General features: G+C 37.8%; 7 protein-coding genes across 13 annotated transcripts; 4 read left to right on the top strand and 3 right to left on the bottom strand.

Annotated features, from left to right (window-relative positions):
- The first annotated feature begins 46 nt into the window (after window positions 1-46).
- LOC118807433 (gamma-crystallin M3-like) lies at window positions 47-1,862 on the top strand. The gene is made up of 4 exons (XM_036569444.1): window positions 47-75; window positions 1,104-1,122; window positions 1,258-1,497; window positions 1,584-1,862. Exons 1-4 carry the CDS (start codon window positions 47-49, stop codon window positions 1,860-1,862), a joined length of 567 nt encoding a protein of 188 aa, XP_036425337.1.
- A 7,970-nt stretch (window positions 1,863-9,832) lies between these two features.
- On the bottom strand, window positions 9,833-11,495 carry LOC118807489 (gamma-crystallin S-1-like). 2 transcript variants are annotated; one of them, XM_036569508.1, is made up of 3 exons: window positions 11,484-11,495; window positions 10,928-11,170; window positions 9,833-10,111 (listed from the first exon to the last, which is right to left on the bottom strand). In XM_036569508.1, the coding sequence occupies exons 1-3, from the start codon at window positions 11,493-11,495 to the stop codon at window positions 9,833-9,835; spliced, it is 534 nt and encodes a 177-aa protein (XP_036425401.1). The 2 variants fall into 2 exon arrangements, with proteins under 2 accessions (XP_036425401.1, XP_036425400.1); XM_036569507.1 differs by having other exon boundaries at window positions 11,472-11,492.
- A 1,817-nt stretch (window positions 11,496-13,312) lies between these two features.
- LOC118807487 (gamma-crystallin M2-like) lies at window positions 13,313-16,476 on the bottom strand. 4 transcript variants are annotated; one of them, XM_036569506.1, is made up of 4 exons: window positions 16,468-16,476; window positions 13,914-14,188; window positions 13,715-13,720; window positions 13,313-13,583 (listed from the first exon to the last, which is right to left on the bottom strand). In XM_036569506.1, exons 1-4 carry the CDS (start codon window positions 16,474-16,476, stop codon window positions 13,313-13,315), a joined length of 561 nt encoding a protein of 186 aa, XP_036425399.1. The 4 variants fall into 4 exon arrangements, with proteins under 4 accessions (XP_036425399.1, XP_036425398.1, XP_036425396.1 ...); XM_036569505.1 differs by lacking the exon at window positions 13,715-13,720 and having other exon boundaries at window positions 13,926-14,188; XM_036569503.1 differs by lacking the exon at window positions 13,715-13,720 and having other exon boundaries at window positions 13,313-13,588; window positions 13,946-14,188.
- Window positions 16,477-18,442: 1,966 nt separating this feature from the next.
- On the top strand, window positions 18,443-23,692 carry LOC118807855 (MOB-like protein phocein). The gene is made up of 8 exons (XM_036570001.1): window positions 18,443-18,670; window positions 19,640-19,702; window positions 19,823-19,923; window positions 21,358-21,400; window positions 21,678-21,764; window positions 22,190-22,269; window positions 22,622-22,733; window positions 22,888-23,692. The coding sequence occupies exons 1-8, from the start codon at window positions 18,611-18,613 to the stop codon at window positions 23,017-23,019; spliced, it is 678 nt and encodes a 225-aa protein (XP_036425894.1). The 5' UTR covers window positions 18,443-18,610; the 3' UTR covers window positions 23,020-23,692.
- Window positions 23,693-26,448: 2,756 nt separating this feature from the next.
- Window positions 26,449-37,681, bottom strand: LOC118807432 (protein boule-like). Its single transcript, XM_036569443.1, has 10 exons — window positions 37,664-37,681; window positions 36,468-36,590; window positions 35,841-35,932; window positions 35,670-35,724; window positions 34,468-34,540; window positions 32,859-33,019; window positions 31,933-32,004; window positions 29,508-29,639; window positions 29,274-29,408; window positions 26,449-26,622 (listed from the first exon to the last, which is right to left on the bottom strand). Exons 1-10 carry the CDS (start codon window positions 37,679-37,681, stop codon window positions 26,449-26,451), a joined length of 1,035 nt encoding a protein of 344 aa, XP_036425336.1.
- A 2,678-nt stretch (window positions 37,682-40,359) lies between these two features.
- vps16 (vacuolar protein sorting 16 homolog) lies at window positions 40,360-56,573 on the top strand. Its single transcript, XM_036570000.1, has 22 exons — window positions 40,360-40,570; window positions 41,118-41,206; window positions 42,418-42,509; window positions 42,613-42,741; window positions 43,195-43,339; window positions 44,150-44,265; window positions 44,433-44,555; window positions 44,709-44,764; window positions 46,570-46,754; window positions 46,850-46,926; window positions 48,642-48,773; window positions 48,882-49,045; window positions 50,111-50,219; window positions 50,315-50,449; window positions 50,840-50,948; window positions 51,183-51,280; window positions 51,380-51,484; window positions 51,585-51,662; window positions 51,785-51,954; window positions 53,500-53,596; window positions 53,694-53,797; window positions 55,965-56,573. The coding sequence occupies exons 1-22, from the start codon at window positions 40,521-40,523 to the stop codon at window positions 56,107-56,109; spliced, it is 2,508 nt and encodes an 835-aa protein (XP_036425893.1). The 5' UTR covers window positions 40,360-40,520; the 3' UTR covers window positions 56,110-56,573.
- A 2,147-nt stretch (window positions 56,574-58,720) lies between these two features.
- Window positions 58,721-68,348, top strand: LOC118807852 (regucalcin-like). 3 transcript variants are annotated; one of them, XM_036569995.1, is made up of 7 exons: window positions 58,721-58,836; window positions 60,221-60,388; window positions 61,908-62,090; window positions 63,416-63,631; window positions 64,912-65,043; window positions 66,148-66,302; window positions 67,774-68,348. In XM_036569995.1, exons 2-7 carry the CDS (start codon window positions 60,226-60,228, stop codon window positions 67,822-67,824), a joined length of 900 nt encoding a protein of 299 aa, XP_036425888.1. In that variant the 5' UTR covers window positions 58,721-58,836; window positions 60,221-60,225; the 3' UTR covers window positions 67,825-68,348. The 3 variants fall into 3 exon arrangements, with proteins under 3 accessions (XP_036425888.1, XP_036425889.1, XP_036425890.1); XM_036569996.1 differs by having other exon boundaries at window positions 58,728-58,836; window positions 60,138-60,388; XM_036569997.1 differs by lacking the exon at window positions 58,721-58,836 and adding an exon at window positions 59,797-60,013.
- Window positions 68,349-70,190: the final 1,842 nt, after the last annotated feature.

Below are 70,190 nucleotides of genomic sequence, written 5' to 3'. Positions count from 1 at the left end.
TGCTTACTTTCAAGTGAAATAATGAGGGAATAACACACACCTGGCCATGGAACTGCTAAGCAGCCAACTGCCCAAGTACTTTTGAGCTCTTCAAAATGGGGAGTGGGGCTGCTATGTATGAAAAAGTTTGCAATCCCTGTTCAAATGATGGATGTAAATTCAAATTAAAGCTGAAAGTCTGCACTTTGAGCTCATATTCATCATTTACTTATACTTAATATATGATGTACCCATCATGTATTTGAATTTCTTCATGGAAAAATGACAAAATGCCACAAAGCTGCATATTCGAATAATATTAATGAATATTATATAAAGTAATGTTGTCTGTCAGTCTAGAATAGTCTGTCACTGCCCCTTGTTTAAGGCTCAGTGTCATGATGCAAAGGCGAAAAGCATGAAGAGCTTGATCATCAGCTAGCAACACTCTAGCAACCACCTGGAATAGTATAGCAAAAGCTTAACTGCACCTAAACAACCACCTGGTATACCACAGCAACAGCCTAGCAACACCTTTGCAACCACCAAGCAACCTTAACAACAAGCTGGAATACCATAGGAACCTCATAGCAAGCAGCTGGAATTGCTATATAATTCCTATTAAGTTACCAAAACCGTTATTAGCTGGCTTTGCCAACTTAAAGTTTGATCACAAACTTCTTTTTTCTAGTTTAAATATATTCTTGTATGGGTTTTATTTGGAACTGTGGAGCATTACTTCCTGACTTACTAAATATGACACATGACAGTATAGATAGTTTGATTACATAAGCTTTTCCTCATTATGCATTATTTTCTAAACTTTGATTTGTGCGCAATTACAGCCAGAATCAAGAAGATTCCCTTTTTTAATCTCAACAATAGGAGCGATATAGAAAATAGGCCTTGCACACAATCATATACAATGGCCTGTAATGAGCCATTGCATTCGGCTTTGAATTGCAGTGTACAGGAGGGGCATGTACATTACTACCCACTCAGCATTTTATACAATGGGAGCATGGGCTCTCTGGATGTTATATGTGGTATAAAAGTGGGCAAGGGCAGATCTGAAACTACACATTTCTGTTGACTGTCATTCGTTTGTAGTGTTGCTCTGACAGATTTCTGACCATGGGCAAGGTAAGGAAACTATGTACAGTAACTACTTTTTAGTTATTAGTTATTAGTTTTTTAGTGAGTTTTTTAATGTCTCACATGCTCAACACTTTTGATTTTAATCTGAAAATGAACTCACAATGTTCTTCTTTTCTAAAGATCATCTTCTACGAGGACAGGAACTTCCAGGGTCGCTCCTATGAGACCAGCAGCGACTGCGCTGAGCTGACCTCCCACCTGAGCCGCTGCAACTCCTGCAGGGTGGAGAGCGGCTGCTTCATGGTCTACGACCGCTCCAACTTCATGGGAAACCAGTACTTTGTGAGGCGGGGCGAATATTCCGACTACCAACACATGGGCTTGAGTGATTGTTTCAGGTCCTGTCGCATGATTCCAATGGTAAAGTTCAACCCTGTCTATATGCCAAACCTATCAAGCTTAAATGCTTACTGGCACATTCACTAACTTTCCCTTCCTATTTTTAGCATAGAGGACCATACAGAATTAGGATCTATCAGAGGGACAACTTCGGTGGACAGATGTATGAGATCATGGATGACTGTGACTCCTTTATGGATCGTTACCGCATGTCTGACGTCCAGTCCTGCCACGTGATGGATGGCCACTGGCTGATGTATGAGCAGCCTCACTACAGAGGCAGGATGGTGTACCTGAGGCCCGGAGAGTACAGGAGCTTCAGAGACATGGGCCTGAGCTCCACCATGAGGTTCAGGTCTATGAGACGCATCATGGAGTCCTGTTAGTACCTATGTATTGAATAAAGATCAAAGTACGACTCATAATATTTGGGACTTGCATTTCTGAAAATCAACAAGAAACTGTCGATTTATAGAGCAGAATTGATTAGCTGTAGAGGAAGTATGCAAATGTCTCATTTACATAACAGTAGTGTAAAATATTTGTTAATATTAAACACTACATAAGATGTGAATTATGAATTGCCCATAGCATATACTGTATGTAAAATCTGATGAAGTTGAGGGCAAAATTATGTGTCAGATATCTGATTAATTAGATTTTCTATGCAGAAAAGCCAAAACGACACAAATTTGGTAGCACTTTATTTGGACAGCTCACTGTAAATGCTCTGTAGATGCTTATCTTGCATACATTCAACTAAATATCTATTAAATTCATCTTTTTCTCTAACCCTAAACCTTGCCCTAGTCCTAACCCTAACCTCAACCCAAAACTGACCCTCACTCTGGTCCTACTGTCCCTAACACCGTTGAGAATGAATAAAATTCAATTCAGTTCAATTCAATCCAACTTAACCCAATTCATTTCCAATCAAGTTTATTTGTAAAGAGCTTTTTACTGGCGTAAGCAACTTTACAGCAATCCAGGTCCAGGCCTTAAATGAGCAAACCACGCATAACAGTGACAAGAAAGAACTCATGAGAGCAAGAGGAAGAAACCTTTAGAGGAACCAAGACTCAAACAGGGAATCCATCCTCCTAGTAGAGAAAAGGAAATGGTTAATTAAAATACAATAACGAAAGCAAAAACCACAAAATCCAAAGTCCATCCGATGGTGTCTGAAAAGAATAAGAATGAGAATTAAAGTGAAATTCCATCCATTTCTGCCTAATTCAGTCATTGGGATGTAGTGGTGGACAGTAACAAAGTCAATGCATTCGTTGCTGTACTTAAGTACTTTTTTTGTGTATCTGTACTTTACTGAAGTATTTCCATTTTGAGCGACTTTTTACTTTCACTCCACTACATTTCAAATTCAAATATCTTGCTTTTTACTCCACTACATGATGGAGGAAACGCCTGACTCTAACCTAACTTTGTGTAAATACACCACAATATAAAAATATGTACACATATGCAGTTGTGACTGGCGTGTTTCTTTTTTCTTGATTTATATAAACACTATTTCATTTTATAGTAAAGTGCTAGTTTATATTTATAAACAGAGACCAACAGATGCAGTTTAGTAAAGGAAAACTCATTTGTGAACCTGAGTTTAAAGCAAGTTTTTATTAAACTTAAAGTTACAAATAAATCTTAACCTGAAACTGTGCATCTCTGTGTTTTGTGCTTATGATAATTTTAATAGACATCAGTGTCAGACTAATTAATGACATTCTATTAGAAGATTGGTGTCACAAGAGTGACACTGGATTATTTTCACCTAAAATGAGTTGATAAAGCAAGAGTCTTGTTACAAAAATGATAATAGAACATTGAAGTCATAATTAATCTTTTAGTACTTTCACTTTTGATACTTAAGTACATTTGAAGGCAAATACTTTTGTACTTTTACTCAAGTGGAGGTCTAAAGGGAGGAACTTCTACTTTTACTGGAGTAATATTTTACCTTGGGTATCTCTCCTTTAACTCAAGTACATGATTTGTGTACTTTGTCCACCACTGTTGGGATGTAAACAACGTTCATGTCATTTTGAGTGGTTTGATTTGTTCATCGCAGAGAAATTTACTTCCTTGGATTTACAGTGGTGGTGATAGAAACCAGGTTTCATGATGTCTACTACACAAATGTAACCATTTAAAATCCAAAACCAACTGTGAACCTACATGTGTCTTCTAGGTAATATAGAACACTCCTTTTAACTTCAGTGTTAGTGGGTGGGCTAAACTGCTGTAGGCTGAATTGAAGCATATAAGTAAATGAGTTGGTTTCATGAAATCAAAACTGACTGCTGCAGCTTAGTTTCCACATATGACCCAGGATGTGAGCAATGTTTACATACCACATCAAACTCTTTTATTTGAAATGCTGACATGTTAATGCTGGTGCTATAACTATGCTTTCATTGCTATTTCTTGTAATCTTATAATAGACTGGCAAAACAATAGTGTTAGAAATTGTATTCAGAATAGAAACCCTCTGTATAAATCATCAGTAACATTTTTCATTAAACAAGTTGTTTTCAGATGTTTTGGTGGGGGTTTGAGAAAACAAGTGCTTATAAAGTATGATGCAAATTACCCCCTAAACCACCTGCCTCCCATAGGTGAACCCCTCAAATGAACAGAACATGTGTTTTATGATCATACACGTATTGCTATATGCTTAAATTTACTGCTGAAAGCCACAAATCTTAGACGCTCTATGTATTATTTTACAAAAAATCATTTTTAAAGAGCAGATCACTGACGCCAGACGCCATCTCTTTATAGTTTATAGCCCAGATTTGTGGAAAAATGGGTCGACTTTCAGTAGACAAAAAAAAAATTGTGAGTTCAGCTTCTTTTATTATAAGGGTTTAAAATTACATTACCCATCTATTTGACTGGAAAGAAGACAGTTACAGCTCTCATACGACCCCCACCTTTAGAATGTAGCTTATGAAATATCAAAGTTATGAAGAATATGACAAAGTGCGTTTTGGAGCCACTGGTGGTCTCGAGGAGTTGAAGGGCGATCCTTATTTTGAATGCAGCCAAGCATTTACAACATAAAAGGATTAAAAAAGAATTTAAATGGAATTTATTCAGGTTACAATAAAATGAATAGAACTACATGAACAAATTAACAGTAAAATTTAACAAAATCAAACAAAATACATGGGGAAAAATTAGGGAACAATTAAGATTAAATGAAGAAATGTCTCCCGAAAATGCAAAAGGATCTGTTGGAGAGGGTCTAAAATCATATTTAACCGATTTGAAGTTACTATTACTGTAACACACTGTACTGTCACAGCTTTTTTGAGAATATATTAAATAATCTATTGACAAATGCAAAGCTCCAACCTGCGTACTTTGAATCTGTGATTTTTTTTGTGCATTGACCACTATTGTCCCACAATGCAATGTGAAGCAAAATGGGAGGAGCTACTCATGGCTTTTAAATTTTGAAAACATGGCTGAAGATGGCATCAAAAATAAACCAATAAGTCAGCTACAACACAGTTAACTTAGTTAGTTTAGCAGTGGTTCCCAAGTAGCTGACAAAGTCAAAAGACGACATTGGATGCAGAGCAACATTTCATCAGTTTCTGTTACAAAATGGTGCAGTATGTTGTTTTTTGCATACTATCCTGCCAGAATCTTCCACTAGTGAGATTAGTTTATAATATTAGTGCTTAGTATATCATTAGGACACAGGACTTGTTTCACTGAATCACAGGTTATAGTTGGCACTACACTTTTTTGAGTGTGAGTGCCTTAAATTTAGCATTAGGACTAGAGTTAGACTGAGCTTTGATTATGTTTGGAGCTGGCCATGGTCAGACCTTGTTTAGGTTGAGCTAAAACACAAAGGCCTGTTCTGATGCTCCATTCGACAAACAGAAGTCTTTGTTTGAGAGAAGCACATAGTCACAGCAAAATGCTGATGCATTACATGGATTTACACAACAATGTTTTTGTTTGGAGTAGAGGATATAAAGGGGTGGCATTCCGCCAGGCCATGTTTACTGAGTGACCAATGTTAGTTAACATGTTTGGAAAGGTAAGGCTGGTTATTCTGCTTTGCATTTTCTGTGCCTCTGCCTACCTGCGTAATTTTTTTAACCGCAATCACAATTTTAGGGCCTGAAGGCCAAAACCACACTGACAAGTAGTACAAATTCATTTTCTTTATCTATCTCTATCTCTTTCTCTGTATTTCGGGGGGATACCCTTGGCCTGGATCAATTCACGAGCAAAACCGAAATCATGCGTTTTCAGACCATTTTCAACGAGGAGGCGAGGGGAGGTCATATGACCACAGGATCTGTTATGTTGACCTGAAAACTCGCTGGATCTCCATTCCTCTGGAGCCTTCTGAGTCCCAGAGATAGAGCACCATGTGTATTATGCACCACAGTGGACGAGATCGACTGGACCTCTGCATCAAGGCAGGTGTAGTCAAAATATTCAATTAAGCAGTCAGTATAATGACAGCATGATGTGTGTAACTCACTGTATTTTATAGCATTAGAAGAAAAACTAAATAAATTGGTTTCTAATAAACTATTGCTAATAAATAACAGCTAACAAGCAGAGCCATTTATAGCTAAAAAGGGCCTCACAATTATATAGTCGTCTTTTTATCACTTGTGTCAATCATAAAAACTGTTAAGACATCACTGATGACTCTGCTTACAATAAATCAAGAAAGTAGATCTAATGCATAATATGCTGTAATTAATTTAGTATTCATTTATTTTATCATTTTAGTTATATATTTAATTCATTTATAAGGTTTAAAAATAGTTAATTATTGATTTACTGTGTTTATCCTAGCACCAACATTATATACTTTTACCTGAACATTGGTTCTTTCATATTCTTGTATTCAGAAGAATATGGTCGTATGCAAGTGTGAGCACCCTTGGTCAAATTCCACGTATTTTTGATAATGTTGAAGTGAAAATTAGTACACAATCTCTGCAAAGAACACACTTCTGCACACTTGAATTAGGGATTGTACTCAAGTATCTATTTGAGGTGCCAGTATGCAAATATGAAAATTACTATTCAAAAATTCATTACATTTTATCACAGGAAAAGGAAATAAATATACAGACTGTCACTTCTTTGTTTAACAGGACTGTAAAATGTTACTGTTTTGCTTGTATTTGTGAGTAAGTATGTGTTACACTTTGCCATGAGAACCTAAACCTGATTGTGTTGCTAGAGACGAGACTGAGAAGGCTGACGTAGCGTAGCTTTACTACTAACAAAGCTGACTAGTGTAGCTGATGCTAGCTAGGTCCAGAAACAGTGGAAAAATATTTCTCTGGCAAACTAATATGTTGGCACATCATCCACTGAGGAGAGAATACCTCAAATAAGATGACAAATCCTCATCAGCATCCAATTTTTGTACCAGACAGCTGTAGTGAACTCAAATCTGAAGAAGCAGAGTCAGTTTTATCAAAGTCTATATAGGAAATACTGTTCATTCTTGGTAACACCACTGGGCAGTTATTTCCAGCCATACGAGACCAGTGGCTGGTTGCATGATGCTAAATTTTCCATTAAGATTACCCTTAAATATTTCCTAAGGTTAAGTGTGCTGCACAAAAAGACCTCAGGAAATCATCATACACTCTTACATTTTTCCTGATCAGCTTCCACTTTCCCACGTATCTTTGAATTAATTAGTCAAAATGCTGTAATTACTTTTAATGCACAGTTACTGTTTATTTGCTTAATTTAATATGTTGGGATAAAAATATGAAACACAAAAGGTGGGCTGTGCAAATTTATGGCACATTTTAGAGTTTATGTTTTATCTTTTCTGGGTTAAACCCAGGAAAAAAACAAAAAAGAAACAAAAAAAAGTTGTTCACTCAAATTTGCAGAAACAAATGCTAATGTTTTAATTTATTTTCACTTCATTTAAATGCAAATGTTATTTGGGCAGGGGTATTCAAACTTTTGCATGTGACTGTACGTTCGGGGTGGATGGTGACCCTCAGTAGGATGTTACTTTGGACCGCCAGATGTTGACAAATGGCTTTGTTTGTCTCACTAATTGATAAAATCTCTGTTTGTAATCAATACAGGCATACTGATTCATCAGCTTCGCGAGCGATGTGCAGGGTGAACATACAGTACAGGATGAGCTTCAGTCTCAGTGCAGGTCATGCCATGTGAGGTTGGTAGTTATGTGCATGAAAGATTAGTTTAGGCCTACTGCACAAAAAGAGACATTAGGACATTACAGTGACTGATGCTCTCTCTCTCTCTCTTTTCCTCCAGCAGGAGGTGTCTTTAAAGGATACTGAGATTCCAGTGGTCATGAAATGCACCTATGACCTGTCTAATATTATATGACCACTTCCTCCAGGACGTGCATGGGATAATCTGTGAACATCTGGACTACAGGAGGCATAATGCAGAATGAGGGAAATGTAGCCAGTGAGGATCGATCCATCAAATGGAGTTAAGATCAGCTGACCACTCCTCATTTAGGCATCTTTCCATCAAATGTAAAAGAACGAAAATAAACCATCATTTTATATTGCCTAAGAGATCACATGTTGCATTCTTAATTAACGTTAATAATTGCATTCTTAATTAACATTTTGTTTTTAAATATATATGTATATGTGTGTATGTATCTATGTTGAATATTTTTTGTTATACTCTTTAACCAGGAGACTTATTCAACAGCAGGCTACATGGTGCTTTACTTCGGGTGAAAAAGTTAAGGTCATGAGTACTTTCTGCTGCACTGACGCTAAGTTAATCCTTGCTGAGCTAACGTACACTAGACCAGGGGTCTTCAATTAAAATTCAGTAAAGTCCAGCTTGATTAAATTTCCTCAAGCAAAGGTCCAGAACATCATAATGTCTAACTTGCATCATGATTCAGTGCTATTTACTGTTTACTGAAGAAGCATAGTAGTTATATCAACATCTTATGTAGTCAACAACTGAATGTCAAATCAAACAAAGTCCAGTTCAGTAATATGTCAACAACATTTATTGTCAGTTTTCTCTTTTTAGAGCACGTCATGTAAAATAACTTCCCTCTGACTCACTTTACTTGATTGGCTGAGTAGTGTCACATGTGATATTTACAACGCATGCGATTGGTCTGTGAGTTTCCCGGGCCTAAAGCGATATCTTATTGACAGGCTGTTTCTGTTACTGTGCTGTTAAAACTGATATATGTAAATGATCTATGCACTAACTGGTTGTCCTGTGCTGTGTCTCATTCAAAAAGCAGCCTAGGCTGAAACACTCTTTATAACTTCAGCGTGAATGGGTGGGGCTAAACTGCTGGAGGCTGAATGGGCGAATATGCATAAATCTATTGGTATTTGTGACATCACAAAAACAACGAATTAAAAATGGGGTGTTTTTGCAGCTTAGTTTCTATTGGTATATTGTATGGACTGGGCAGTGAATGATGCGTTCCAACACGCTTTATATACAGTATCAAACACAATTATTTTCTAAAAAAGTGAGGGAAATCTGTTTTAGCTTAGCTAAAATTACACTGCATTTACTGGTTAGCTAGCTAGCATATCTGTAGCTAGCTATTAGCGAAATTCCTCATTGCAGTGGAGCATTCTGCATGTTATTCTCCTCATATTCATTTTGGCATATTAATTTGATTAGTTGACAATAACTTGTCTTATATTAATGCCATTAAGTTTGAATTCCTTTGCTCCTTTACTGCAAATTCCTCTGAATGGATATTAAAGGGAGCTCATATTTTCTGATTGAAAATCATGAACACATTCTCTACAGGGAGCAAATGTAGATATTGCACTTTTCTGCTAATTTTTGTACACAATTTCTATTTATATGCTAAGTTTACCATACTGGAAAAAACACAAAATCTAAAATAGAAAAAGTTCTATAGCTTTTGCATTGCTTTTTTGCAATACTTAGTCCTCGTCAATACATACTGGTGGCTCATGTTTATTTGGCTGCTTATATACTATGAAGCAATCTAACTTACGTAAGGTGATGCTGTGCTAGTTTTGCTACGACCAATTCTATTCCATTTCTATTTAGGTTCTGCAGCAACTCTCTGAGGCATTAGGCTTAAAAATGTGCTAGATTATCCATGTGTTTGGGTTATCATGTTACAGCTTACTCTTGATGAAACTACCTACATCTTTTAAGCTTTTGTTTTTAGGCTTAATGTTTCTTAAACATCACAAATACCCAAGAATAATGTTTAGTATGATCACACATGAATAATAAATGAAGAGATTCTACTGGAGTAACCATGCCATTTATTTAAAATGTGAATAAAGGCATACAGGAGACATTTCAGGAGCACCTCTTAGATGCCATCCATGATTCTGCGGATGGAGCCGATCCTGAAGTTCATTCCCCATCCCCAGTCTCTGAAGTTCCTGTACTCTCCGGGCCTCATGTACATCATCCTGCCTCTGTAGTTGGGATGTTCATACATCAGCCAGTGGCCGTCCATCACGTTGCAGGACATGAAATCAGACATGCGGAAGCGGTCCATGGTGTTGGGGCAGTCGTCCATCAGCTCCATCATCTGGCCACCAAAATCCATGCGGTTGTACAGCCTCATCCTGTAAGAGCCATGGTGCTGCAGGGAGAATGAATTAGTGTTAGCGACACATTTATATCCAGCTTTAATCAGAAATACAAACCTGTACCTGTACCTGTAGGTTTATTCACTAACCTCTTACATAGCCAGGGTCCACCAGTGGGCCCAAAGCTTTCTTACACACTTCTATAATCTAAGAAGAGCTCAGCCAGTTTGCACTGAAGTCCCTGTAGTTACTGAATAGTAAGCCTTAGTATATAATAAGCGTGGGATTTTAGGGGTTAATCCATAGTTTGATAGTTAATGAAGCATTTTTCCAAAAGCTCTTCAGATTAGTACTACTAATGTTTCTGGACCTACAGGGCTGATGTAGCTTACAAGTAATTGTGGTTTATATCCTCCAGTTAGCACTGTGCAAACGGCATTTCTATATCTACATTTTTTGCCTCAAATTAAAATAGGTTTCTGACCATGTATGACAAAAACATACTTTTTTAATATAATCAATGACATAAAAATGAAACCACACAAGCAACATATTTGCCAAACCACTCATTTAAGGAGGAGATCGGATGTGGTCCATAAGGAATTTCCCTGTATATATCAACGTTGGCCCGAAGGCCAGACTCCTCCACAGTTCGGTTTCCCTGTTCTAACACAGCTGATTCAACTCATTAGTTAATACCAGGTTTAGAAGGTGGGTAAGAATAGGGGAATCAGTTTAGAGTTGGGCTCAGTTTATAAAACTCTACTGTTTCTGAATATGCTATGTAAGGTCATTAAAGAAACTTATACATAAAGTGGTAACAATCAGTAGGCCTCTGTACACAACGAGAAAGTTTTTTCGACTCCTACCATTGGGATCATCCTGCAGGACCTGACACAGTCGTTCCATCCGAACATGCGCTGGTAGTCAGAATACTCGCCCCTCCTCATGAAGTACTGGTTCCCCATGAAGTTGGAGCGATCGTAGACCATGAAGTAGCCGCTCTCCACACGGATGGAGTGGCAGCGGCTGAAGTAAGAGTGCAGGTCGGCGCAGTCACTCATGCACTCATGGTAACGGCCACCGAAGTTCCTGTCCTCGTAGAAGATGATCTGAAAATGAGTTGGAAAACTTTTAAATCCAGTCAAAATGGAATTCTCCCAGTTTAGGCTAATTTGAGGACATAGACCACTAGGCTTCTGGACACAAATGAATCCTAGTACTAATAAAAAAAAGCCAAAGTTAAGTCTAAAACCAAGCCTAATAGAATATTTCACCCCTAAAATGCTAATACTGCTCAAAATGAAAAATGGACCAGTTAGCATGTTGCAACTACCACCACCATGTTAACTGTGTCTCATGACTTTTACAGCCAGGTTCGCATGTTTGAGTGAAATATTCCTCCAGTGTTGCTCTCTCCCCTACCTTGCCCATCATGGTTGCTGCCTTTGGAAAAGCTGCTTGTTGTGTTTTAGCAACAGTCCGTATTCCTTATATATCCGTCCGTGGTGAAAAACTCACAGGAAGCTTTGTCATTTTCATAATGAGCAGCCTGACTCAGCACAACCACCACAACCTTCTCTCCTAACCTCGCCTTTACTTTATCGTTCCAGCAACAGGGCCTGCTTCCCTACTGAAAAACACAGAAACCATTAAAAGTTGGTGTTGGTTCCTGGCGTTGTCCAATAGTCAGTAATGCTATTTTGTGTTTTCCCAATGGATTGATATCACAGTGTAAATGATTCTAATAGTTTAACAGGTGTTCTGGAACTGATACTGGATTCATTTGATGGTTTCCTACTGGTGTCCTAGAGAAAACTCGTGGTCTATTAAGCCAATTCCCATTAGAAAGTAAAACCATCTGGTTTTTATACCCAGTGGTTCTATTGGTCTTGTTTTAGCAGGGTTCAGAACAGCAGGGCCTACAGCTAACAGTACAAATAGCATCCATTGACTAACATGTAATATGAATCAGAAATAACATATTTGAACCATGGATTTGGGATGGATTTGAGTATCTATTACACACAGTTTATTAATGTTTATTTTTATTTTTTTTAAAGAATGTTCTGAGAACCTGGTCTAGAAACATCATATTGTGTGAGTGGATGGTTTCTTTTTTCAGGGTTTCTGGTCTGATGCTTTACTTTCCAACAAAGGCTTTGCTTTTACAAAGCCCTGCTTTGTCAGTGTCACTTCTCTAGATGAAAACTTTGCCAACGAGGCACGTTTTCACCACAGGGTGAACTTTGACCTTTTGGCCTCTGGTGGAAAATTGCCAATAAGCTGAAAAGTGACAGCTGGAATTGTGGCTTTCATTTTCATTGTGATTCAATGAAGCCCTCAAGATATTGTCTAATTGTGGGTTTGGGGTTAGGCCTGCTATGCTTTTTACAGTATACATCGCTATATAATCTTTTTAAGATCAATTCTAGGAGTGATCCAGCAGGGATTTACTTAAGCTATTGAGAAAAAATTATGCATGTTATTTAAAGTTACTGCAACCTATTAAAATGACTGTGTAAATAAACTAAGCATGACAGCACATACTTTGAATAGAGCCTAGCTTAGCAATGTATGATGTTTCTGTTTGTCTGTTTGTTTGTTAAATTGCTCTGTTGCACTTTCTAATTTCTGATTTTCATTTTCAGCATTCAGAAATCAGAAATTCCCACAGTGGGAGAAGCTGAGAGAGAAATTCTGACTAAACTGCTGTGTTCATTCCAATGTCTGTGCTAATCCTTTTTGATTTCACATTGGGCTAGTTTATTAAGCATGCCTTAGACCTAGTTCTAGACTAGGCATGTCAAACTGGAAGCTTTAGGGCCAAAGTGCTGCGGAGATTAGCATTTACCCTCATCTAAGACTCTGAATTTAGTTCATGAAGGCCTTGCTGATTAGCTGACGAGCTGAATCAGGTGTGTTTAATGAGGCAGTGTGTTGAAATCTGCAGTGTTTTAGCCCACAAGAACTGGAGCCTGAAACGTGTTCTAGACTACATTTGATTTTTTAAATAGAGAACCACTGCATAACATTCTAGTTTTATCTGAAACTAGGTGTAAATTCTGAAAGTCTGTCGATTCAGGAAACTACCTCCCACCCAACCAGGAAGTCCTATGAAGACCAATACAATAAAATGCAGTAATAACTGGACATCTGTTTGTGGGGACACATACAAAGAGGTCAAGTTTTTTTATTTGTGATGTTTTATTTATTGGGAAGTCTATCAGAAGGACAGAGAAGCCATGGGCTGTTTAAAACTCAGTGATCCTGCGGAAGGAGCCGGTGGTGGCACATGTGGCACCCCAGTCGCTGAACTTCCTGTACTCGCCTGGCCGCATGAAGTACTGGCGCCCCCTGTAGTTGGGGTGCTCGTACATGGTCCAGTAGCCGTCCATCACATTGCAGGAGTAAATATCCTTGCTGCGGAAGCGGTCCTGCACGGATTCACAGTCGTCGCTGAATTCCATCATCTGGCCCTGGAAGTCTGGACGCTCATAGATGCGCATCCTGTAGGGCCCCCCGCTGTTCTGAAGGGGTAATGCAGGAAATTATTATATTGTAATAAACATTATTATATAACTATCGGACACTGTAACACAAGTTGATGCTATTATAGGTATTCTATTTGATAATCACATCATAACCTTATGAACTGGGGACTTCAGTCACATATTCATATTTTGTTAATTTAAAGGTAATTTTTTTGAATCCCAGGCTTATTATTCTGTAACTACATACACTACAATGCGAACTGGCTCAGTTATAGAAGTGGGTCCTTTAAATGTGCTTAAAAAATATACCTAAACATTACAACAGTAAGCAATATTGTTATAATAATAGGGGTCCAAACACTGAATATAGCACACATATATAAGTGCACTTACATAAGAGAAGGTCCTACAGGAGCGAATATTGTCACTGTAGCCCATCCAGCGCTGGTATTCAGGGTACTCTCCCCTGGTCAGTACGTACTGGTAACCCATGTAATTGGGCTTTTCATAAAGCACCCAGCAGCCGCTCTCCACCCGAACGGAGTTACAGCGGCTGACATGCTGGTGCATGTCTGGGCAATCGGTATCACACTCATATGAGCGGCCCTGGAAGTTCTTGTCCTCGTAAAATATGATCTGTAAAGAGAAAGGAAGAGAAAAAATAAGATTCTCTAAAAAAATCATTTTTTTGTACTGCATTTGGTTATAGCATTACCCAGATTATAAAAACATAAATGTTGGAAAAACTGTTGATTATTTAATCTCTGCATTCATTAGCTAACTATGCAATCCATACAGCTAAATCTATCACTGTACAGACACTACTGGTTGCCATTTTCTTGCACTTTATCATGTATGTTAACCCTTAAACCGTAAGGGCCTGTATGTGGGCTTCACTCTCATAGCCACATTACTTGCACATTGAACTCACTAATTCATTATAATTCACAGTAGATAACAAGCCTTAAGATTAATAACTATATATTAAACCTGTAGTTTAAGGGTCTAACCATCTAGTGCTGTCTTTTTCAGTTGCAAAGGTACATTCTTTGAAACTTTTTTGTGGCTAAGCATTTTTCACATCATGATCCTGTCTGATTTTTTCTCTGTATCTCACCTTACTCATCTTGTTGGTGGGGTGCCGTCCTTCCTCGGGTGATGAGCCATGGCATGGTCAGCCTGGCCTGTTTTATAAACCTCGGCCCAGGGTGGCAGGATCAAGCGTTTTGTTATTGTAATGAGCGGGATTTGGTGCTTTTGAGATGCTGCCAAGGTTCTGATCCAGGCCACAGAGGAAAAAGCCCTGAATCATCAGCCCAAACAGCATAGGCCCGCACATTGCTCGCCCTCCTCCTCTTTTATTCTCGGAATCTACCAAACCACTTTTTATCCGGTAATCCACTATCAAAAAGAGTCCATGTTTACAGCTGAAAAGGCTTAAAGTCATCATTGCTGCTCTGCTCTTACAGCTGCTTCTAGAAAGAGCATGTATGGCCATTAAGTGTGCATGCTTGACTGTGTGTTTCCTTGCACCAAATGGCATCCGCAAGGAAAAGAGTCATTTGAGCAACACATGAACCAACAGATATAGAAGAAGAGATATTCATGCTTGGAATTACACAATTAGTCAGAACAGACCATCAAACAATAGCATTCCTATCAAACTATAATGAGTATTTTTAACTGAACTAGTGCTTAAAGCACATCATGTCTAAACATGAACATCATAGACAAGAGTTAGGCCTCTTCAGGCATGCTGGAATAGTAATTTGGTTATTTTTTATCACCTGTTGGTTATATCATATAGACTTTAGCACCATCCCTAAAATTGTATCAGGCCAAACTATTAGGGCCACCCAAGGCTCATTCCCAAATATGGACCCAACTCTGGCACCCTCTGCTGGAAAAGGCAGTACTAGGAGATTTACAGCCTGTAGTCTAATGACAGGTCAGCATTAAAGGGGCACTCTGGCCAAATCGTCACTAGATCTGATGTAAAAATGCTTACTAGTCCCTTACAGTGGTTCCACAATATTCTAGAGAGTAAGATTTTCCAGTTTAAAGACTACGATAATGTACAATCCCTGATGATGTTTCCAAAAAAGTTGGCATGTTGCTCAAAACATAAATAAAAGCAGAATGAAATGATGTGCAAATCATTTCTGGACTGCAGGCAGGCCAGTCGCTCCAGCACTCTCTGATTACGCAGACATGCTGTTGTAACACATGCAGAATGTGGCTTGGTGTTGCCATGTTGAAATAAGCATGGCAAGCATGGTCCCTGAAAAAGATGTTGTACATATTGCTTCAAAATTGTTCAGTATTAATGGTGCTTTCACAGATGTGCTTGTGTTAAGCCCTAATACCCTCATACTATGACAGATGCTGGATTCTGCACTTTACACTGGTAACAACCTGGATGATCATTTTCATATTTGACAGAGAAACTGACATCTGTTATTTCCATAAATAATCTGAAAGGTTGACTCGTCAGACCACAATACACGTTTTCATTGTGCATCTGTCCATGTCAACTCCAGTCCAGAGAAGTTGGCAGCGTTTCTGGATGTAGTTGATATTTGGCTTCTGCTGTGCATAGAACAGTCTTAGCTTGCGTTTGATGATTGACTGTTGTGTGTTTATTGACAATGTTTTTTCAAAGTAGTCCCAAACCAATGTGATGATATTCTTCACAGAAACATGCTGGTTTTTTAATGCAGTGCTGTCTGAGGGGTCAAAGGTCATGGGCATTCATTTGTGGTTTTCGGCAGATTTCTGGGATTCCCTGACTCTTTTGATAATATTATATACTGTAGAGGAGGGAATACATAAAATCCTTGTAATTGCTCACTGAGAAACATTGTTCTTAAACAGCGGGACTTTTTGCTGATAGGTTTTTGGCAAAAAGGTGAGACTCGACCCATCGCTGCTCATAAAGGACGAGGCCTTCCCTGGACGCTCCTTCTATATCTAAACATAAGTGCATCACCATGTTTTCTCACATTTCACAGTCTTAAATTGACCCTATCCTAACTTTTCTGGAATGTGCTGTAGGCATCAATTTTAAAACTGTATATTTATAAAAATGTAAAAGTTGCTAAGGTAAAACGCTACACATATTGTTTTTGTACTGTTTTTTTTTTTTTAACAGATCAAAGTAGATTCATAAATGACTGTTTTCTGTTTTAATTTCCATTTTACCTACTGTCCCAACTTTTTTGGAATTGAGTTTGTACAAGTTATTCATCTTTCAGGAGATATTTCTGAGGAGATTAGATATAAGATAATCTATTTGCACAAGGAAGGGGAAAGACAGAAGGAAATAAGCGGAGAAACAGGAGTTTTCAAAACGAGTTCAAAAAACACTCTTCCTTAGGATCTCAAAGAAAAAAATAAACAAACATATATAAAAAAACAGGCGTTTCTGTCCATCTTCCCACAGTGAGAAGACAACTCAACTCGAAGGGGTCTGAAATGATGTGCAGAAAAAAGAAAATATGCAAATCAAACAAAGAAGCTGCTGAGTCTGGACCTCACCGACACCGTGAGAAGCAGGAAATGGGACCAACTTCTAAGACTGAACTTTGGAGGTGGCTGACAAACTGAAAGCAAGTCTCCTGAAAAGAAGCTGTAATAGAGTTTTCTTTTCTGATACTGAAAAATGAATAGTTTGTATTTATTGGCTGGTTTGATTGGAAATGAAATAAATAAAAGGTGGTCTCACAGGAAGAATTCTCAGGAATCCTTATTTGGTCAGTGGCGTGTCAGTCAGCTAAACATAACATATTACTGTCATCCAAATAGATTGGTAGTCTAACGTAAATATAAGGTTTACTTTAGATGCTAGTGGGTGGAGTGGCGTGTCTTAAGAACATCAGCCTGTTTAAGATGTAACAATAGAGCAAACAAGCAAATTTCACTGCATTTTTTATTCACTGAACGTATTTTTGAGGGTCGTTGCACTAAGGCCCATAAGATCCAAGTTATGCCACTCAGGTGTGCTAACTTATTTATATGTTAACAAATTCATATATTAACAAATTTATACACAGCCTATATTTCAGGATTTAAGGACTAACCATACTGCACCTAAAGAAGTACTTAGTGTTATCAGTGTTTGTGAAGAATGGGATATCTCATTATAGACTTAGGAGGGAATTAAGTAGGTACATTTTTTGCCTGTTCTCCATTGTTTATAAATGATAATACTTATTTCCAAATGACAATATTTATACTCAGATATATTTGTGACAAAATTACTCGACTTTTACTAAGCTCCATTGTAGGCCTTTACGTTTCTGTTCTCGTGTTTCATTTCTTTCTGCTCTGTCGACGACAGAGAGAAGAATAACACCTATTAAACATCACTGTGTGGAAAAAGATTTTAGTTTATTACAACCTGATATTTTGTTGCATTTTGTTTGTTAATTACTGTTATTTCTACTGTATGTCATTATCATGCATTGATGTACATACACTCTAAGAAAATGATTCATAAAGGGTTCATTAGTGAGAGTAATGGTTCTACATAGAACCATTTCATGCTTCGTGTTCTTTGCATGGTGAAATGGTTCTTCAGACTGATGCAGAATCTGTTGTATATGGTTGTAGCACCAAAATGGGTTCTTCTATTGTTACAATGTCAAGGTTGTGACAGTAGAAGAACTCTTTTTTGTGCTAAATAGAACCATATTTAAAAAGGCTAGAACCATACACATTCTGAAGAACCATTTCAGCATGCAAAGAACAATATTAAATTATGAAATGGTTCTATATAAAACTCATGATTCTCAACAACCATTCCCTTTACTGAAGAGCCCTCGAAGAACCGTCTTTTTAAGAGCACGCTTTGGCCTTAGGCTACTCTATTCACCTCAGGTAATGGGTTACGGAAACGATTCTGAGATATGGGTCTCCCAGATTCATATACATTTGAACGTTCTTCAAGAAGAAACTACATCTGCCAGCATTTTTACGTAAATAACAGTTTTAGAAACCAAGTAGGGGGAGCTGGTGTGTTGTTGTAGCAGAGTCTGTCAGAGCCGGAACATTGCCGAGATGGTCATGGCGGAGGGAGCAGCAGTCCTGAGGAGGAACCGTCCAGGAACCAAGGCGAAGGTACCTCAGTGTTACAGAAAAAACAGCAGAAGGAACCAAATGAGCATAGAATAATTACACATAGAGGTGGTGAAGAGAGCCATTTCCAAGTGCTCAAAGCACACAGTGTTCAGTGTAGCTTGTCAAGTAAACGCTCTTCTGGCGAGAAGCTAGCTTAGTTAGCCACAGAGTTAGCTTAGCTAGGCTAGCTTGCTAACGTTAACCATGAATACCCTAAGTCAGGATGCTGTCAGCTCTAACTATAAAGAGGCCTGTTGTGTTGTGGTGTAGATGTAGCTTGTTTAAAAAACAGTGAAATTAACCCGAGGTGACATTTGGACGTAAGCGGGAGGTGTGCTAGCAAAATAAGCTAGCTAGCTAACTTCCTAACGCTACCCCAGTTAGCTAGCTAGCAGCTGCCGTTTGTTTTCCCTAAAAATGGTTTTAATTCAGCGTCTGATGTCAAAGTTTCCGCGGTTCCACTTTACTGATTAATTATTAGGTGGATGAGTGGAAGTGGCTTTTCATGGAATTGAGAAATAGCTCAACTAAGAACAGCTACCTTATCTAGCTAGCTAACCTAGGTTAGCTGCTTACTTCTTCACAAAGCTGAAGTCAGCTTCTTACTTGCCAGCTTCTTGTTAAGATTTTCCCCTTATCCACCTTAAATGGTGCAGCAGTTACATTCTGGCGTCTTGTTTAAGGTGGAACGGGAAAATTCGAACAAGAAGCTGGCAAATAGGAGGCCAACTTCAGCCTTGTTACTGCTGCTGCCTGTGTAAGGTGGTTAACACTACTAGAAAGAGTGTCTGGTAAACTTGGCCCGTTCCAAACAAGTAGGCTACATTTTGAAGATATCAGTTCTTTAGATAAATATTGGCAGTATTTATCACTCATGACATTCATGGGAACCACAGCAGTATTTCTGAGTTGTGTTCTGGGAAGTATCCTCTCTTCTAAAGTAATGCCATCCTCAAAATGTGCTGACAGGATTTTTACAACTGGCCCGATGAGTCCTTTGAGGAGATGGACAGCACTCTGGCGGTGCAGCAGGTGGGCATTAAGCTTTGATTTTTCTGGCTGGGGGAACCTGAGCTGCTCGTGTTCAGCTGCTCTGGGGTGACTGTGTTTTGTCCGTCAGCTGTTCAGCTGAATCTCTGGTTCCCTCTGTAGTACATTCAGCAGAACATTCGCTCTGACTGCGCCAACATCGACAAGATCCTGGAGCCTCCTGAGGGGCAGGACGAGGGTGTCTGGAAATATGAGCACCTGAGGTACGTGATTTCATCGGCATTTTGGGCACAGTTTAAAGGGGAATTCCAACAATTGTTAAAAAATATCTGATCAGTTCAGTCCTCGAGATGTAAACACGGCTATTTTATTTACTGTACAGAACCAACATTGAACCTACACGTGTCTTGTGGGTTTTTACATGTAATGTTGATGGTGGTCAGATTGCTTTACAGTGCCTTACACGTATTTCTCTGCCATGAATGAATTAAAATAAATGGATTAAATACATTTTATCCAAACTTTCATAGAACAATGTCTCAGACATCAGGAAGCATATATCTAACCATTTCATGTAACAGACGTCTGGTTCCTATCACCACCACTGTGAACAATTCTCGTATGGCGTTTCGTAAGTTTTTGTAGAATGCAGCACTTTACATCAAAGCATTCTGAATGACCTTGTTTACATCTCAACCATTTAATTATGTAGAATTTTAGAAAAATTGGTGAAGTTCCCCTTTAAGGTGTTAAAGGATCACATTACAACTGTATCATGAAGATGTAAACAAAGTCATTCAGTGTGTTATGATGGGAAACTGTTTGTTCTAGAAAGACTTGCACAGTCAGAGTTGTTCACAATGGTGGTGATAGGAACCGGACTTCTGAAGAGTTTAATGCCTCTAAAGGCTCCATCAAATAAAGTCATTACATGAAATGGTTACAGATACTTTGCCTGATGCCTGAGACATTTATGATAGTCATTCATACATTTATGATGACATTTATGATGAGGTTTAAAAAATATTTTTTGAAAACAAGGGTTGTGAGGCAAAACAATAACTTTTTTTATGTATTATTATTTTCCATTTACCAGTATTTTACCTTTATTGACCTTACATATACAAGCTTAAGACAAATAAAGGCAAATAAAATTGCAAATAAAATGGCTATATTTGCAGTGTTATTTATCATAACCTCTGGTTCCCATCACCACCAGTGTAACGAAATATGACTGTAATTTTCTCTATAATGAACCATTTAACATCAAATCACTCTGAATGACTTCATTTACATTACAACCACTGAATTATACAGAATCTTTTTGAAAAATCAGTGGAAATAACCTTTTAAGTGGTAAGAAATTTCACTGTCACTGTTGAAAGGCTTACTTTGCTTGAATACTTGGTCTTTAACAACAGTGTAATGTGTATGTATTGAGTAATGAATCATTCTCATTAACAGCTTATAAATTAAAGGGAGATTACTGAAAGCAGAACTGTATTCTGTACTGTATTGTAAAGCTGAAAATACTGGTACTGTTCACATCTACATTATACAGTATTCTAGTTTTAAATAAACCACATCAGTCTGCACCTCAGTGAGTTGCACATTTTCATGTCTGATATTTTAATGAAGGGCAGCTTACACGATTAGTAGCTATTTGTCCTTATTTAATTTTTCTGTGTTCTTTATAGACAGTTTTGTCTGGAACTAAATGGTCTTGCTGTTAAATTACAGGTAGAAATCTCTCTCTTGCACACACACACTGTCATTTGGACATTAACCCTTTGAAAGTAAAGCTAACAGTTCTGTGGAAGGCAGTCAAAAAACATAAATGCTGCCATTTTATCAAAGCCAAATTCATTGTAATACTGCTGTAAGTGAATGTTGATGCTCATAGTGCTTCTGTTGTGCCTTTCAGAGTTAAATCTCTAAAAGTAAGTTGAAAGACCTCATCACATCTTCCTAATCTCACAGCTTGTGTTGTGTTTCTGTGTGTGTCACTGCCCTTCAGGGAGAATGCCACCCTGACACATGTACACAGATGACAGCTACAGAGCAGTGGATCTTTTTGTGTGCTGCACATAAAACCCCCAAAGAGGTGAGGGCAAGAATGTTTGAGTATGTATGCGTAACTAAGGCTGTGTGCCTGGACCAATACATAAACCTCTCTCCTGGATGTATAGAATTCGAATTAGTGCTGTTGCATGATTCAAATAATGTATTGCAATATATCTCATTATTTTTTGTAGCTTATTGAAATGAATTGTATTTGAATTATTTACTCAAATTTGACCTTGAAGAGTTTTTTTTTATTTTAAAGGGCCATTTATTGTGTTAACACAGTATTAATATTGTTAACTTTTATAGACAGTTTAATTTTTTTTCATATGACCAAATACAGTAAACAAGTAGCTTGTGTTAATGCTGATCACAGGGAACACAAATGAAATACACATGAAAGGAAAAGTGTATTTGTGTGTATCTGTCAGTGTTTTCTTGACTGAAGCCTGTGTCTGTCCCCAGTGTCCTGCTATCGACTACACTAGACATACGCTGGATGGTGCTGCCTGTCTTCTGAACAGTAACAAGTATTTCCCCAGCCGGTGAGCATCACAGTGGCACAGTGTACTATCTGTAGTACATATGTAGTAGTCTCTGAAAACTCACCTCACTATGATTACATTTACTAAATCCACACCATTCTCCCACTACATTTGTTCCTTGGATGAGGAGGAGGGAATTTGTGAAGTGTTATGGCTTAGAGTTCTGGGATAGTTTTTTACCTGTGATGTCCAGTTATAAGTAAAGTCTGAACGAGCAAGCATTGGAATTTACAGTTAACCTTAACTGTACATTGTGAATTAGGGTGAATGATTATGATTCAGATAATCTGCTCGTGAAAGTCTAACTGAGTGAATGATAATGTGACTAATGTGAACCTTGGGTTTTTGACAGGGTGAGCATAAAGGAGTCATCTGTGGCGAAGCTGGGTTCTGTCTGCCGCCGGATCTACAGGATATTCTCCCACGCCTACTTTCACCACCGCCAGATATTTGACAAGTATGAGGTGAGCTAGTTTTTGAGACAAGGAATAAGTCTAGTCCTAAACTAAATAGGGTTTTATTTGACAAAACCCCCCTGGTGGCAGACTTTAAGGAAGCTTCATAATTGAAACCAAACCAAGACTGATTTACTCTGTTTCTGTTTTTCTTTATTTACAGAATGAGACCTTCCTGTGTCACCGGTTTACTCGTTTTGTAATGAAATATAATCTGATGTCAAAGGACAATCTAATCGTACCAATACTGGAGGAGGAGGTGCAGAATGCGGGCTCTGCTGAGAGTGAGGCCTGAGGATGCAAGTTGTCAAGGAATAGTTCATGCAGAAATACTAACCTTGCTGACAGTAAATCAATGCTAGTGGGGACGTCTTCACAGGATCTCATTTACATATTGCCAGTTGGCCCATACTAGCTTTTATTTATCATGAGCAGGGTTAGGATTTTTGGGTGAGGTCTTCCTTCAACAAATCTAATTGTCAGGCACACATTCGGTTAGATTGGATAACGTACATAAAAGTACCTCACCTGTATAAAAGCGCAGCACACGCATCTACATACATATGTTTTACATACCATTGTGCCCGTCCAAATACTGTCATCTTGAACAACAAAACCCACCATGAGAGACCTTACAAATGCCAAACTCATGCGTCTGCTACCACATAGAGGTCAAAATATTTTCTTTAACTGAGTACATGACATAAAGAAAAGCTTTGGAGAAATCAGCTGGCTGATACAAATACTCAGCCCTGCCAACGGTAGAGCTACAGGAACACTACAGGGACGTTTTAGTGTCATGATAGGGTTTTAACCACGGGGAAACCATGTTTGCCACACCTGTTCTGTACATTATCTAAAAATCATGCTCCAGTCTTTTTAACCTTCTGCTTGCTTTTTCTATGCTTGTGTTTTCTTTATTCTTTTGGTTAAGTTATTGCTAATGTTACTTAAAACTTAAAAAAAAAGTAATTTTAAAACATTCACAACTAAGACCATTCAGTCTTTTTTTTTGTTATTGTTGGGTTTCTACAAAACTGTATCATTTTCATTAGTATGTGAATAAATAATGAATAAACAAGTATAGATAAACTACCTGCTGTTGTGACCCTTTTTTTGTGGTACTGTATGGCACATAAGAGCAGATGTTTACCCATCACCCCCATTCCTTCTATACACGTACAAATGTTTCTGAGTCAGTTTAATCAGTCACTCAGTTATATTTATTGACTGGAACAATACAGTCTCCAAAAAGCACTTAAGGACCAACAAAATCCCTCAGAAAAGCACTTAAGAACCAACAAAATCCTTCAAAACAAGGATACATGTCTCAGCAATTGGCAAATTTTAAATGAAGACATTCAGATATGGCAATACTGGTAGACTGTAAGCAAATATCCATAAAACGTTAACTGCTAACAGCATAAACTGAGAATGTGCAGGTCTCTGAATCATACTTTTGGTATCTGAGAAGTCGAACTTTTCCCAGGTCCAAGAACAAAGACTGATGTTACTGACTGTGTCAGTGTACAGTGGAAAACTTTAAGAATTATGAAACTCTCACAGACCTAGATAATCAAGGAGTTTTAGTGAAGGAATAAATCTAACAAAACATTTTTGAAATAAGTCATATTTTAGGCAATCACATTCAATTATTAGTACAGTTAGAACAGAACAATGTTTCGCTTTTTGTGTAAATATTGTACAGACCAAATAAAGAAACAAAAGCAGTGTCACAAGATCCATAAAAACTTTTAAATTACCATTGTAAATTAGTCACTGGACTAAATTTACTTAAGAAAATAACATGTCAAAATGACACCATAAGGCACACGACTGGATCTCAAATCAGTTTTTATAGTTTTCCAGGAATAAAAAACATTGCATAAATGTTGCAATGCACTGCTTAAGGCTTAAGTCGTGCCTAGTTAGTTATTCTTCAGGCCAACAGCAGTTCTCAAAATGTGTTTACACAATGTCTCGAACCAGTACATATACTAAAGGTACCATTTCTAAATTAGTTACATTAAAGTATTGTCACAACTAAGTGACATGTAAATGTGTTTCATGCTGTTCGTCACATTCTATTAATACAATATCTAAAATTTTTAACTATGCCACCCTAACTATATACATAAACACAACTCAGTTCCAGAAAATCAAGCCAAAGGAAAACACTCTTGCACAGTGGATAGTGGTTTGTGGGACGAGTGGGTTTCTGAAACCATAAGCTAAAAGACAGACTACAGATATATTGATATATATATTTAAATAAATAAATAATTATGCCTGGTTGAATAAGCTGATCAAGGAGCAGTATGACTGTAATATAGTATGAAAATGAGTTCACTGTATCTTAATATTGAGTTAATAAAAAGCAAGTACATAAAGAGCATATGATGACGTCATTGTTTTTGTATAAAAGTATACAGGCAGTTATGAAATATCTTAGACACATCGCAATACAATGTCATCCAGATCATTTGCACTTGACTTCAACTACTTCTTGTAGGCATTAATATTTTATGAATTTATCTTTGTGAAAGTAAAATTATGGTCTTATTTGCAATGCATACTTTTCAACTGTTAAGCATCCAGAAATGATTTCTTGTCATCTCCTGTTAAGCTGGTAGGTGATATGATTATAGCCATATAAGCAAACCTTGAATGCATAGTCTGATATTTTGTAATCACTTTTTTGTCTGCATAGTTCAATGGCCAGTGCTCAATTCAGTCTTATGGTGTTTAGCTTGTGACGTAAATGGACACTGTAGGTTTAACATCAACACTGGGGGTGGGGTTGTAATGGCACTGGTAAACTGATGTTTTCTTTTAGGTCAGGTCTAACTGCTGTAATGTATCACTTCCATGATAAACAAAGTGTACACTGCTATTACAAGGCTAGGATATCCGACCATGTACGTGTTATGAAAGGTACAAAAATGAACTGAAGATGCATCTTGACTGAACCCAAATACCTCAGGATCAATCAGAAGTCTTTAAAGGAAACCTCTTTTAGTACTGGACTTTGCCATTTCAAAATATTTCTTAAATGACAGTTTCTTGTTCTTGAATGAGAGAGTTAAAGTTTAAGACAGAACAGACAGTATGCTGAGTGAATAATCACAGTATCAATGAATCAATAAATAGGTTGAAGAGTGGACTGGACAAGCTCAAAAAAAAAAAGTACAATACTGTAAACACTACAAAATTTAGTTTTATACAGAGTTATATATTTTTTCCAGAGGTCCTTGTTCATTTTAATGTAACATTTGTATTTCTAATTAATTTTCTCTTTATTGGTAAAGAGAGTGAACCAGTGTGTGTTTAGTTTGGATAGAGGATTAGTTCTTTGTAGTTACTAGTGTATTGTACTGTATGCAGATTCTAGGCCAGTTTGCATTCGGATTTGGCAATGCTAGTTTCAGTGTAGGTCTGGTAGACAGTTTGTTTTGGTTCAGGCTTTATTGACAGTTAACATTTAGGTGTAGACTAGGCTTGGTAGTGTTTAGGTCTGATCAAGATATTGTGAGTATACTTGGTAGAGCTTGTTTTAAATGCAGTGAGCTTAGGCTGGACAGAGCTAAGTTGTGTTTAGGGCTTGATCTCTGTTGCGGCTGAGAGTAGACAGGTACTGTCTGTGCAGACAGCAGCCAGGTGTGCTGAGCTGTGAGGTGCAGCAGAACAAGCAGGGGGGGAGAAAAACCCTACTAAAAGAAGGGCTCTATTTTAGCACCTCCTGTGCAGGGGAGGAGGCAGGAGCGGGGGGCACGTGGGCCAGTTCCGGACGGTAGTTTTTGCGCAGGTGCGTATAATGAGGGCCACGGCAGTACCTAGGCTTCATGTGGACCGGCAAGTGGGAGAAACCTCGTCTGACTTGGTGGAACTTTTGCTCATGCTAAAAACAAAAAAGAGACATGTATTCATTTCTTATAGCAAAGGCAAGTTCTCAACTGAATTTAGTCCTGTTTCAAGTCCAAGAACTGGTTCAATATATTAACATGCAGGCTTATGATACAGCTATTATGACAGTGAGGAGTGCGTCTACATTCAACCAAGTTACCTCACAGAAAGCTATTGCATGAAATGGTTGTGAATACGTTGCCTGATGCTTGAGACCTTGATTTATGATAGTTTTGACCAAAACTATTTTTTTTAAATCAATTCATGGTACATGCGAGACGTAAAGGCAAAACAATCTCAGAAAACTTATTTCATCATATTTACCATTACCATGTTCATTAGATTCTTTACAATATACCGTTTCACACAATTCACAATAACTGAATTATACAGATTTTTAGTAGAATTTCCCTTTTAGGATTTCCAGGACACTACGTTCTGTGAAAGCCATTAAAAAAATAAATTAACTTTACAAAGCACCTACTATGGAGTACATCATATGCAGCTGTAAACCATGTTATTGTAAAAGTTTCCTAGTGAGGCAAAAGATCTGCTAGGTTCCAATGATGTATACAACATCACTGCCTTACAGTGAGACTGAAATACAGGCTCACCTCAACTCCATCCTGAGACAGAATGAGAGGGCTCTGCATACAAATCTGATATGGAGGTTGTACCATGTGATCCACATACGCCTGGTCACACACAGAATACACACAAACACGTTATACACATTGAACTCATATGCCGAGTTGCCAGGTTGTTAATCCCTCCTACCTCCACTCTTTGGGCGTTTTAGCAGAAACACTTATAATGGTGCACCTTGTAGATGTACAATTACTAAATGCAAGCCATCTGTTTCTACTCTACATGGCAGTGGCATGTTACTAGTCTCAGTGTATCAGGTACAGCTTTGCTGGCATTACTGAACACTTCAGATGTCACTTCTGGGTTGCCAATGAAAAAAGTGTAGTCCAGTTGTCAGAAACTGACCCTCGATAAAAGGATATATGATGACCTAAATCAGATTGTGCACAAAGAAAATGAGCTCTGGTCTCTTACACCTACAAAAAGTACAGATGATCTAATGCAAGAAGTCAGGGCTGCTGCCCATAGTCCACACATGTACATCTGCCAATTCTGACTACTTCTGATTTACCTGTATTTGCATTACAAAGAAACATAACGTTTAGTGTTAGTATTACAAACACAGTAAGTACAAAAGCAGAAACATTCTGCTCTTCTGGAGTAAAATAAATAATCAAATATGGTCAAATATAGTTGGCTGTCTTTTTAAAATTATTTATGTGCAGATACTGATTTGTTTCCAATATTTCTGTGCGTCCTTATGGACAACTAACGCCAGCAGTATACTTCAAAAGACAAACTAAACAAAACAGAACTATTGCGTGAACATATTGCATTAAATATGCTTAAAAAGAATTTGGTATACGTCTCAGCACCCCACTCGAAGCCCACTTTTTGCAGTGGACCAAACACAGCCAGGGGGAGGGCTCAGAATGAATGACTTAATAATAAGGACCAATTACAGTCAGAAGGAGGTCTCTCATCAAAGAAGGTGGTCTTAAAACAAACAAGGCAAGCAGCACACACCAAAAGAGGTTGTTTTTGTTTATAGTATACTGCCCGCTTAAGGTATGTGTCTAATAAAGAATCAATCAGTACGTGTACTTAATAACCTGCTAGCTGAGGGTGTCATGTATTTTCTCATATAGACACTTAAGCCTGCACTCATACACATCTTTTATGAACTTCTAAAGCCCAGAGTACACCAACTGGACAAACATGGACAAACACAAACATCTGGTTGGTGTGCCAGACCTGATTTCTGAAAGCCTCGAATGTCCTATCCCCATTCACACTGGTTCATTTGGCTTATCTGAACACTGTAAGGACAGCTGCACATATAATATTCTTTTTTGTCCAGTCAGTGTGCTCTGCTCTTAACAGTCATTCTATGTACAGACACCCTTTAGGCGTATATGAGGTCCTGAACAGTGCCTGCATGATTCCCTAGACTAGACTAGACTCTAGACTATAAATGTCTTAAAACAAACAGAATAACAGTTTGCAGAATGAGCTTTAAGGGAACATATATTTTTCAAGTATTTTAGTTTTTCCCTTGAGGTCCACTTAAAACATCTGTGTGGTTATATGCACCAACAACATACATAATTCATTTTCACATGTTTTGTTACTGTTTCAATTTCTATTTATTTGCTGAGATTAACATAGTGGAGGAGAAATATGTGCTATAACTTTTGCGTAGGCCACAGTTCTTTTCTAACGTTAAATTCAGCAAATAAACAGTAGTTGTGCATTAAAATGTGCAGAAATGTCTTCTCTGCAGAAAATGTGTTAACTTTTTTTCACTCAGAAAATCAACAAAGAATTTGTCATTTAGCCAGGAGCACCAAACTTTTTCATGCAACTGTATGTAGCTGCATTCAAAACCGCCTGTTTTTGCTGTTTAGTTTCCATACATGGACTGGAGAGTGACTAGTACGTTTTAAAACTTGAACAGTGTTTTCAAACTACATCAAAATCTTTTTAAAAAGGTGAGGAAAAACAGTTTTCCATGATGCAGGTTTTTTAATGTACAAGAGAAAATGTGTTTGTGTTTACCTCAGGAACAGAAGCCTCCACCACAGGCATGGCTGACTGAACACAGCCATTGTCTGCAGGCATCTCCATGGGCTGATACATTAACTCAGCAGGCTGGATATATAAAAAAGGGCTCGGGCTGACAGGCACAGGAGACTAACGCACACATATACACGCACAGATTAACTGAAATGACCAATCAGTGACACAAATTAACTACAGCGCATCTTTTTGAACACACATGAGTACACACACCTCTACTTGAGGAACAGTCCATGGCACGTGCCCAGACACATACTGAGAAGAAGCCTGAGAGACAGACAAGCAAAGAAAGAACCAGTTAGAGCAAGAAGTTATATTTTTGAAGAAATGATCACAAGGTCTATACTGAATTTCTTTTACTTATGAGCTCCTTATCCCTCTCTCTCCCTCTCTAGAATTACCAAACACAGATCTGGTTCTGCTGTTGTGATATACTGTGATTTTACAGTACTGTGCAAAAGCTATTTATCTGATCATTAGAATAAATGCAAATAAACCTAAACAAATACAGTATAATGTAACGAACAAAACAAGAGTTAGAAATTGAGCTTGTTTGGTTCCAGATGTCTGCTGGATGTCCCCAGGCATCACAAAGATCTGACAAATTCCCTCACCAGCACGCCTGCTTCAACTTTATGAAGTGTTGATTAGTCAAACCAAGTATTAAATGATAACTACAAGTAATTCCAGGCTGCTTTGAGGAGAGGTTTGGAACTGGTTAAACAAACACTGACAAATGTAAAATTACTACTTACTGCATTAATGTAATGATTTTACATTATTTTTAATACAAAAATGACTAAGATTCGGTCAAATTTTAGAACTCTAAAACTGTCAATATTAGACTCTATTTTTATTCAACAGCCAAACACTATAAATTCTTCTACTTCAAAAGATTAATGAGATAAAACTTTAAAAAGTTGCCATGCAGCTAAATTTCTCTACCTGTGTTTCAGATCCTATTCCAATAGTATTTTTTAAAAATATTCGACAGCTTTGTCTAAATGTGTTGGAAAATGTGTTCTCAGTTCTTAGCAATTTCAGACCAATCTCCACCTTTCGGTTTTTGGGTAAAAAAAAATGTGAAAAAATTGAAAAAAGTCTTCTCACAGCTTAAAGATTTCTTTAATGAACAGAATATCCATTCCAGAAAATTCCAGTTTGGCTTTAGAGCAAATCACAGCACTGAAACAGCATTACTGAAGGCAGTGAATGATCTGAGGATAAATGCCGATGCAGGTGATGTTTCAGTACTTATGCTTCTAGATTTAACTGCTGCATTTGATAAAATAGACTACAGAGTACTTCTAAATTGGCCTGAGAACTTGGTTGGTCTTTCCAGAACTGTGTTAAACTGGTTCTCTACACATTTAACTGGAATACAGTAGTTTGTAAGCATACGTGAACATGTCTCAGATAAGCATGATATTCTCTGTGGTGTACCACAAGGCTCTGTACATGGTCCTGCTGCAACTTAGTCAGATTTTTAGGAAGCATGACATCAATTTTCAGTTATGCAGATGATACACAACTGTATAAATTTGTAGCTCCAGTTTTTGTCACTACAGTAGATAAACTTGTAATATGTCTGTCCAGCATTATTAGCTGGATGAATAGCAATTTTCTAAAACTTAATGAAGACCAGACAGAAATAATTAGAATTAGTTGTGGAGCAAAGAGGAAAAGGGTATTTGAAAGACTTGTAAATCCGGCTCTACAAAAACTGAAGTTTTGGTGTAACTCTAGACTCTTATTTAACTTTTAGACCACATATTAATAATATTACCAAAACTGCTTTTTATCATTCAGGGAATATAGCACAGGTTTGACCTTATCTCTGTCTGCAAGATGCTAAGAAACTGATCCATGCTTTTGTTTTTTTCTCGACTCGACTACTGTAATGCTTTGTTCTTAGGACTTCCTACAAGTACACCAAACCAACAACTTGTGCAAAATGCAGCAGCAAGAATACCAACACGGACTAGAAAAGAACACCATAATAGACCAAGTTTAGCATCACTCCACTGGCTGCCTGTTTCCTTTAGATTCGATTATAAAATTATACTACTGGTTTTTAAATCTCTTAATGGTTTAATACCTTTATATATTTCTGAGTGCCTAAAGAGATTATGTTCCAAATCTTGTTTTAAGGTCATCTAGTGTGAACCTTATTCCACGTATGAAAGAGCAAAGAGGCAGCGTTCTGTTTTTACTTAAATTTTTTTTACTTCAGCATTTAACTAGTTTTTTTTGGTTCCCTTGTTTTTACTGGAATACCACATTTGCTTTCTTGTTAACTGTATTTTTATTATATATTTTATTTTTACATTTATCTCATCCGTTAATTATTAAAATATCCCCTTTTCTGTGATTGCTTTTATTAGTTGCATTTTTTTAAGTTTATTTTATTTTTGACCATCTTTTTTACTTTGTATTGTGTGAAGCCCTTTGAGCTGCAGTTTTAATGTATGAAAGATGCTACATAAATATTATAATTATCATTATTGTCTGTAATATTTATTGTAATAACAGTGTAATCTCACCAATGCTTTCTGTTCAGATAAATAGCTGTTTATATGTAATTTTCTCATGTGCCTAAAACGTTTGCACATTACTGTATGTATCTGTGGAATCTGACCTGGCACTGATGAGGAGTGCAGAAAGAAGTAGAGTGTGTCACCATGACAGGAGATCCAGACATCGGATGTGGCTACAACATACAAAAAAGCAATTTTTAACACAGTCATTTGAACTTTTTAATGCAAAGTCTGACAACAGGATGAAAATCATATTACAGAGCAAAAGGACCCAACAGCAGGTCCAAGCTCTCCTTCCTTACTACATACTTTAAGTTAGTTTCTAAATAACCTATAGTTAATAAGTAATCCATAGTGCACTGGATATCAAGCTGTAAGGTTAATAACTGAATAATAAGCCCAGTTTACAGTCAGACACCATCCCATCATTTACTTAGTTTCCAGTCAAAACAGTCATTAAATACAATTTATTCATTTTTCAGCAAGAAACAGAAAAATACACAAATACCTTCAACACTAGGTTAGATATATCAAATCTATCAGTATTTCATTTATCCACTCTTTACTTTTGTGCACTCTACTATCACTTTAACTCTTCCATCCTTCCAGTTTTAAATCCAGAGTTACAGCTGTGTGCTCCCAACAAAAGCTGATCCCAAAGGAGTCACTGACGTTATGTTCCACTTTAAAGACACACTAATGTTCACACAAATAACTACTGAAATATGCTTTAGCTGCATTATAATTATTACCATCTTTACTGGAGACATAAAAATGGGTTTTCCATCATATATCAAATGTTATTTTTTTCTTAAAATAGTTGCGTCCAAAACTGTTACAAATGGATGTACAGAATTTTTTAATTAAACTGTTCTGTGTTTTTCTTGATGTTGAAAAACAAGTAACTTATACTTAACTGGAAATATTTTGACTGGAAACAAAATGAACGATGGGTGGTCTCTGACTTTTGGACAGCACTATAGCTCCAGATGAAAATGGTGTGGGGATGTGTGTGTGTTAGACTCACAGTAGGCCAGTGTGACATGTGTGTGTTGGGCTCTGGGGTATGGAAGTAGGCGACTCCGTTGTGGTAGGTGTAGGGATATCCAGTTGGAGTGGTCAGGTACATGGTGCTAAACGTAGATGGGACAGCCAGAGAGGGACTTGGACTTGCCATATTGTAATTGCCTGCTTTAAAAACACACATCACACCTGTCTGATATAGCTAACAGCTTTAAAACACACACCATATTGCTTACACAGTACTGCGCAAAACCTTTGGGCAACAGTACACATAATTGAAACTGTTACTACCATTTATGTCGACAATTTTTTATCCTGGATAACAAATCTGTGCGATGGCTGGGGTCAAGTTCCATCACGATCACACCTGATTTAATGAAGCACTGACTAGTCAAACCACGTTTTAGAAGAAAACAAAAATAATACCCCACTATGAGATAACTGAGGACAGTTAAACACACTGTCATACATAAAATCACTACTTATTGTATTAATATTATTTGTATTCATTGTAATATTAGCTTTTTCCTAAGCAAATAATCAGATCATTTGCTTTTTAATTCTAAATTTCTCAGGTGCCTAAAATTCTGACTGATCACCTTTATATAAGATAGTGGTCTCTTCTAGGATGACAGCGTCACTGAATGGACTAATGAGTATGAAAATAAGGTAAAACATATGCAATGGCCTTCAAATCCACCAAATCTCAATGCAACTGAAAACCTAGACTGTAAAAAATGAGAGGTCAGCTCAACTCTAAATGATAACTGATTACATGGCTTTTCTTGAGTTGACTCAACCTGAGGAAACAAGAGTTCATACAACTCGAACTTCTTAGTTGAGTCAAAAATTCTCTTAATTTTTTTGTTCTGCATCTCAGATAAATAAATAAAATAACTTTGTTTTTATACTCAATGTCCCCCCCAGACTCTTTTCATCACACAATCCTGCTAGACAGCTTTTCCTTTTAAGTACACATGTATGGACGGTTATGGCATCGCTGGGGTTCAAACTGGGGTTCAAACTTGTGTCCATAAATGTTTAAAACACTGTAGAAAATATTTGTTGTTTTAACTTTGAAGTGTAGTATGGCCTCGTGTGGTGCAGCTGTCTAATAATTCATCCCAACATCAGGGGTTTGTGAGTTTGAACCCCAGCAATACCATAACTATCCATATCCAGAAGCCCAAAAGGAAACATGCCATAATCAAGCTCAACTAAGAAGTCTGAGTTGGGTGAACTCAAAGTTGAGTCAACTCAAGAAAAGCCATGCAATCGGTTACTATAAAATTTTTTACAGTGTATTAGAGATTTTGGACTGACGTGTTTGACAGCGCCCTCACCACCTTCATCAAACCTCCAACTGGTCAAATATCTTTCGGAAGAATTGTGTTCTATCCCTCAAGTACAGTTACAGAGACTTATAGAATCAATAGTCAGTTGCATTAAAGCAGTTTTTTGTGGCTCATGGTGGCCCAATACCTTACTATGAGACTTTACGTTGAGTTTTTCTTTAATTTGTCATCCGTCTTTATATGTCTAGTATAATTACAACATTATGTCTGTTTAGCTCATCAGTGCTAATTTAAATAGTGTGACTCAATGATCCTTACAATGTCCTCCCACTTGCTGTCTGCGAATAGCCTGGCCAATGTTTAGCCTTTTATCACGACACAGCCTGTCAGCCTGTAAGAAAGAGAGAGACAGAGAGATATACGCAAATGACTCAATAATGCAGCAGAAGCATATACACACACATACACACACACATAGTGGCTGTAAATTACACCACCATGTGTATCTGTGTGAATGCATTACAGTCACTACAGTCTTTTCTGTCACTGCTGCAATACTAAGATAAAGGATCCTGAATAAGCAATTTAAAATTACAGTGGTTCCAGGTGCCAGTATTCAAATACTGAAATCACTATTCCGGTATTTGTTGTGCTTCTTAATGGAAAAATAGAGAAAATATCTATCCCAAAATGTTGTATATTTTAGATACAATGTAATAATAAACAACCAGCTGATGTATATACTGGAAAACACATTTTCATTTCTCTAATAAAGGTGGTATTACTCATTAACTCTACAAGTCCACTCGCAATAACATATATCATGAAAAAATAGAAAACTCTTGAAAATAACTCATAATGTGTCAGAAGGAAACCCTTCACATACAGACCAACAATTCAGCGAAACACTAATTTTGTGTAAAAGGTCAATGTTTTGCTCGCATTTTCAAGTAAGTACACTCTGCTTCTCCATGGATGCTTTGCTAAGGATGTGCTGATAAGGAGGTGACTGAGAAGGCAGAGACAGCGTTGCTAAATAGGTTAGGCTTACGTTGGATCCAGAAATGGTCTTGTCAGGTTAAATACATTCCTCTGACAAAACCAACATGTTGGCACAATGTCCACTGAAGAGGTATAACACCAGTAGAAGCATGCAGTGCTGCAGTTTCATCTAAATTTTCCTCGGCTGTTTCTGAATAATAAAACATGTTTTGAAATGTATTCCTCTGTGTAATGCTAAATTTTACATTTTTCAAAAACACCAATTAAAAAAATATAAGGCACAGCTCTACATTATTTCCAGACAAAATCCATTTTTTCTTTTTGTTTTTTTTTTTTAATCTGCAGTTAATCGTTCATGATCCCACACAGATACTCGAATATCAATAACAGTCGGAATGCACATCTTAGTTTACGCTCCACAACCTGTTCCTTGTGTTGTAGACATCACATCCCCCACACAGAGCTATGCTATACTCTTTTCTCCATCACTCACACACAACACAAACATACACACTTACGTCATGCAGAATTTTCTGCGCGTCCTCCTGAGTCTCAAATGTGACAAAGCCGTACCTGCAGGAAGAGCCAAAAATTAAAGAGAGAATATAACAAAGCCTCTGAGCTTCTGCACTTTTTAACTCAATTAAATCATCTCAAACACAGCAAGATAAACACTGAGATAAACTGACCCTTTTGATATTCCAGCTCGATCAATAACAATCTTCACTTCTTTAATCGTTCCGTATTGAGAAAAAAAATGTCTGAGATCATTTTCATTGGTCTAAAGACACAGACACAGACACAGAGAGAGAAAGAGAGAGAACAGAAATCAGATGAGATTAACTTCATCAACGCAAAATGTAGAGAAACTCTGTTCACAGTGGTGGTGACAAGAACCAGACGCCCAAAGTGTTTAACGTCTCTAAAAGCTGCATCAAAGAAAGTTGTTACATAGAATGGTTAAGAATTACTGCCTGAGGTCTGAGTCACTGCTTTACGATAGTTCTGATAAGTAGAAACCAAAGAAAACATTTTCTTTACAATTATAACTATTTCACCATTTTCAATATTACATATAAAAACTCAGAACACACTGTAGGTTCACTGGACATTCTGTATCATAGAATCACCACCACTGCAAAGGAATCAGAGCCAGTAAGTTTCTCTACATTTAACCATTTCACTTTAAACCACTCTGAATTACTTTGTTCACATCTCAAGGACTGAACTATGGAGAACAAAATCTGTGGCATTCCTCTTTAATGGACATAGTGATTTCCAGATACACACATACACAGACACTGGCCTATGCTTACTTTAACATCGATCCCTCCTACAAAGATCCGGTTCGGGATGACTGTGCCGAAGGGGTGGCTTTGGTGCAGGGCATTAGTTAGTTCAGCAGGAGCAGGACTGGTGGAAGGAGAGCTGGTCTGTGTCTGATTTCAGGGAGAGAAACACATCCGATTGGGATGAGGGCGACTACAATCTACTACTAACTGAGTCTGCATTGAATGCTTTGTAACCTTGAGTAAGGGTCGGCATGGATCTTTTTATACAGCACCAAAAACTGTTCTTCTATTGTTACAAGGTCAAACTTGTAGCAACAGAAGAACCTTTTTTGGTACTATATAGAGGTTCTATATAGAACCATATACAACACATTCTCCACAAATCTGAAGAAACATTTCAGCATGCGAAGAACTATTCGAGCATGAAATGACCGTTCATCAAAGGATCATTCACTTCACTAAAGAACACAAAAAGAAGCATCTTTTTTTAAGAGTGTAGCTACCATGCTTAGCGAAATAAAGTGATTCTGATATGGACTCAGATATTGGCAGCAATGGATCACTTCATTCTTCACACTAGCGAAATATCCCACAATAACTTAGAGAATAATAACAAGGATAGCCCAAGTTCCAGGGTGTCTCTGACTGACGAAAAACAGACTTCGTAAAGGTTTTTTCATCAGCATTTTGGACTTCCAAAGTGGTCTTGTTTCTATACATATTAGCCAGCGCCGATAACCGGTGGGCAACAGGGGCAGATAGGAACGTTACTAACTAGTTGGCTAGGAACATAACTATATTTATCGCCCCAATCACTGTTCTTAACATAAAAGACGAGTCCTTTGACAAATGAATCAAACCAGAGTAGGTTACTTAGCTAGACTGCCATTATTTTATTGTGTTGACTACTAAGTTAGATGGTAACAATGTTCACTAAACATGATTCAGTTTAGCCACCGGCGTAGCTGAAGTTAATCTGGCAAACAGCGCTTACCTCAGTTAGCAAGCTATGCTAGCTGCTAACACTGAAGAAACACGTTTCTTTTAACTAACTTATACGCTACACAACCACAAATTCAATACAAAGTAACGTCAACGCGCTCAACTCGACTCATGCGTTTTAAATGACTATTTAAAGAGGAAAAAATGTGAATCAGTCGAACGAAATTAGCGTTAGCTATTGGCTAACAGCGCGAGCCGGCTAACGTTAGTGCACTTACTCCTGTCTCGCTCTCCATCTCTCGCGCTGGATCCAGTGGAGAAGGAAAAAATAAAATATAACGTAATGTCACTTTATGATTAACAGTTACTGCTGTGGCGTCTGAGAAACCGAAGCCCAGTCGACCCTAAATAACTCTACCTGCCCCTGCATAAAACTAGAATATAAGAAAAAGGGAAAGATAAACAGCAGCCTGTCCGGCATGTAACAGGAATGGAGGATGAACCACCGAAGTACACATACAGATCACTTCTTACATTCAGCTGCTACCATAATAAAATAGTACGTTCAATTGAGGAAATATGTGTATCTGTGTTTATAGCAAAACCAAATTCTCTGCGATTAAACTAAAAAATCATTAAGATGTTGTTCGTTTCCCCCGTTAAAGAGCTCAGATGGACCGGTCCTCTTTTAAACGCTTTTATAATGGCGGGAAAGTCGATGTTATGTCTGTCGTGCAGAACAGAAAAACAGCAGAGAACTTACTTTATACGGTGTTTTTGACTTACATACATGTTTTATACCACCATGCTCTGACCTTTGATGAGTCAAAGTTCTTTTCAGGCTAAATGTGCGCAAAGGCGAATGTAATTTAAAGTTTCTGATATAAAGCTGGTTGAGCTGAGTATTGTAATTGTTACTATTCACTCATATTAAACGGGAAGTCCACCAATTTTTAAAAAATGTTCTGAATAATTCAGTCCTTGAGATGTAAACAGATTCATTCGGAGTGGTTTGATGTGAAACGGTTCATCATAGAGAAACTTACCGACTGATTTCTTTGCAGTGGTGGTGATAGGAACCAGGGTGTTGCCATGACAACAACAGAAGCGTAGCCATTTTATTTACTATCCAAAACCACCAGTGAACCCACACGTGTCCTCTGAGTTTTATCTGTAATGTTGATGATGGCAAAATAGTGGTAAATCTGGAAAAAATATGTTTTTCTGGCATACTATTTAGCCTTACAGCACCTTGCATGTGCCTGCCCACCATGAATAGATTAAAATAAATGGATTCAAATACATTTTAAGCCAAACCTTATCATAATTATCACAAAACAATGTGTCAGACATCAGGCAGCATCTAACCATTTCATGTAACTTTCTGTGAGGGAGCTTTTAGAGGTGGACATTTGGTTCCTATCACCACCACTGTGACCAATTCTGACTCAGTAGGTTTCTCTAGAATTAAGGATTTCACGCTAAACCACTCTGAATGATTCTGTTTACATCTCAAACACTTAATTATGTAGAGTTTTTTTAAAAAATTGGTGGAGTTCCCCTTTAAGATACAAAATGTTTCAGAATATGTTCTGTTTCGGTTTAAAGCGCTGAAATTTTGTATAGCTATACATTGAACGAGCTTCTTAACTGTAACTTTTATATATATTTTTATTACATGTAATTTTATCTACAATCAAATTTGGATTTTAACATTAGAAATTAGCTATCCCATATGACACACCGATAAACACTTAGGCCAAATTTTTTGATTGATTTGAAAAAATTCATAAGAGAACTTTTGGATCAAGGAAATGTTAAAATTTTCTTTAAAACTACACATTAATTCATTAAAATCATAATGTTGCTGGTGGTCTTGAGTCATCACTATTGGAATGATCCAAAACATCTGGTGAAAACTACAGGCCTAAGTTGTCCACTGTTCAGTTTTCCAATGATCAGCATGCTGACAACATTTTTAATCCGGACTTATCTGTAGCTCTGCTTGCAATCTGAACAAATATTCACATCCAGGTAGGTGAAAGGCTTACTCTAGGTACCAGAGTGAGTCAGTTTTGTCCCAAAGGTGTGGCAGACGGGTGGCCATGCTTCACGAGAGGATGGTACTGGCCACCTCTGGCCACCCCTGTGTGTTAAAATGTTAATGTTATTCTTGTTTTGTTTAATAAAGCAGCTAACACTGGTTTTCTACATTAGGAAAACATTTAAAAGGAACCTAAAGTAGTAGAACCTGTAGTTCAGCACAGAGTAGAAACAATACAAGGAATAAAACCTATAATATTTTTCACATAACATAATGAAAAATATGAGAAAATCACTTTCAATGTGTTCAATGTTAATAACACTAATTATTTTGTCAGTCTTCATAAAATTAAAACCACACTAATAATTTGTCCAGTACACTTCAGCACTTCTCTGTGAGCACTAATTTTGAAAAATTACCGGAATTCCTCTTTAACAGTCCTGAAATTAGGAAGCTTCACAAAGAATTCTTCTTTTAATATTTTCACTTTTCACTTTGACATTTTAATCATTTTATTTACTCTACTCCAATTTAGTTCTAGCCAGTTTCCAATGGACTGTAGTTGCTCTGTGTGCTGATATATGGCACTATCTTCCATCCTGAAAGGTTGAAGGCCTGGTTTTATGTATATGAAAGCCTGGCACTGTGTGTTCCTTATGACGCTACTATAAAAAGACATTTCTTGTTTGTATGTGTTTTAATAGCTAACTAGAAGATGTAATATATACTAGCCAGAATGCTGACTTAATATATTTTTTTAAACTATGTGATTTTACTGAGAGTTGTCAATCCAGACGCAGACGTGACCCCAACTGCTGATGCAGGCATGCCCTGCTGTTCTCCAGCCAGCGGATAAACAGCGCCACCATGTGGCCTCCGTTCATAGAGCAGTTCCGCCTGCAGCGGGTAGAGGGCGCAAACATGCGCTCTGTTACTGCGTCTGCCTTAAATACAAAACAACACGAAGAAGTGCAGGGGATGGACAAGAAAATGAACAACATATCTAGGAAACATTCATAATAACGAACCTGCGTTAACTGACCGGCGAACCCCGTACAGCTGCCCCTGACGGTCAGTACACAAGGGGGGCCATGGCGTTTGTCACGGCCAACTGGAATCCCCTCGGAGAGGCTTTCTACAGGTAACGACAGGCCAAACCCTCCAATAGCAAAGAAACTGAAGTCACCTTCTTATTCGTCGGCTTCTTGATCGAATTTTCCCGTTCCACCTTAATTGGCGCAGCAGTTACATTCTGGCGCCTCAGGTCTGTTTGTATATGCTGCACCATTTAAGGTGGAACGGGAAAATTCGAACAAGAAGCGGCTGAATAGGAAGCCAGCTTGAGCCTCGTCAGCAGCTGCCTGACGAGGTAAGTTAACGTAAAATAGCTCAAATAAACGATAATTCTCTACGTTCAGTAAAATATATATGTATATTCATAGAAATGTACACACGTTTAAAATATTGTAGTGTTAGTAGTTGGCAACTCTCAGATATTATGCAAGCGAATGAAGGACTGAAGCCTGAAGAGAGTCATGTGACAGGCAGTTAAGGAAGAACTGTCTTGACTGCCCAGGACACATTGCAGTAGTGGTTGTTCCGTACATGAATAGTTGTAACTTTTGAATCGTTTTAATTCCATGCTGTGTAATAAATGTTTAACTTACATATTTTCCTGCCATAAATAGGAAGATTGAGCTGTATGAGATGGGCTGGAATCTGAAGGATGGTCTCAGGGAGTGTTTAGTGGCGGCAGCTCCTTATGGTGGTCCCATAGGTAAGTTAGTATTGATTGACAAGCTCCCAAATGGAAGGTAACATGTACTCCTCCTTTACTAAGTGTCATTCCTCCCATCCTATTTCACCTCATAGGCTCCACCAACCTCATAGGTCCACTGTATAGTTGTTCAGTAACAGGCTGCAGCTGTTGTCATGCACGGTTTGTCAGCCACCCTCATTTCTGTTCATCATCCATCATCATAAATTCTAAACGCAGGACCACTGTTGACCAGATATCTTCTGGGTGGTGGACCATCCTCTCAACAGGATTACGACTGAAATGTTAGTGTGTGGGCTGTTTGTACATGGGTATTTACTGTAAGGTTGCCACTCGAAAATATCCAGCCAAGAACGGCTCTTTGGAAATTATTGATGCAGGGCTGAAGGATACAAACCATGCATGGAAACCGATCATAATTTAATCATAATAGGTCATAATAAACTTATCATAATAAATTGCATCACATTATGTTATAGTATGCTTTTCTGAGCGTATTGTGGACAATGTTGGTGCTTAAAGAACATCAACCACTTGAAGAACAATGACAAAGAGAGCATAATTAGCCCTGTTAATTTATATTTAATGCAGTATGTAAAATACTGAATAGAAATCATTGTGTTCATAGTTTTTGATGGTATTTTGTGTGGACTACTGACCAGGGACATAGGAAGGGGAGGAAGGGATGTTTTGACATTTTGTGATGTTATATTTTTGCCATATTGTCCACATCCACCAGCAAGGTGGGTAAGAATGACTGCGCTGATCCAGTGCCCTGGGTTGGTATTGGCACCAATTCTGACTTTTTAAAATGGATCAGGTATCAGCAAAACATGATGATCCACTATTAATATTGTTTCACTTCATTCAAAAAAGTGATGCACATCAAATTTCCCATTTTTTTCATTAATGGAAATGAATGTTCTACTTACAATTACAATTAGAAGGATCATTTAACAGACAAACTTGTTTGTGTAAGGCAGCAATCATTTTTAGGCAAAGGCCCCCTTTGGGAGTAGCAAGTGCCACTGTCATCGCAGGCCCCCATTATGAGAACCGCTGGTCTTATTCTTATTAATCTAATTAGTACTCTGGATTGGCTGATATCCTGAGATCAAGGTATTGGAAAAGAAAAAATATGGATCGGTGCATCCCTAGTGGTGGATGTATTTCTTTCTATACTTCCTTAATGCACACTCGTTTTCTCTTAGCTCTGCTGAAGGAACCACAGCGCCGCTCCCCCAGCGTCCGGCCTCAGTTAGAGATCTATTCCTCTTCTGGAGCGGCTATGACCAGCTTTCCAGTAAACACATATACACATGCACTTATTTGCCAGATTTGCTGCTTTAACTTGTGTCCATTTACAGAGACATTAATTGCTGACTTATATCTCTCTCTCTCTGCAGTGGAAGAGTGGTGTGGTGAAGCAGCTGGGTTGGACTGTGTGTGATGATCTACTCTGTATTCAGGAAGATGGCACTGTTCTTATTTATGACCTTTTTGGCAACTTCAAAAGACATTTCAGCATGGGCAATGTGAGAATACACACACATACACATACAGTATTTAAAGTTTATAGACACATACTCTTTCAGCACTCATTCTTGTGATATCAGGGAGTTTGTACCCCCTTTCCTGCAGTAGCAGCCTCTACTCTACGGGTAGCTTTACACTAGGTTGTCCAAACTTATCCGTAAATGGCCGGTGTGGCTGCAAATGTTCGTTCCAACAAAGTAGGAGTATATCTGATTTATTATTGAAGTTTGAGATTGAGTTTCATTGTAAACAAATGAAAATGTGCAGCCACACTTGCACTTAGTAGATAAGATTGGACACCTCTCCAATCTAGAAAAATAGATTTTTTTTAAGCATCTAAAAGAATTTGATTTGTATGGCCCACTTGATATTGGTGTAATGTCGCCCAATATCTAAAATGATGTTGATGCCCCTGCCCTAAGATCTCACTGTGATGTTGCTCATCTTACCAGGAAGTGGGACAGAGTCAAGTTGTGGAAGCCAAAGTATTCCATTCTCCATATGGAACTGGAGTTGCCATAGTGACGGGAGCATCCCGCTTCACCCTGGCAACAAACATTGATGACCTGAAACTGCGGAGGTTACCTGAGGTGCCAGGTGAGTATGCTGTCAATGACTCGGCCGTTTTCTCCACCTAGCTGTCTTAAATTGCTTAACTGTATTAAACACTGCATTAAAAATAAGTGTTTTAAGCACATCTAACAGAAAGGTGCCACACATTTTGCCTTAGAGGCTGCGGTCAACCTTCAGACTGAGGAGCCTCTCAGTCAAGATTTGTGGTACCTTTCTACAGTAACTTGTTTCAATACGGCAAGTAATATGGTAACACAACAGAAAGGCCTACTTAAACTGGATGTAATGAACACACTCATGCTTTTGTTTCAGCCTATAAATTGCTTCTTGCTCAGATAATAAAATAGCTAAAGCTTACCATATTAAGTTTGCCTACAGGCTACTGTTACTGTAGCCGACTATTGTTAGAATAGAATATATGGAATTGTCTTTTAGTTTTTAACTACTTCAGTGGAACCACATCATCAGTAATCAACGGCTGTTTAGTCAGCGTGACAACAGTGAAAGAAAGGATGGTGCTTTGTGCTGATATGGAATGTTCTGAAGCCAGATAACATATTAGGAATCTTAAAGCCCCAGATTGTGCATTTTCTGACATTGAAATCATTTATCTTAATAGCCATCAAAATAAACGCAATCCATCTGCAATTCCCAAAACTGGCATCAGTAGGTTCAATCGTCTGTAATTCTTAAAACTGTCGTCACTTGGCTCAATTAGTGATTCCCAGTACTGTCCTCAAATAGACTCAGGCCTGTTTGCTATATCTCACTCCTCTTGCATTTTTGTTTTTGGTTTCAAATCGACTGCCCTGTTTTGTTTGTTATAAAACACAGGCCTCCAAGGGGCACCTACTTGCTGGGCGGTGCTTACCCAGGACAGACAGAGTAAAGTGCTGGTGGCTACTGGTGCTGATCTCTTTATTCTGGACTACGCCGCCTGCACTGCTGTGGTGAGGAGCTACTACAAACACACCTTATAATCACAAATCATTTTAATATTGAATGAATACAAACGCAGCAGTGCTATGTGGTGAGGGACTTTAAATGTTAATTATCATATCAAAGAATATGTGCAGAGAGCGACCTTGCATGCTCACAACTTTTATGTGTGTTTCAGAGCCCTCCAGGTCTTTCACCACAGGCTACCAGTATAGTGCACATGTGTGTTTCATTCAGCTATAAGTACCTGGCCCTGTTTACTGACTCTGGCCATGTGTGGATGGGTACTGCCAACCTGAAGGTGCGTGAGGAAGAAATTAATATAGAAATCTTGCACTATGAGTTCTTGATTTGGCACAGTCGGCCATTTGACTCACAGTTCAGTTTCTTTTGTTGTTTGTAGTGTTTGAGTCTTTTGTGGCTAAAATGACAGTGACTGACTTCATGTGTGCAGGAAAAACTCAGTGAAGTGGAGACTAAAGTCAGAAATCCACCCAAACAGATGGCCTGGTAAGTCAACTCATATTTTTTGATTTTTTAATGTAGCTTTTAGGTGTTTCTTCTCATACAATTTGTGTGTTTTCACATGAGCTGTATTTGTAAATGTATATGTATACATATATACACCACCAGCCCAAAGCTTTCGAATCACTTGTCATATTAAAAACTTTTGTCATTCATAAACAGACAATGTAGATGTAAATTAGATTTAAACCTATTATTAATCTTAAGGTGTTCCATTCAACATTTCAAGAGTTTGGGGAATGAAAAGAAGATTTAAATGATAGATAACAGGGCTCTATATAAGTATTTTAAGGAGGTAACGCTGGTGCTGGAAAAGTTGCAAGCAAAAGTAAAATATTATAGCACAGAGATATAAACAAAATAAAAAGTATTGATCCCACTTATTGTAATCTTACCGGTGAAAAAAAGAAAGCAGCCTGTAGCAGGTTGGACTTTTCATGTTAATTTTGTGAAATACAAAAATACAGATTTCGTTTTTCTCCGCAATAATTTTTTAAGATTCTTCACAAGGGGGTGCTGTTGGCACACAAGCAGGATTTTTGTGTATAGTTGCTGTCACAGATATCAAAGCAGGTTGAAAAATACCTTACCTAAAGATAAGGCTCAACTTTATTTAATATATTGGATATTTATTAGCTAATTGTAAGAAAGGAATAAATAGGCTAAGTATAGTGAAAACGACTAATATTTTTCAGCCGGCAAATGGTGAAATCCAAATTCGATGCTAGCTTTACATGTGAAGTTACAACCCCAAGCTGAACATGTGGGCATTTTGTACTTTGTGAGACCTTTTGCTTATGAACATTTGAACTGTTTAAAATAATCTACAGTTTTCTAGCTTCCTGCAAATTATTTGAAACCTGTGAAGTTGCACAGGACTTGCTTACTAGATCTGCAGCCAGATTGCTTTTATGTTAGTGAAATCATTGGCTCTTATTTATTAACATTGCGAATGGTTAAATTACAGTTTTGTAATTCATCAGTTTCTTCTTTCTGTACAATATCTGTATCTGTATCTGTACAATAAAACTCACATCTGGTAGGAATGTGTGTAATTTTTATTGAGCATAATAGTTAAAAAAAATGCTTAATTTACAGTTAAAAATAAAATTAGAAAAGAATAGTAATGATAATTTGTGCATATAGCAATCTAGTAAAAAAGTGGATATAATTATGCACATTGGTAAAGGAGTGCTGCAATTGTTCCGTGTGCCTTTTAAGGACAGATTACATTTTCCTTTTGTTTTATCCTACTAACTAAAAAAAACACTCCTTGTGCAGAAGCATCTCTTACACCACAGTAATACAGCATTTAAATATGTTATTTTAGGAAAATAGTCTCGCTACACAATCACATCCTTTTACTAACTTGTATTATATAATAAAAGACGTTTTATTGTTTCACATTTTATTTTATGTCATAATTCTAAAACTAGAAAGTGAGTAGGGGTGCTCTAAATCAGACTCTGCCTATGAGTACAGCTTTTGGCTCATGATGTGCTGAATGCTGTCGTTTTATTGGCCCTACTGAAACATCTGCATGAATTAGGGCTTGCTTCATGTAAATGATATGTAAATGAGGTCCTCGTAGGCTGGTGCTTGAATTCTCTTTATTAAACAACTTTGGAAATAATAAGAAACATTGATTTTAAGCTTTTAAATGGTGATTCCAAAATTTTTAAACTGTTAAATGCATGTGTGTAAATTTTCTTGCTTCTGACTGACATTTATACATGTATACCATTTCAGTTGATATGAAAACTATTTTGTGTTCCCAATTATCTGCCCAGGTGTCGTAGGCCTAAGAGTCAGCAGCCCTCAGTGGTGATCATGTGGGATGGACACATCTTGGTGGCAGGAGAGTGTAAAGATACAATCTCATATCACCTCGAAGGCTTTTCAGTTTTGGTGCCGGAGCTGGACGGGGTTAGAATCCTCAATGGCACACACCATGAACTGTTGCAGGAGGTGCCAGGTTAGAACAGAGATACATACAATGGCTAGCGATGATTATCTGCTATAGTGATGACTTATCAAGGGTGATACTGAATATATTTCCTTGTTTGGTAGCTGCCTGTGAGGAGATCTTTAAAATAGCCTCCATGGCTCCAGGAGCACTGCTGCTGGAGGCGCACAAAGAATATGAGGTGAGGCTCTGGTGAAAGGTCCGCCCAGGTTTTGTCATGATAAATGCATAAAATTTTTGTTCTTAAACATTTTCTGCTTGGTTAAATGTTATGTCAGTTAAAAAGTCATGTATATATTTTTGGGGTGCTGTCAGTATGGGTAATATTTTGTTGTTTATTCAATATTTAAATCTTATTAACAAACTCCTTAAGTTATATGTAACTGTTGGCTTTGAAGCATACACTAATAAAGTGGGGATGCATCAAAATTTTGCATGCTGAAAAATCTTGGTGGCCAATTTTTAATGTATCTATAGTTTATTGTGTGCTGGTATGATAATAACATGATAAATAATATAATATCTGTATATCCATAGCAGGTTATATAATATCATTATGTAATATGTGGGTCATTCTACTGAATTGGTTCAAAGTCAGAGTTGAAAACCCATTTTGATTTTTTTTTAACTGATATGGACTTTAGACTAAAATCCTTATGTTTTGAGTGACTTTATGCCTTAAACATGTTTATTTTATTAAAATGAATGATTGAACATTCCATTTTGTCATTGCCAATCATAACACTACTACTGAAAAGTTACCAAATGTTTCGGTAGTGACAATTTTTGCTAATTTTCAGCATAATTAAAAAACTCTAGCAGTACATAAGTAGCAAACACAGCTTTGAACAGTTGTGTTGACATGCAGTATTTTTTCGCAATATTTTTATTAAAATGCAAGAAGGTTCGCTTAAATGCAGAAAATGTATGTTTCAGTAAGGACAGTTCTCAATGTTATGCACGGATTTTCTGACTTTCAGACACATTTACTTTAAAACAATGGGATCTATCTGCTCACCATGTGGCCATGAGGAACAGGGATGCAGTCTCACCTTCTGCTCTAAAATGCAGGACTGTTGCTAACGTAAAGCTCGGCCCATGGACTAAAACTCTGTGTTTCAGTTGTGACATGAAAACACAGGGCAGCGTGCTTTAAACGAAGTGATTAAAAATGTAAGAATTTAAAATTAAAGTAATCATAAATCTACTTCATGTTAAGGTAAATTAAAAAAAAATGAAAATATCTTTTTAAAAACAACTTTAGAGAAAATGCAAAAAAAAATTGCATATAATTTTCAGAAGGTGAAATATAGGGGTTAGGGTTGGGACAGCCACCTCCCAGTAGAAAGTACTTCTCCACAACAGGTTGAAGACCACATCATTCGATAAATGCTTGATGTGCAGAATACAGAAAAACAACAGAAGGCAGATAGGAAAGTTTCCGCTAGCTTGCTGACAACACCAGTAGCCTCAGTTTTGAAATGATGAAAAAATGAACAAAAGACAGTCGAAGTACAAAGTACAACTAAAAATAATGGAATTCATTGCCTTGCATGACTAACCATTTTCTATTGTCAGGGACATTGAATTTCTTGGCTTATACTGTATAATTTAAGTGAGTTTATTTTATGTAAACTTTTTTATTTATCGCCAGCTTTTTTCGGTTTTCATCCCTGTGTGTCCTGAATTTCGGTTTCAGCCAAGAATTTATTTCGGAGCCATAGGGTTGTTTATGTCTGCTATGAGTACCTTGTGAATTCTGTAAGTTTCGTAGTTTTTGGTAATATAGATTTGAATAGTTCTGTTCTTGCTGCTGTAACTCGTCCTTCAGTATTAAAGAGGTTTCTGTCTATGTGCCTGTCTGTCTGTCTGTAAAATATTTGTGTGCATGTGTAGAAAGAGAGTCAGAAGGCGGATGAGTATCTGAGGGAGATTAAAGAGCAGAATCTGCTGGGAGAGGCGGTGAAGCAGTGTGTGGAGGCAGCAGGACACGAGCTTGAGGCAGAAACCCAGAAAACACTCCTGAGGGTGAGTCACCAATGTGATCAGGACTCGCTGCCTCTTCTGCCACTTAACCATTTATCTCACCTTTCTCTCTCTTTCTCTGTGTGTGTGTGTGTGTGTGTGTGTGTGCAGGCAGCCTCCTTCGGGAAGTGTTTCCTGAGTAACTTTCCTCCAGAGCCGTTTGTCAGCATGTGTCGGGACTTACGTGTGTTAAACGCTGTGAGAGACTACACTGTGGGCATCCCTCTCACTCATATTCAGTTCAAGCAGATGACTGTCCAAGTGCTCATAGACCGGTGAGACAAAGCTTGTCAGTTTGGCTCTCATCATTGTGAATATGTCACCATAAACTTACAGAATCATAATTGGTTTTACTGGCTGATTAAGATATAATTTGCAAGAAATTTCTCCAGCAGCTCACATTAAGACAGACACAGCTACAAGTAAATAAAATTAACTAAGCAGAACTGAGCAGGAAAAAATACAGTACCATATACAGTGGAAATTGTTGGTTAGGTTTCATTGTGCTTAACCATTGCTTTGAAGGTGATATAATTAAGCAATACAACATGAGAGGGAGTGTGTCATCGCAAAATATTCGCGATAACACACGACCTCGCGTGTTCTATCGCTTAAGTATTGCTTTTATACAACAGTTAAATAAATAAAGTAAGAAATAAATAAATAAATTGGGCTGTGAATGCGGCATTTAATATGTTTTAATGTTCGCAGTTCCTTCCTCCAAATTATAGTTCCTTAACAAGCAGCTCGTTGCTACGTCAGAGTAACGAGCTCCACTCACTCGCTGCACAGCCAGCAATTTGTTCTCCAGCTCCACACCGACCAACTGACAGTTTGGGAATTTAGTGTAGCCTCATCTTCAGAGTCTGACCAAATCAGCTGTAGGTCAAATGTGAAAGGATCCATTTTCTGTTTGTACGCAAAGAAGTAAAAACATTCAAATGGCTTGAGCGTCTCCTACAACGGTTAAAGTCGTTGCTTAGCAATGGCATCTCAACGGAGTGATACAGTGTTTGTCAAAAAAACGTGACGTTATGGCGAAATAACAGCACGGTTAGAACGCTTCTCAACCTATCAGCTTGCGTGGCTGGAACTAACTGTTGTATAATGAAAAACAAGAATTACGTACCGTATCAGCCTGCGGCAGCCAGTAGCATAGAAAGAAAGTACTGTTTAAAGCATTTGAAAGTAGTTAATGGGTTTCTGAAGCAAAAAAAGCCATAAACAACACTTACATTCTTATCATTTCTTGTGAAAATGTGTGTGTGAGCATTAACACAGCCTTATACTCGTAGCAGATTGTGTACACAATCCTTACTGTTTCTTTCTCTCTCTCTCAGGTTAGTGTATCGTAAACTGTATCCTCTTGCCATTGAAATCTGTCGTTATCTGAAGACTCCAGAGTACCAGGGAGTGAGTCGAGTACTCAAACACTGGGCCTGCTGCAAGGTACAGGGAGAGAGAGAGATCTATACAGTTATGTGTGAATGTTCAGAGACCTGTGCCTGTGTATAACTGTCTGGTGTGTGTGTGTGTGTGTGTAGGTACAGCAGAAAGAGGAGGCTGATGAGGTCATTGCAAGAGCCATAAGTTTGAAGCTGGGTGAAGCTGCTGGGATCTCTTACTCTGAGATCGCGACTAAGGCCTACGAGTGCGGCCGCACTGAACTTGCTATAAAGGTACTCACACAACAGTATTCGTAACGTAGAAATAAATTCGAATAATCGCCCGGCTCCACCCTAATGTAAATGAAGCGTAACCTTAACCTCAACTCAGAACCTAATCCAGGTTCTGAACCTAAGCCTCTCTCTAACCCTAATACTGCAAAGAATTAGTATAGATGGTTAATAATTTGATCATCTGAAGATAATCTTTAGGGGGCTATTCAAATAAAGTGCGACTAAATACTGAGACACAACGGCTCACACGTTCAGACTTGCTGACAAATATCAATCAGACCTCAAGCCTGTTGTCGGCTGAAGATGTGAAGATGCCTGTCTCTTTCTTTCTTTCTCTCTCTCTCTCTCTCTCTCTCTCTCTCTCTCTCTCTCTCTCTCTCTCTCTCGCAGTTGCTGGAGTTTGAGCCTCGCTCTGGGGAGCAAGTTCCTCTGCTGCTGAAGATGAAGAGGAGCCAGTTAGCACTCAGCAAAGCCATTGAGAGCGGAGACACAGACCTGGGTACACAGATACATGCACACACAAAAAACCACAACAACATGGAGAATCTCTCATCTTTCAGTTTCCTAATGCCTAATGCCTAAATGTCTTCTCAATTACATGCCATAATAACGCTAAAGCACACAAGCAAACTTAATCAGTTTGTGACCTGAGGTCTGTTCATATCCACTCATCGACGTACTATACACATACGCAGCTTCTAAATGAAGCCAGTGTTCTCTCCTGTATCCTCAGTCTATACCGTGGTAACATACCTAAAGAATGAGATGAACAGAGGAGACTTCTTCATGACTCTGAGGAACCAGCCTGTGGCTCTCAGCCTCTACAGACAGGTACATACTTTGCAGTTGGTGTTACTGTTTAGCAGAGACGGTTTAGACAAAGTCGTGTGATCTTTTATTAAATGTCTTTACTCTCTTTGTCAATTTCAGTTCTGTAAACATCAGGAACAGGACACACTGAAAGATCTCTTCAATCAAGACGATGATCATCAAGAGCTTGGAAATTTCTATGTGAAAGCCAGCTATAAAGAAAAGGTAAGAATCCATATGAGACTTTCAAAACATTGATGTATGTTTAGTATTGAATCTCGTTTTAAACTAAATTGAGTGTATTTTATATGGGTGTGTTTGACAGAGGTTGGAGGCCCGAATAGGTCATTTACAAAGTGCTGTGGATGAGTACAACAAGGCCAAGAATGAATTCGCTGCCAAGGTGAGAAATATAAATCCATTTATCCATTACATGGTTGTCCCCTTCACCCAGCAGAGAAATTCTACTACATTACATCTTCTGTATCCAAACTAAATGAATTCTTCTCCCTCTCACTCTCTCAGGCTACAGAAGAGGAGATGCGTCTGCTACGTTTCCAGAAAAAGCTGGAAGAGGAGAAGGGCGAGTCACTGGTGGGCTTCTCCCTACACGACACCATCCGAGCCCTACTGGCTGTGGGCCTGCACAAGCACGCTGAGCAGCTCTATAAGGACTTCAGAGTGCCTGACAAGAGGTACATCATAGGAGTTTATCCTGATTCACATACCCTTCCATTCAGATGCAGTTTAATAACTACTTGTTGTTCCTAAAGTACTTGAAATACTGAATTAAACATACATACATACACCACATGTCAAAAGCTTAAAACCACTTGTCACATTTTATAAAACGTTACCTACATTTTATAAAATGTGACAAGTGGTTTTAAGTTTTTGACACATGGTGTATGTATGTACAGCACTGTGCAAAAGTCTAAGTATACCCTTCATTCAGTTTCTAGTTAAAATGGCCATTAAGTTATTTCTGAGAATATTAGATATAAGCTGGCTTCCTTGCATATAGAAGGAGACAATAAAAAGAAAAGTGGAAAAAAAAAGTTTAAAAAATTGTTAAAAGATACAGAGAAAATAGGACTCCTGACAACCATGCATGACCTGGAAGACCACCAAAACTGTCAACATCAGATAATCAATACTTAAAGCTTTTATCATTGAGAGAGAGAAGAAATTCAGGTTTTACTTTTGCATCAGATGTAAAAAAAAATCCACAGGTATTTCTGTCCATCCTTCTGCTGAAGACAACTCAGCACTATGAGTCTGAAAGTATGTGTAGCTGTCAAGATGTGCTAGTGTATTAATGGACTGACCACCTCAGAGCCCAGACCTCAACATCACTGAATTGTTTGCAATAACTTGGATCATCAGAAGCAGAAAAAGAAACCAACTTATAAGACTGAACTTTTTAGGTGTGAAATATCTCTGCAGATTTCTCTGAAAACTGAAAGCGAGTCCCCTGAAAAGAATAGACGCTGTAATAAAAGCAAAGTGTGAACATACTAAATACTGTTTTTTTATTGTATTTAGTTAGCATGTGTGTCATTTTCTGTATGATATGTTTCCTATTTTTTCTGTTGATTAAAAAATAATAAGTGGCATTTAATGGCCGTTTTGCTCTGGAATTAAATAAATGAAAAGTTGTCTCTGATTTTTACACAGTGCTGTAAGTATGAAAACATGCATACATTTATATATCGTTGTTGTGACAAAACCTTGTATCTTCAAGATGGTAACTTTACGGGGAAATGAAAAAATGTTCTTAACTTCAAATGTATGTTAATAGAACAAGATTTTTTTGAGGCATTCTAAAGCATTTCTTATGGTCCATTAATTGAAAAATTGGGAGAGGCATTGTAAAGGGCAGCTAACATTTTCAGATTTCAAAAATTAAAAAGAAAGCAATGGACATACAAAGTTTTGTTCTGACAATGACGAAATACAGGTTATAGGGGCTGACACACGATATGGGAAAGGCAGGGGAATGCCTGACTAACACTAGCTAGCAAAGTAATATTATTACCATTTGCATTTCCATCCCTGTGTCATTAAATGCAGTGTGGAACACAACCTTATTGAGAAATATCTCCGCAAAACACCTCAAAGGAACTGAAGCAGGATATTAAATTTCTTATTTGAATAGACTGTTTATTGGTCTCTTTTACATGCATGTGTGTGTTTATATTTGGGGAAGTGTGTTTAAGTCATGTTGACGTTTGTTCCAGGTACTGGTGGCTGAAGCTCACTGCACTTGCTGAGAAAGAGGACTGGGAGGAGATAGAGAAATTTGCCAAAAGCAAAAAATCACCCATTGGCTATCTGGTAAATAGAGATATGGACTTTCTAACCCACACCACTGACATAAACACTGACCCTTGATGTTTGATTTATCTTTTTTCTGTCTTATGTCTGTTTGCAGCCCTTTGTTGAGGTTTGCGTGAAACACCACAACAAATACGAAGCCAAGAAATATGTGTCCAGAGTGACTCCTGAGCAGAAGGTTAAAGCCCACCTGGCAGTAGGGTGAGTGTTTGTTTGTGTCTGTTTAATCTGTCTGTGACGCAAGGTCCTATACTGTAGTACACACACACCCTTATGTTTAGCAGGCTGAAAGTTCTCCACAAGGGGGTGCTATTAGAACTTGTGTGCTTCAGTGAAAGACAGGAAACTGATATGAACCCCCACCAGCAGGATCTCACAAATGAATACGCAAAAGCATGTTTGTTGCAATTCTGTTGTCGTTGCAGTACAATAACAGCCGTTTACTTTGTGCACTGAACGTGAGTTTTGCGGCCGACTCTAGTTCCGGTAACTTTATAGCCAAATTGGCTGATACCCTTTCTTCCATTTCTGTTTCATTTTTTGATAATTTTTATCAGGCATATAATTGCTCTAAGAGGAAGCACGCTTCACTGGTACATAGACGTGCATGTACAGTGAACATGTTATTTACATCTAAGGATGGTCACTATGGCAAGAATATCACAATGCTCTGACATTTTCACCAAAAATGATACATACATTGTTTTTTTTCTAAGGTTTGTACAGATAAAAAGCACCAGTAGGGCCACATAAAAAAAAATCAAATGGCTACAGTGGTTTTACTTCATTGTTTCACCTTCTGTGCTGCACTAAATCCAGTTAAACTGGACTAATTAGTCTGTCTTTTAACACACATCCTTGTTTCACGATATATGCTGAAAAGTGATTTGTGACGTAATTTGTCACAATAACGCTAATGTGTGTTCAAAAGTTTAGGCACCCCTGGTCAAATGACATGTTTGGTTGATTTTCTAAGTGAAAATAAGTTCACACATCCTACAGAGAACACACTGCACATTCTACTGAACATTTATTGTTACTTTGCTGAATTTAACCTAGTGAGGGAAAAAATGAAACATAAAATGTTGCCTGTGCAAACTTTATGGCACATTCAACTTTTATTATTTTTTTCCAATATGGTAAACACAGCAAAAACCTCAGAAATGTGCACTGCAATTTGCAGAAAATGCCGTATGTAAGTACGTTCGCTGTAGAGGATGTTATTTTCACTGATAAAGTCAACAGAATGTGTAATTTGACTGGGGTGTTTCCAACTTTGCACAGGACTGTATTGTCATATTGCACATCCTGTGGACATCCCAAAATTTTTCACGGATCAGCCAAAGTGCACACCGAGGGGCCCGTCTCAAGAAGTCTCAGCTTTAAAAACCCAACAAACCCAACTCATTTTGCAGTGGTGGCTAAGAAATTTCTCTGTTAACTCAAGTTTAGTTACTCAAACTATGATTAATCCTCATGCATGTGCACATGGAAGCGTGATGTTTATGGCAGGCAGCCAACCGTGCGGATGAAAAGGAAAAATAAATCACAGAATGTAAACGTGTGGAGGATAAAGCATTTATAACAGCAAAAAGAAAAAAGCAACACTGTCGCCACTTCCACCGTATTAATGGTAGCATGATATATTTTCATGCTACATAACTGTCAAGTTAAACTGTGGTGTTTTTCAAGTAATTGATACTGCAAATTTCACAAAACTTGAAGCTAAGGCTACATTTACATTACAAGCCTCATTGCTCAAATGGTTCACACTCGTTTAGGCGATTCAAATCTGTCATTACTGTGAACAAACCTGCGTCCTGAAATTACCCACATGCGCACATCCTACTCAGTAACGTCATGTGAATGAATCACGTGCATCATCAGCAAACAAACTAACAAGCAGAATGAGCCCGGCCACAAATCAGATACATATCTGATTTAGGACCACGTGAATGTGGCTCAGGTAGGATTTTGATCTGATCTGATCTGAAAAGTCCAGATTTGTGTGTCCACACAGCTCTGAAAACATCAGATCTGAGTCACATTAGGGCAAAAAATCAGATTTGTGCCACTTCAACCTGGTAATGTGAACGTAGCCTAAGTGGTTGTGTCTTGTGTTTTGAATGTCTTGTTTTTGTGTTTGCTGTACAGCAAATTAATAGCTAATGACTTTCGGCAGTCTGTGTCTACTTCAGGTTCAGAAGCTATTTATGATACATAATCCTAAAATTAACCTGCCCTGGAGCAGGTTAGTTGAGCAACATAAGTTGCTTAACAGGGTCTTTCATTAAAAATTGATTCTGAAACTAAAAGTCCAAGTTTAGATTGATTTTTTTCTTTTTCTTTTTCCCTCCCCTCTCTCTAGGGACCTGGAAGGGGCGGCGGATGCAGCTATTGAAAGGCGGAATGATGGAGAGATAAGCACGGTTCTATCTCGCTGTTCCCCCAGCACAGACCGAGCACTGGTAGAACGCCTTAACCGCGCTAAAGCCACCGCTGCCAAAAAGTGAACTCCTCCACTGCATGTTGTTTTGCAGTTCGACTGCAGCCGTTGCCAAATAGTGACAACATCCCCTCAATTCCAGTGTAACTGCAGCTGACAGCAGGTTCTGGGGGGTGACCCTCAATGAAGATTCATCATGAACTGTGTTTGATGGAGGACAATGCAAGGAAATGTTCATGGAGTACGTAGGGAGTAGAATGGGTGACTTCATAGACATTTAGACAAACGAAAGTAAGAAGGAAAACAGATTAAATGTCACCTCTCTCTGTGCTTTCTCTTTCCATAATCTTGTCTTTAATAACATTGCTCATTTCTTACTTTTGTAATTATTATTCTGTGTTGAGCTTTGCCTGTTTGTTGACACTAAACTGAATCATACTGTATTCCTGTTTGCATAAATTAATTTTCTGCCTTCTTAAGCCTTTATGTTTGTAACGATTAACTGTATAACTAAATACCAACTGTGATCAATGAGTTGACTGTGCTTCACTCCAGGTTCTCCAGGAACACTAGGTTTCCTCATCTATTCGTGTTCGGAGAATTCCACCAACTTCTCAAATTTTCTGCATAAATCAGTGTGAAGATGCCAACAAAGTCATTTGGAGTGGTTTGATGTGAAATGGGTCACTCAGATTTCTTTACAGTGGTGGTGACAGGAACGAGTGGTTGTGATGTGTACGAGTGAAATAGAGCTGTTATATTTGCAGTATAGTGTATAGAACAATCAGTGAACCTATATGTGTCTTCTGGGTTTTGTAATTAATGTTAAAGGTAAAATAGTGATAAATTAGGCATTATTGTGCTGCATGTACCTCTCCATTATGAATGGGTTTTGAAATACATTTTAGGCCAAAATCTTATCTCAGAACGATAGTAAAACAATGTCTCAGGCATCAGCCAGCATTTATGAAACATTTGGTGTAGTTACATTCAGTAAGAGAAGAACATATTAAACATTTCAGACATCTGGCTTTTCTAAGTTTCTCTGGAGTTGAGCATTTCATATCAAACCTCTCTGAATGACTTAATTAAATGGTTAAGATGTAAATAATGCAGACATTCCCTGTTAAGGGACTAACATGCCCACAATGTGGCTTATTTTGGGTAATATCTGTAGTTTTTCCCAGTCATGCACTACTTTAGTGTTGTTTTCTGATCTTCCAGAACATGCAGATCATCTCATCCTCAAACCCTTAATGAAGATGAAATTGATCTGTTTAAACAGAAACACTACAGTTTAGAGGCTCCAAGAGCAGCTTGGTAAACGTTGCTGTAGTAAAAGCATAAAGTTCATTGCTGCATTGATCTGAAGTTGATGATTTAATGATTTTGGCATCAAATATAAAAAGTCCATAGAACGTCCAGTGCTGTGCAAAAGTCAGAGACCCTTCATTTATTCAGTTTTCTGAACAATTTTTTTATTAATTACAAGATCATCCACTTGCATTAGGAAGGTGAAAGTCTAAAGAAAGTAAGAGGGGAAAAAAGAGAAGTTCCAAAACTGGAGTTCTGAAAATGATTCAAAGAAAGAGAGAAAACAGGACTCCAAACAGCAGAAAAAGGCCTGTTAGACCACCAAAGATCAAGAAAATCAAGCTCCGCTCCTCCAGATCTCAAAAAGTGTTTCTGTCTGTCTTTCCACTGTGAGAAGAACAACTCAGCAATCTGAGCCTAAAAGGACGTGTAGCTGTCAAGAAGCTCTTACTGAGAAAAGGAGACAGACTGGTGTTCTCAGAACAATGGACTGACCACCCCAGAGTCCAGACCTCAACATCACTGAATGTGTTTGGGATTATTTGGATCATGAGAAACAGAAAATGCGACCAGCTTTGAGGTGAGTAAAAACAGCTATGGAATCCTGTTTCTGCCATAGGAAAAAATATATAGTGATCCAGTAATTCTTAATAATGAGGATGTTTTCCATTATGACCACCTCCTTGTTTCTACACTCATTGTCCATTTTATCAGCTCCACTTACTATATAGGTGCACGTTGTAGTTCTACAATTACAAACTGTAGTCCATCTGTTTCTCTGCATACTTTGTTAGCCCCCTTTACCCTGTTCTTCAGTGGTCAGGACCCCCATGGACCCTCACAGAGCAGGTACTATTTGGGTGGTGGATCATTCTCAGCACTGCAGTAACACTGACGTGTTGGTGGTGTGTTAGTGTGTGTTGTGCTGGCACGAGTAGTACCTGCTCTGTGAGGGTCTACTAGCCCGTTTCATAACGCCCTGCACTACAATCCCCAGTATGCACTGCAGCATAATGTGCATAATGTAATGTAATGTAGCCTGTTGTAATGTGAATAATGTGTACTGTAGCCTATTTATGTATCAATAATTAATTAATTAATTAATCAATCAATTAATTAATAATTAATTAATTAATGCAAACAACTGCCTTTATTTTGATGTTGGTGTTTTGGCGTATTTTGAATAAACAATGGCCAGCTCAGGTTATAGCAAAATGTTATCAAACAATCAAATAAAAACACAGATGTTCTCTGTCCCACAGATTTGTAGAGGTGTATTTTAATTTGGCCCTTTTAGTGGCTGAGTTTGACATCCCCGCTCTACAGTGTTTTTTTTACTGTACCGCCTCCAGAGGGCGCTGCTCTCACTCGCTCGGTCAGAAGTCCAACCGCTGCGAACTTCATACACTAAAATCAAACACCGACCAGATTAGACCGATTAGACACCGACTGGACAGCGAGGTCGATTATACTGACGAAGGTAAAGTGGAGCTCAGATTCTGTTTAAATACGTTACAAACGGAACTTTCCTGCTGCTGTAAAGTAGTTCAGTGTGAGTTGCTGCGCAGATTTACGCAGAGTGTTCAAACATGAAGATTCGCTTTGCGCCTGAATCAGTGCCGATTACTGCGCGTTTGTGTCTCAAATTCAAATTTAAATTTAAATTTAAATTCAAGGTCAAATTCAAATTCAAATAACTTTATTGGCTTTATCGTTTTGAGCATAATGTTGCCAAAGCATATAAAATTGAACAGACTTGTAGAACTAAAAACAAATATAGAATTTATTATACTAATAATGATAATGGTCATAGTAAAATAATAGCAGCAATAATAATAAAATAAATTATGTAAATAAAAGAAGACATATTAAATAAGAAGCATATCAAATAATAAAAACAGACAGCATATTTATCTTCTATACAGTGAGGGGTTTGGTGGGGGTCAGTGAGGTCAGGACGTGGAGCATATTTGTCCATCAGGTTACATGTTGGCACATGTTTTGCAGCAAGAGATGCTGTGTGTCCTTCTCCAAGGAAAACTGGTCATTTTTCAAAAAGATAGTGTTAGAATTCCATAATTTGGGAGAATCTTTTTTAATTTTGTTATGAAGTTTTCTCATACCTCACCGCTCTCACAGTGACCACACAGTCTTTTCTCTCTGGGCAGCTAGGATTTTTTATATCAGCCTGTTTCTAGGGCCAGACTGTGGTCACTGAGCCTGTACTTGGTCCGGATCTGTCTCTGCTGTGGACCTCTGACGGTGAAGAGATTTTCTGCTGACTCATACTCTCTGTTTAGGGCCTGATAGCTCTGTAGTTTAGGCTGCTCCAGGTAGGTGTTTTTACTATGTTTGATAATTTAGTTTACTCTGATTGGACTTTGGTCAGAGGTGCTGGACTGCGGCTGCTGTGTGTTAGAAGTCAGTGGGATAGATAGTCTCAGAACCAGCTGACAGAGGGGACTGCGCTTAGGGCTGAGCTCTCGGGTTTTAAGTGGTATAATCAATGGAAATCCGCCTATTTCTGCCCTACAAGTTGAACCTTTAACATATTTCTGCAGAATTCTGCATTCAGGGACTCTGTGAGACGCTTGTACCATCTAGTGTAGACGTGCTTACTGAGTGGACCCCATACCTCACTTCATACAGTGCAAGGGGTACAATTACATCATGAAACATTTAAACCATTTTTAATTGGGATTTTAATTGGGATGTCTACTTTGTGGAATGTTTTCCTGATTGCATATAAAGGTCTTTGTGCTTTCTTCTCTTATCCTGTAGTTGTCACCGGCTATCTGACCAGATATTAGTCCAGGCAGACTAAAGCACTGCAGCTCACAATCACTGACTCTCTGCCTTTTCAGAGACCATGTCCTCTATAAAAGTTGAGTGCGTTGTGAAGGAGCCTAGTGAGGTTGCAGAGGGTCCTGTCTGGGAGGAGAAAGATGCCACTCTCTTGTATGTGGATGTCACTGGCAAGAGGATCAGCAGGTGGAGCTCTTTGACCAATCAAATAGAGAGTATGTCTACAGGTAAGCCAATCAGATGTCAGCTCTGACTCTGACCCTTAACCAGGACCTTGACCACAATAAAATCCACAAATGTGTAATATAATATAATGTGCACTGTCACTATATTGTTAGGTTTAAACTTCAAAGCTGAGTTGAGTTCAAAAGGAATAAAAGGCACTTTTATAATTTTGAAAGGAATAAAAGGAATTTTATGAGCACTGAATGGACTGAATTTCGCTGATCTCATGGCCCCTATGGCTGTTCTTGTATCGGCTCATCCACTGTTAACCATAAATTCTGCAGGATTTGTCCACTAATTAAAAGCATATATCTATACATCAACAGCACTAATTATTAGCAGCGCTAATTTTTTAACACCACATTTTGTCCATATGTATAATTATAACAAAATGCACTGCTTAAAAAATGTATTCAAATTTGCTCAAATTTGAGCAGATAAGACAAATGCGATTAATCATGATGAAGTACTTTAATCATTTGTCACTCTAATGCATATTAAATGACATGTTTTGTTGATTTTCTAAGTGAAATTATACAACAGTTAGTTCCGGCCACACAAGCTGATAGGTTGAGAAGCGTTCTAACCGCGCTGTTATTTCGCCATAACATCACGTTTTTTTTCACAAACACTGTATCACTCCGCTGAGACGCCTTTGACAGCTGTATGAGACGCTCAAGCCATTTGAACGTTTTTACTTCTGACCAATTCGTTTTTACTAACAGAAAATGAACACTTTTAAGATTTAATTAACATTAAGATTTAATTAACATTTGACCGAACTCAGACTCTGAAGATGAGACTACACTAAATTCCCAAACTGTCATCACCACTGAGCAGCTTTTCAGTCGGCAGCTGTGACAGAAGAACAGCTAAACAACCTGGAATCAGCCAGAAATGAACCCAATACCATTCACCAAACGAAATGGGCTGTAAGATGCTTTACAGACTGGCTGGAACAAAACAAGGAGCTGGAGAATGAACTGCCGGCTGTGCAGCGAGTGGGCGGAGTTCGTTACTCTGACGTAGCAACAAGCTGCTTGTTAAGGAACTATAATTTGGCGGAAGGAACTGCTAAATTAAAACATATTAATTATGATTAGTTTAACGGTCCGCTTAGAATGAAATGTTGCTACATTAACTTACATTGAAAGTGCAGAATGTTCTCCTGTAAAGTTGCTTTTTTGGAGGTTTTGTTCCTACAGCGACGATATATATAAACTACAAGGGTGGTTCAGTGCAAGGGTTACTGAACAATGTATGTAACTTATAAAATAATTAATATTAAACTTTATAAATTCACATAAATTCTAATTTATTGATTAATAACTGAGTAAGTAAGCCTGCTGTTTACACACATTTCCAACTGTGGCCAATTCATAAATACATCTTTGACTTCTGAAGTTTGCTTCTTTATTTGGCCTCCGTTTACCGACCGAACCATCACTTTCAATGGTCAAATGGTTAAAAGTGTTATTTGTTTGGGTAATTCTTCTCTCATGTATCTCTTTATCACTATAGAGGCGTTTGTTGGCTGTGTGGTCCCACGGAGGTCAGGAGGTTACGTGACTGCAGGGGAAAAGCAGTTCGCTGCGGTGGACTGGCAGAAGCGCTCTATCACCACCATCGTTCACCTGGACACGGACAAGAGCAAAGCTCGCTTTAACGATGGGAAGGTGGACCCCGCTGGCAGGTTCTTCGCAGGTGTGTGAGTGTGAGGGTTTTTGAGGACAGTGTGTTGGTCCTGAAGTGTCGTTTCTCTGTAACAGTAAAATGTATACAGTATATCTAAGGCAAAATGCATACCTTTTTTCTATACTCCAGTAAGTGCATCCTCCTCTGTGTTACTCTCCTTTCTATACACCACAACAAACGCACACTACACACCCTGTATGAAAGTGCCATATACACATTGTTCCTCTTCACATACAGGAGCGTAGCTGAGCTTTTTCAAAGGGGTGGCTGGGTTAGATTTTATTAGGGTGGCAAAGTGAAAAATAAAAGAGTGGCTAATAATGTTCTTCATCACACATCACTTTTTTCAGTGCATTAACTTTTACATTTTAGGCCATAGACGTTACTCATTTCAGCTCCAGGTTGCTAACGAGTCTAATGATAAAGACAGCAAAGTATAAGCTAGGACGTTATAAAAGAAGACACTGGTCACTGGGTGAAATATGAACAGGAAAGTTTGTAACGCTCCTGTTCAGAAGTCCTGCCTTTCAATAAAATGAGCCAATCAGCTTGTTGTTTAAACCGGAAGCGGGACAAGAGATAAACACATGCAGTGGTCAGAAGAACAAGCTGAAAAATCATGTTTTTATGCATTATTTAAGCCAATCACTACTAACTATTTATGCTGTTTTTTGTCCACTTTTATCCATGATTTCAAATTTCTGAAACGTTCAAGACCGAAACCTTCTCTATCTAACTAAACCTATTTTATAACAAAGTTGTCAGGTATTGGAATCACAACTATTTCATGTCATAACTTTCTGTGAAGGGGCTTTTAGAGGAATTAAACTATTCAGAGGCCACTAATTCATATCAGTTGGCCTTCAAAACAATAACTTAGAGTAGTCCATCTTCACACTGTACAAATTGGTCATGTTTTTTGGTTTGCTTATGCTTCATTTTGCTTGACTTGTGACCCACAGTCATGCTAATACTTGTTAACATAGCGTTGCTGTTGAGGCAAAATGTCTCAGTTTTTGTCATTTGTTGGTGCTTTTCTACAGAAGTACCAGCAACCTTTATATTGTGTTAAAATCTCATGAGGAATGGAGCGACTTGTTCTTGTTTCATTAACTTCCATTCAAAGTTAGGGATGTTTTTTTCTTCTCCTAAAATGTCTTGAGATGTCGGGTTTTGTCGCGACAGCAATGACACATTCACTGATTTATACTTGTTAACATAACTGCATAACATAAGCCTTACATAATGTACATTCCAGTATACTGCTTCCTACACTTCGGACTCAAGTAAGCATGTGCTCCTCTGTGCTGATTCCTGGTTCTTCTTGTACGTAGGCACCATGGGTCTGCCGGTTGGTCCGGCTGAGTTTGAGAAGAAGCAGGGCTCTCTGTATAGCCTTCAAGCTGACCACTCTGTCATTAAACACTTTGATCAGGTGGACCTCTCCAACGGGATGGATTGGTCTCTGGACCATCGCTACTTCTACTACATAGACAGTCTGAAGTACATGCTGGAGGCCTTCGATTATGATATGCAGACTGGAGCCATATGTGAGTTATCTATGGAGACCTATATTTATCCTTATTATCATAGTACTGAGTCCACAGAGGCATGTGGCCTGGATCTCTGACTATCAAGCCACAGAGAAAAATATACAATTACAATGTACACCGATCAGGAATAACATGACCACCTCCTTGTTTCTATGCTCATGGTCCATTTTATCAGCTCCACTTACTATATAGGTGCACTTTGTAGTTCTACAGTTACAGGCTGTAGTCCATCTGTTTCTCTGCATACTTTGTTAGCCCCCTTTTACCCTGTTCTTCAGTGGTCAGGACCCCCATGGACCCTCACAGAGCAGGTACTATTTGGGTGGTGGATCATTCTCAGCACTGCAGTAACACTGATGTGTTGGTGGTGTGTTAGTGTGTTAGTGTGTGTTGTGCTGGTACGAGTGGATCAGACACAGCAGTGCTGCTGAATGACTAGCAAATCTAAATTATAGAGAGAGAGTTTTTATATATAATATTGGTAATAAATCTGAAAAAGATGTTTTCTTTGGGGGCTATTTCGCCTTACAACACCATGCATGTACCTTTCTGCCATGAATGCTTTGAAAAAAATACACTTTATTAAAAAAAAAAAACCTTTTCTGAAAACTATCATAAACAATGTTTCAGGTATTATGCAGTGTATTCATAAACACTTCATCATGTAATAACTTTCTGTGAGGGAGCTTTTAGAGGCATTTCAGGTGTCAGACGTCTGGTTCCTATCACTGCCACTGTGAATGATTCTGAAATGTTAAGTTTCTCTAGAATGGCAGATTTCACCCCAGAACACTTTGAATGGGTTTGGTCTCATCTCTATGAGGTAATTCTGCATATATCAGTAAAAATTCCCCTTTAAACTTACATTACTTATTAGCTGCATTAACCTTATAGCTCTAGTGCAAAACTAAAGGAGCAAACTTAAGACACAGAGCATGAAATGTCTGAGCTGAACAACTAAATTAGGTTCCGGGGGGAAATTGTGTACATTTGATATTTCGCCCCAAACAACCACTTTAAGTTATGTACAGAGTAAAGGTTATCATGGATTAAATTTCATTACATAATTACATTGTGGACTGTACATGGAAAGTCTTCCTATAGATTTGGGTTACGCTTAAGCCCTTAAACTACAGGCTTACACAGTCATGAATCTTAAAGCATATTGTTTAGTAATTACTAATGCATGTAGTTAAAAGAGTCCTACAGAGGAAATGTAAGGGGTTAATCAGCATCAGGAAAACTGACCCTATGCTTGTATGTCTTTGTCTCTTAAGCTAACAGAAGAACTGTATACCAGCTTGAGAAAGAGGAATGCGTTCCTGATGGCATGTGCATTGATACAGAGGGCAAACTGTGGGTGGCCTGCTTCAATGGAGGAAGAGTGCTGCGCATTGACCCACAAACCGGTGAGGAGATTTGTATGTAAATAAATATTTTGGTAACACTTTACATTAAGGGTTGCACATTAATTGAAAATTAAATGCTAATAATCTATAAAATACTCATTATTTATATATTAATTAACTGTTCATTGAGCATTAGTTACTGATTAAGTACTTAGTAATTAGTAATTGAGTGCAGTGTTCACTGGTAGTTTAGTTTGTCAGCTTTATTACTCATTAACTGTGCCACTAATTACACAGCTAATCAACTGATACGTGTGTTTACTCTTGTAAATAAGTAACATGAAAAGTACTTATGAGTTAATCCCATTAATTATCTGTTAATTAATCTACTGGTTTAATGTAATTAATTAATTTCCTCTGTGTGTCCTTCCCACTAAAGTGTTTATTATCATTAGTAATTATATTATGAACTCACGATTAAGACTTAACTAGTTACTGATATTTTCATTTCTCCCTCTGTTTTTGTGTCCTCTGAAGTTAAGAGGAAAATATACACACATTATCAATTAACATTTAGCCTGTTAAGTCTTTAATACTTGCACATCTCATCTAATGACAGGTTTTTTAAGGATCCAAGATTGGTTTTCCATGGTATTATCCCAAAAAATCCCTTTTGGCACCTTAGAATTTAAGATAAAAAGATAATAGTGTGACATACATTGTCAATATGTGCAATTCATACATATATATTTCATTCCTTTGCTTTTAAAGGCAGCTGTCTACATTGGGATTAGAATAAACAGCCTGTGTTTTAGGCCTGACCAGTGTGTCCACTTAAGTTTCCTCTGTGATTCAGAGGTTCATCATTTAGTTCATCAGCAGTGTAATTAGTGGCAGTTAGTACACCGTTAATGAGTAATTAAGCTGTGAACTAAGTACAGACTAAATTATCAGTTAACAGTGTACTCAATTACTAAATCAGTATCTTATGCTTAATAAGTAGTTAATTAATACATAAATAATGAGTATTTAGTGACTTATTAGCATGTAATTATTAATTAATTTGCAACCCTTAATGTAAAGTGTTACCAGTATTTTTTTAAATACATTTTTGTTGTACTTCTGAGGCCTTTTAAGACTTTTCTTGTTGTCTGCTTTTCTCAGGTACCAGGCTGCAGACAGTGAAGCTGCCCGTTGCAAAAACAACCTCATGCTGTTTTGGAGGGAAAGACTACACTGACCTGTACGTCACCTCTGCTTATATAGGCATGGACGAGGAGGCGCGTGCCCAACAGCCCCAAGCTGGCTGCATTTTTAGGGTAAGTACAGTGTTCATCAGTCATTTATTTTTTGATAAGATGTTGTGGTAGAATATTCATTGTCCAAGCTGTTATCCAGCCAATATATTGCATGTATTGTGTCCTTATTCTCATTCATCAACACTGTCATAACAGAACCTTATATCTCCAAAATGAAAACTCTATAGAAGAAGAAAACACTTGCAAAATACTTATATTCTAAATAAAAAAAAAACATGCAATTATTAAAAAGAAATGCCTCCTAAAGCCTGAGTAGACTGATAAATCAATGTGGTGAGCTGGTCATCTCAGCATTTCTAAATACTTTTTTTAGTCTCCTAAAAGTGATAAGCTTAGCATCAGTGTTGAACTGGAGTCATGCATGCACTTCTCAGCATGGTGTTACATGGTGATATGACATTTTGTCAGTTGATTGAAGTGAAACCAGTGTCTACAGAGAGCACACTTCTGGACACGCTAATGCACAGTTACTGTTCATTTGCTGAATTTAATATATTGGGGAAAAATAAAATATATAATGTGGCCTGTGCAGAAGTTATGGCACATTTTCTATTTTATAATTTTTTTTTACCAATATATTAAACTCAGCGAAAAAAAAAAGATTTTTTGCGTGTTTTTTCTTACGTCACTCAACAAAGCATGTTGTTTGACAGGTGATGTTCAAACTTTTGCAGGCGACAGTACATGCTGTTTACTGCAAAATCAATAGCCGTCTACTTTATAGTCAGATTAGTGAGGTTTTTTTATTGAGATATGGCGAATTGTTTATATAAATTTATTAATATATTAATTTTTATTTTCTATTATGGTGAGTTTAGCAAAGTGGAACAATATGTATTTGAAAAAAATGAAAAGACAGTTAACACATGAGTGAGAAACAGCAGAGTTTCACTCAAGATGTATTCTAAACGTATTCTGAATATGTTGCAGCTTTATGTATTTTAACGAAATACCCAAATATAAATATCCAATATAAGGGGCAGCTGGTGTTTCTAGGTAGGGTAAAAAAGTGGAATTATGAGGTTTTGATATTAGAGTGGTGTTATATTTTTCATATACAGACTTATACAAGAGTTTGAATGTCCCCAGTCATGATCCATGTTTTGTTTCTTTCTATCTAATAATAAGTTAAGGCGTCCTCCACAAGGGAACAAACTTGAATTTGGCATTTTTCTGTAAATATGTATTTGTTCAGTTTAACGTATTGGGTAAAAAAATAAAAAATACAATAAAATGTGCCAGAACTTTTACACTGGCCACATTTTACGTTTCCAATATGTTCAATTCAGCACATAAACAGTAATTCTGCATTGAAATGTGCAGATGTGTGTTCTCTGTAGAGGATGTGTAACTTATTTTCACTTAAAAAATCAACAAAACATGTCATTTGACCAGGAGAGTCCACACTTTTGTACACTGTAAGTGTGCAGAATATATAATTGTGTAATCTGGTGTGCTTTGTTCTCTCTAGGTCTCTGGTTTAGGAGTGAAGGGAATTCCTCCAAATTCATTTGCTGGCTGAGTCATGAGAATTCTGTGCACTGAACTGTTACTCAGCCAAACAGAATCACTGCACACATCAAACTAATGACGGCCTGAATTTAATGAGTGATATTCTGCTTCTTTAAGATCATGAATATATGATATCATTACAGTTCTGATTGAATCTCAAAAGGAAGTGTTGCCTATAACTGTAGTGTCTATTTGTTTAACTGATGGACGATGAATCCACAATCAAGAAATGTTTCTGAGATACATGTGTGAAAGCACTTTAAACCCACTAGAATATTAAAACAAGCATAATCGAGGAACAGGGTGCTATTAATTGTATGTTTAGGTGCTTCTAATTGAAAGCATTACTAAACTAATGCTGAGTAATAACTGTAAAGTGATTTCTGTTGATGGAGTTTATTAAGTTTTTTTAATCTTTCCAGTTTACATTTAGTACAGTGGTTAAAATGTAGACACATGTTAAGTATGATGTTTTAATGCATGCTGCAATAATCTTTTTAACAATTGAAATAAAAAATAAACAAAATAAAATGACCTTTGCCCAGAAATTCCTTTACTCAAGTATGGCTTCCATACAGGTAGATATAGTTCTGTGAAAAAGTTGCAGACCATACTTCATTTATTACGTGTTCAGTCAAAATGGCCATTAAATACAAGTTATTTTTCAGGAGATGTTTCTGAGGAGATTAGATATAAAATAATCCACTGACATAAGGAGGGGAAAAAAACTGGACTTTCCAAAACTAAAGTTCAAAACATGATTTTAAGATACAGAGAATATGGGACTCCTAACAAACACCTGCAAGACCTGACAGCCCACCAAAACTGACCCCATCAGATCAACAGTATTTAACCCCTTAAAATCCCAAGCCTATTACATACTAAGGCTTATTATTTAGTAATTACAGGGACTTCAGTGCAAACTGGATTAGCTATTCTTAGGTAATGGACCTTGTAAATGATCATTCCATTTATTGAAGATAAAGATTTATTCAAAACCTGTATTCCCCATGTGAAAACGTAATTGCCCCCCTAAACCCAATAACTGGTTGTGCCACCCTTGGCAGTTATAACTGCAATCCAGCATTTGCTATTACTTGCAATGAGTCTTTTACATCACTGTGGAGGAATTTTGGTCCACCGTTCTTTGTAGAATTGCTTTCGTTTGGCTACAGAGGAGGGTTTTCGAGCATGAACTGCCCATTTAAGGTCTTGCCACAGCATCTCAATGGGACTCAAGTCAGGACTTTGACTCGGCCACTGCACGACCTTCATTTTGTTTCATTTGAGCCATTCAGAGGTGGATTTGCTTGTGTGCTTTGGATCACTGTTCTGCTGCATAACCCAACACTTCTTGAATTTTAGGTCACAAACTGACGGGCGGACATTCTCCTTTAATTGTTCCATCAATTATGACAAGTCGTCCTGTAGAAGCAAAGCAGCCCCAGACCATCACACTACCACCACCATGTTTCACTGTTGGTATGATGTTCTTATGGTGGTGTATGGTGTTGGCTTTATGCCAGATGTAACGTCTCCCATGTCTTCCAAAAAGTTCCACCTTTGACTCATCACAGGTCATCTAGACATTTTTTGGCAAATGCGAGACGAGCCTTTGTGTTCTCTTTGGTCAGCAGTGGTTTGCATCTTCCAGCTCACCTATTTTTTGCCCAGTATCTTTCTTATTGTGGAATCTCGTACATTAATTTGAACTGAGGCAAGTGAGGCCTGCAGTTCTTTAGATGTTCATCTGAGTTCTTTTATGACCTCCTGGATGAGTCGTTTGAATCTCTTTAGAATGTGGCACCATGCGCTGCTGTTTGAGACCTTCTTGCCTGCTGCTGCTACATTACCAGACCGGTTCTGTTTAAGTGATGTGTAGATTCAGCCGGTCAGGCATTAATCATGCCTGGGTGTTGCTAGTGACATTGAACCCAACAGTCAACTGGATTTGGTTAACTGTTTGATTTAGTAGCTAAAAGGGTAATTACTTTTTCACATAGGGCCAAGTGGGGCTGAACAGCATTTTTCCTTCCATAAATAAAATCATCATTTAAAAACAGCATTTTGTTTTTACTGGGTTTGTCACTGTCTAATATTAAAATTAGTTTTATGATCTGAAACATTCAAGTGTGACAAATATGCAAAAAATAGAAGAAATTAGGAAGGGGTCAATACTTTTTTACAGCACTGTAAATTGATGTTGAGGCTGAATAAGTTGCAGTTCATGACCATTCTGCCTGAAAATTAAATAAACGAGGGATTGTTTTTAATAATATTTAGAGGATCAAAACAGGGGAAAACACAGATGGTCCCTTATAGTAGCTGGCCCAAGCATCAAGCACCCTCATGTGCAAAAGTCAGAGACAACCTTTC

This window comes from Colossoma macropomum, unplaced genomic scaffold, assembly GCF_904425465.1.
Source record: "Colossoma macropomum unplaced genomic scaffold, Colossoma_macropomum, whole genome shotgun sequence".
Lineage (NCBI taxonomy): Eukaryota > Metazoa > Chordata > Actinopteri > Characiformes > Serrasalmidae > Colossoma > Colossoma macropomum.
This window is presented reverse-complemented; position numbering and strand designations above follow the sequence as displayed.

Coding starts and splice junctions, on each gene's coding strand:
- LOC118807432 (XM_036569443.1), bottom strand. Junction 35,725..35,840: donor CGAGCTGGAATATCAAAAGG/GTCAGTTTATCT, acceptor CTCTTCCTGCAG/GTACGGCTTTGTCACATTTG. Junction 34,541..35,669: donor CGCAGAAAATTCTGCATGAC/GTAAGTGTGTAT, acceptor TCTTTCTTACAG/GCTGACAGGCTGTGTCGTGA.
- vps16 (XM_036570000.1), top strand. CDS start 40,521: ATGGCGTTTGTCACGGCCAACTGGAATCCCCTCGGAGAGGCTTTCTAC. Junction 40,571..41,117: donor CTCGGAGAGGCTTTCTACAG/GTAACGACAGGC, acceptor TGCCATAAATAG/GAAGATTGAGCTGTATGAGA. Junction 48,774..48,881: donor CCCAGAAAACACTCCTGAGG/GTGAGTCACCAA, acceptor GTGTGTGTGCAG/GCAGCCTCCTTCGGGAAGTG.
- LOC118807855 (XM_036570001.1), top strand. CDS start 18,611: ATGGTCATGGCGGAGGGAGCAGCAGTCCTGAGGAGGAACCGTCCAGGA. Junction 18,671..19,639: donor GTCCAGGAACCAAGGCGAAG/GTACCTCAGTGT, acceptor ATGTGCTGACAG/GATTTTTACAACTGGCCCGA. Junction 21,401..21,677: donor GTCTTGCTGTTAAATTACAG/GTAGAAATCTCT, acceptor ACTGCCCTTCAG/GGAGAATGCCACCCTGACAC.
- LOC118807852 (XM_036569995.1), top strand. CDS start 60,226: ATGTCCTCTATAAAAGTTGAGTGCGTTGTGAAGGAGCCTAGTGAGGTT. Junction 63,632..64,911: donor TATGCAGACTGGAGCCATAT/GTGAGTTATCTA, acceptor TTGTCTCTTAAG/CTAACAGAAGAACTGTATAC. Junction 66,303..67,773: donor AAGCTGGCTGCATTTTTAGG/GTAAGTACAGTG, acceptor TGTTCTCTCTAG/GTCTCTGGTTTAGGAGTGAA.
- LOC118807433 (XM_036569444.1), top strand. CDS start 47: ATGGAACTGCTAAGCAGCCAACTGCCCAA. Junction 1,498..1,583: donor CCTGTCGCATGATTCCAATG/GTAAAGTTCAAC, acceptor TCCTATTTTTAG/CATAGAGGACCATACAGAAT.
- LOC118807489 (XM_036569507.1), bottom strand. CDS start 11,492: ATGGGCAAGGTAGGGGAGAGA. Junction 11,171..11,471: donor TGGGCAAGGTAGGGGAGAGA/GCAACACTGGAG, acceptor ACTCATTTTCAG/ATCATCTTCTACGAGGACAG. Junction 10,112..10,927: donor CCTGCAGGATGATCCCAATG/GTAGGAGTCGAA, acceptor TTCTCCCTGCAG/CACCATGGCTCTTACAGGAT.